This window comes from Ornithodoros turicata, chromosome 7, assembly GCF_037126465.1.
Source record: "Ornithodoros turicata isolate Travis chromosome 7, ASM3712646v1, whole genome shotgun sequence".
NCBI lineage: Eukaryota > Metazoa > Arthropoda > Arachnida > Ixodida > Argasidae > Ornithodoros > Ornithodoros turicata.
In genome coordinates, this window is record NC_088207.1 from 287,316 (window position 1) to 359,404 (window position 72,089).

At 46.2% G+C, this 72,089-nt stretch overlaps 3 long non-coding RNA genes across 3 annotated transcripts; 1 reads left to right on the top strand and 2 right to left on the bottom strand.

Moving 5' to 3' along the window:
* Window positions 1–33,467: 33,467 nt before the first annotated feature.
* Window positions 33,468–38,004, bottom strand: LOC135399429 (uncharacterized). The gene is made up of 3 exons (XR_010424254.1): window positions 37,978–38,004; window positions 36,952–36,992; window positions 33,468–33,509 (listed from the first exon to the last, which is right to left on the bottom strand). It is a non-coding gene; the product is annotated as an uncharacterized LOC135399429 (long non-coding RNA).
* Window positions 38,005–51,364: 13,360 nt separating this feature from the next.
* On the bottom strand, window positions 51,365–52,216 carry LOC135399430 (uncharacterized). The gene is made up of 2 exons (XR_010424255.1): window positions 51,991–52,216; window positions 51,365–51,525 (listed from the first exon to the last, which is right to left on the bottom strand). It is a non-coding gene; the product is annotated as an uncharacterized LOC135399430 (long non-coding RNA).
* Window positions 52,217–65,459: 13,243 nt separating this feature from the next.
* On the top strand, window positions 65,460–66,311 carry LOC135399431 (uncharacterized). Its single transcript, XR_010424256.1, has 2 exons — window positions 65,460–65,685; window positions 66,151–66,311. It is a non-coding gene; the product is annotated as an uncharacterized LOC135399431 (long non-coding RNA).
* The last annotated feature ends 5,778 nt before the right edge of the window (window positions 66,312–72,089 follow it).

Sequence of the window (72,089 nt, forward strand, 5' to 3'; positions counted from 1 at the left end):
GACTTCAGGAGCTCTTATAAGAGAAACAGCGAAACAACTAATGAAGATGATCAGGGGGTCACTCCCTTTACTGTGGCTGATTTGAGGCCCGCTTTCGTCGTACTCATTGGTGGATTACTCGTCAGTTTCCTAGCTTACCTCGGTGAGAGACTGGTAGCTTGGCTTGCAAAGCAACAGGGCCTATGGAGAAAGAAGTGCGAGGAAATGAAGAGTGTGTTGGATGAATAACCCCTGTCCATCCGCGTCGTTCTTGCGTTGTTCGTCATCGAGAAAGAAATCCAAGATTCGAAAAATTGGTTCCTTGTGCCCGTGAGAGAAGAAGTTAACCGTGCTGAGGTGAAATGTGTTACTGTAAGAGTGTTAGTGTATGTCTCGTCGACTTGAAAGGATCCCTTAAAGCGTGGTTATATCAGCCACGGTATACGCTATATCATATATACGCTATGCTACTCATATATACGTTACGGTATCAGCTGGTATATCAGCGACGGAGTGTTCCTCTGTGTCGCCCAGGAACCTGAGGTACGTGTTTGCGAGCTGGAGGGACGTCCTGTCTAGGCCATAACAAGCTCTAGAAAGCCTAATTTGGTTATACAGGGTATTTTCTCTAATTTGTGCAGAAACTTTATTTAAGGCGAGCGATAAAAGAGAAACGACCGCTACTTTTCAGCTACCTGACTAAGAAACAGGTGCTACCAGTGATGCAGTACCTTTTTCTTACTCAAGTAGCGAAAAGCACCGCTTGCTTTTATACTATCGCTCCCATTAAAGACAATTTCTCGACGCGTTGGTGCAAACACCATGTATAGTAAAACCTCATTAAACACAACAACAAGAACAACATAGGTGAATGGGTGATGATGATGTGGGATGTTTCCCTGCGTTGAGTGCAGGAAACAAAGGCAACACGACTGGGGGAATGTTCAACAAAAGTGGAAATGTCACACAACCAATGGCAGCAGCCTAGGACGTGCACGGAAACACCGTTGGAGCCTCGAGAAGTATGCAATACCCTGGGAAGTGCTAGGGGAAGCTCTAGAAAGCCTAATTTGGTTATACAGGGTATTTTCTCTAATTTGTGCAGAAACTTTATTTAAGGCGAGCGATAAAAGAGAAACAACCGCTACTTTTCAGCTACCTGACTAAGAAACAGGTGCTACCAGTGAAGCAGCACCTTTTTCTTACTGAAGTAGCAGAAAAGTACCACTTGCTTTTCTATTCTCGCTCCCTTTAAAGACAATTTCTGAACGCGTTAGTGCAAACACCCTGTATAGTAAAACCTGATTAAACAAAGGCAACACGACTGGGCGAATGTTCAACAAAAGTGGAAATATCACACAACCAATGTCAGCAGCCTAGGACATACACGGAAACACCGCTGGAGCCACTAGAAGTAATGCAAGACCCTGGGAAGTGTTGCCAGTGTGGCATAATGGGAAGCGCCCGTGACAAGTAATGAAGAGGAGGTGGTTGGAATCCTGCCGCTGTCTGGATCTTCCGACGACTCCCATATTTCAATCTCGAAAACAGCTGTTTCTTCTGGTGCACGTAATGTGCGACGTGATAAGGCTTTATTAAGCAGTTTTGAAAAAGGACACCGCATTGGAGTATCAAGGAAGTCGTCACCGCGTAGTGCTTGACGCGATGCGCAGTGACGATTGCTTCTTACTTTGGGACTGCCTGGGTTCCATTCCCGTAGCATCGCCTATGTACTTTCGAAAGATGACGCAAAGGAGAAAGCACGTGGTGTCAATGACGTGTCGAATCTACCTCGTTTCCCGTCAAAAAAAAAGTACACCGACGTCGCTGAACAGCAGTCAATGTGAACATTGTACGCTATACGTTTTAGTGTCCTTATGATGTGCTAAACATTACTCATATTTCATTGCAATCGGAAACTCTGATCAGCAGACCGAGGTCACCGTGCTTTCTACAGCGACGACCGTTACCATATACAATAGTTTTTTAGTTGACTATATCATTCGGCCTAGCTCTACGTCGGCTGAACAATGTTGTGGGAACGGAGAGCGGTTGCAAAAGTTACGTCGTCAATGACGTAGTGTTATTCTGATTCTTGTCGCCGATGATACTGCTCCAAAGGATTGGCCATGGCGCGTTCCTACCCTGACCCGGAAGAGGCCGAAATTCTGAAAAGTTCTAGTATCGTTTGGGTTCGCAATGCGTGGAATTGGTTACAACTCTAGTCAAGCCAATTATCGTTAAAGTCAAGCTAATGATCGGCTTTTGAGTGGATTCTCGCAAACAACAACAACAATTGGGGAGTTGCATCGGCGGGCGACGATACTGTACCCCATTGCTAGCTGTATTGTCCTATACGGTGGCTAGAAGCTCTAAAAGTGCTTTCAGGGCACTGCGTTGGTGGACCGGATTCGGCTACGGTCCAAGTCAATTTGACAAACTGGAGCGCGAGAGCCCATAGCTGATTTACAGACACTGAAAGCGTGGATCCGTACGGTTGCTTGGGCGGACAATGGAGAAGATGGGCTCGACATGTGTTATAGTAGTAGTATAGTAATACTGTTTGAAGGTGTCTTTGTTACTGTCCCCTTGACCATAAACGGTAATTTTTGCCACTATCGATCAGTAGGTGCAGTAATATCTTTCCGATGGAAGCCTTTCTGAATATGTAGGCCCATACTCGGCGATGTGAATCCACTTGACGCAAAAGTCATCCAGAGCAACCCAAGAGTACATGCAGGTACACTCTCGCGGTTTCAGGTGTCTGTCCTGAACAGCGTTTGCACTTGTTGTGGAGTGTAACTGTTTTGCGTAACCTGTTGAGTGTCTTCGGTGTTGTTTGTAGTTACTCAATTTGGCTGATGGATTTTGCAGCACCCTGTAGGCCTATAGGCAAATAAATAACCAAGAAACTACGTGACAGTGTCTATTTACCATTACTTGGGTTCCGAGCTATCGCTTTGAAACACTGTAAAGCAGCATAAAGCTTTTAATATAAGAAAATTTATCTGTTCGATATCCTGAGGGCTCATTACTCTAACGTCCGAATTTTCGTCCTAACTGCGGTCATAATTTTTTTAGAAAATAGATATTGAAGACGTCGGACAACACTGTGTCGCACCAACTGCGTGTCGGTTCTCAACTACGGCGCATTGGATCCGCGCAACACAGAGTCTAAAACAATCGAAGTCGGCTACGCAGTCATCACGAGCAGCAGCAGATAGTCGGGAACATATGACACCGTTCCTTGACAGCTTAGGGATTATTTCCAACCAGATGTCGTCCTGAGACATTTTACGGCGATTTTACTCGCAAATTAAATCTATTTAGCGTTCCCTGTCACATATAGCTCGAATAGCTGGGTGTACAAGCAAGATGTTAAAGCAAGCCGTGCGACTCCACCACAAAATCGTCACAAAGGTGGTTGTGTATGTGTAACCTGTCAGCTGTCAGGAACATGTGTACGAAATATCTCCCTCCAGGAAAATGTGCAGTCAGTCAAGTGGGAGTTCTTCTGGAACGAATAGTACACACACACAGACACAGACAGACAGACACACAGACGATGATGAGATGGGGGCGATGCCGGTCAGGAGGCCGGGCGCTGCGTAGGGTAAAAGGGCGACGGACGTCTGCATGCATCACGCGCTGCAAGACCTCGCGTTCCAACTGGTGGACGCGGCAGTTCATAAGTAAATACTGTAGGGCAGCACGCACATTGCATGTCGCAGAAAGGACGGAATACGGCCGAGGCGCTGCCTGATAACTGGGGTAAACGGAACGTTCAGCTGCATGCGGTGAAGAAGGGATGCGTAATGTCGCGGAAGGCCGGGTGGAAACAACAGTGAGAGAGACGGGTCTTGGGCTCCACAATAACATACTACACCGCTCCTATTTCTGTGTATATCTTATTGGGCATTTCATGATAATTATCTCATTCTTTTTTGTGAGGCACTCCATGAATGATGTTGTCTAAGGTCTGGGGCCTCTGCTTTATATCTCTATTACTTCTTGTTCTTGGCTACCAGGACGTCTACAATGGAAATCACTGTGAGGAACTCAGTTACTTGATGCGCACAAGCACATGGCTTCATCAAGACGCACTTCCACTTGAGAAGCCACCTCTTCACACAATATAATTCAAGTGGGGCAGGATGTTCTCTCTGTAGCTTCGTGACTAGACATTGATCATAAGGTTCGTATTGTAGTAGCACGAAAAATAATCGCGCTAAAAGGTTTGGACGGTCCAACACTCTGCCGAAAACAGGAATGAAAATTCACGCATCCAAAACGAAATAAGCGAGTGCAGCTTCGTAATGTAGTTCCTGAGGCTCTAGGATCTGTTCATAGTAAATAGCCATAAAATACATATATAACTCGCGGATGTCAAGAGCAGTGATTCCCCATTTTTTATTTTACCAATCAGTCAATCAATCAATAAGAGCATTCAGCGCGTGTTCAAACATCGGCCACTCGCATTCGTATTCCACCTCTGCCCTTTTAGCGCGCCCCTTAAAGCTGAAGCTTTTTTTTAAAAAGCACATCCGTCCAGGTTGAATCCCAAACTATAACGACGTTTTCTTCATTCCTCGACAGTAACGTCAAAAATTCGACGCCAATGAGCGTAGTAGTTTCCGTGCGATTTGATGCTATGCATGGCAAGAGCAGGCCTTGAGAATATGGTTTGTTTGTGCTTCTGGACATCCGACAAAAACGTCACACGCCAGGGTGGTAGGCAGAAAATATTTCGGGAGGGGCGGGGGGGTCTATGGGGACTTTACAAGGAGGAGACGAATTTCCCCTGTGCTTCCCTCTCCCAAATGCACAACGAAAGGTACAACTCCGGGGAGGGTTTGAACCCCCTAAACCACCCCCTGGCTAATCCCCTGTCACACGCAAATGTCGAATCAGAGAGCGCCCTCTGGCGACCGGCGCGCGGGCGGACGTCTGCAAGTCGCGAAGACTCGGTGATCATGTCATAAATGTCACTGCTGGACTATCGCCGGACGTGCGAACACAAAGTGCTAGAATTCGTACTCATAAGCCAAAGGCGGCGTATTTGTCTAGTACTTTTCACTGGGCGTATATTGCGGAATTGGGATTGCGGTGTGAACGCGAAGCAGATGAACTCGGAGACCAAGGAAGAAGGAAAACTAAGGAGGGAGCGCTGCAGTTTGTTTCCGAATCACGAACATGCAGTGGAAGTGACGACATATAGTGCACGTCTTCAGCAGAGGAAGCACAGTAAGCGGGTTTCGCCGCCGCGACAATAGTGTCGCCGCTGGCATTTCCCGCCAAATTCCGGCTATTTACTTTCCATTGGCTCCGGTCCCCCATGTGACCTTTCTCGATCATGATTGGCTGAGGCTCATTTAACCGGTGGATTCGCTCGCGTTCGTTTCTCCGAGGCGCCGACCCGTCTGACCGTTGTGTAGCTGGCGTCTACGTATGTGAGCAGACAGTGATTTCGTTTCGTGGATTTCGAAGATGTTCGAGCCATGGACGAACGTCTGAATGGAAGGTAAGCAGACAAACGTATGATGCATGTCGGTGATCAGACTTTTAATACTGTCGCCTAACTGTGTGCATGGAGGTACGCCTTGTCCCGTATTACATCACTTTCTGCCGGTTATCAGTCATGATCTGGTTGATGATTCTGCGTGGCGTTACTTGTTGCGTTTTGTTTCGCTATTTGAATGTGTCTGATGTTTAATACACTGGTGTGCATGAAAAGGAAAACATCGTGCATCGCGTACGCAGGGCTCCTCGAATTTTGTCATTAGTCGACATTAGGCGCGTATCGATAGCATGTCTTACAGAGCGTATTCAGGCAATTAACGTTGCCTGTGCTCGGGTTTACCATATCGTTAACAGGTTCTTTTTTTTTTTTTTTCATTCAGGCACCGACAGCTGTTCGTGGCCCTGCGATCCTCGAGCATTGGCCCCTGTCACCAGAAAATTCGACAGTTGTGCTGAGATGAAGCGGATGGCTTCTGCGACTCATCACGTGATATATGTGTATAATAATACCTACTTTCTCCAAACCGAATAGGTTCCCTTAAGGATTGTATAATATGATAGTCACGCCTTCTGTTGCTCGGCACTATTTATTCTTTATTTATTCTGCAGTATTCTGTAATAATCGTGTAGATTTACTTGCATTCAAATGTTGCTTCTTGTTTATATGTTTACCGTGTCAATAAATTTGTACATGTGAATTCCTTCGTCTTCTGGATTTTCATTTTCTGCTTCCCGATGATATTAGCAGATGGCCTGGCGAAGCGCTCGGAACAGGGGGGGGGGGGGAGATAATTCAAGTGAGAGGGTGTGGAGAGGACACGCAGCGCACATGCGCAGTTCAATCAGCCAGCGCCCGCTTTTTGGCGCCGTTTTCCGGCTACTTTGTCGTGATTCGTTATTGATGATCACGTGGTCAAGGGGGGCGGTGGTTTTCGTGGCGAAACTGTGGAAGCTACAGCTGCACTCCACTGTCTTCAGCACGCCATGTAGGTCAGGTGACCGAAGCCGACCAATCTGCGGTGAGACGTCACTACACCTGGGAGTGTGCGACAAACCGGAAGGGTCACGCGTAGGGCGGCATAATTACGAGATACTACGGCCGGACAAGTGATGCGATAAATTTCGTAGCAGTGTCACTGCACGCTGTGAACTTTTAGGAGAAGCAATTAAACTTCAATTAACCTACACTCTTAAAAAAAAGGGTGTACCTTAACTCCTTTCCTTGCCACATATATAACACCCTTTTGGATAGTACAATTACGCTCAAAAGGGTGTCTCCTCACTCTCTCAAGGGAGTAGCATAACACCTTCTCCCTGCCGGGGAGTAATATTACTCTCCAGTAGGGAGAAAGTTGTTATGCTACTCCCTTGAGGGAGTGAAGAGACACCCTTTTGAGCGTAGTTGTACTCTCCAAAAGGGTGTTATATATGTGGCAAAAAATGAGTTAAAGTACACCCTTGAATTTGAATTGAATTTATTTAAACTTTACAATGCTTAATGAACAGTACAGTTTATACAGAGGGAAGACCCAGAGGGAAAAGTATCCGTTTAAAGGGTCTCCCGTGTGACATACAAAGATTAGAGCCATGAAAAAATGCAAAGGTAAAAACAATACACAAGCATGATACACAAAATACATAAAAACATAATACATGAAAACAATGCAAAGATGAAAAGCAATGCACAAAAATACACATGTAATAGCAAGGCACGCACTAGACACAGCTGCACATCTTTGTGCCCCAAATCAGTAATATTATCTTATGTAATATATAGTTAAATTAACCTTTATACATTTTTGACATCAAAAAATATTCCGCTAGTTTTTTAAATTCAGAAAACTGTTTGACGCTTTTTATGTTTGGTGGTATGCTGTTCCATTCATTTACACCACGAAAAAAAAAAGTTAGTTTCCCGTAGTTAGTTTTAATGGTAGGGAAGTTAAAGAAACCTTCAGCCCCTGCTCTCGTGTGGTGAACAGCTCAAAGTTCATCGTAGTTCATGGCTACAGAAAGGAAGTGTCCGCTCAAAACGCCAAATGTTATATGTAATATGTGTTGAGATATTATTTGTTTAATAGCTAGTATCTGGTGATCGTGCATGATTGTAGCAACAGAAGACAAGTATGGTAATCGAAACATAACCCTTATAGCATGATTCTGACCAGTTTCCAGAGCACGTAAATGGGTGTTGTAAGTAAGGCCCCAGACACTTGCACAACAAGAAACATATGAGTGCACAAAAGCGTAGTAAAGGTTTAAAACAATGGGCGCAGGAAAGAAATGTCGAGTTCTAGTAAGGACGCTAATACCATAAGAGGTTTTACGTATGATACTTCGAATATGGGACTGAAAACGTAAATGATGGTCGAAAAGCTCGCCAAGAAATTTGACCTCTTTGCTAAACTGAATAGGGGCGTCGTGAATGGACAACGTAGGGCAAAAACCCAGGCTACGTTGAGGACTGTGAAATATCATGGAAACAGTCTTTGTAGCGTTTAATTTTAGGTCATTTACATGGCACCATCCAATCAAGTTGTCAATGTCGGAGTGAAGATCTGGAACCATTTGCGTGTCGGCCAGTGATGAGCAGAGTAGTGTCGTCAGCAAACAAAAAAAAAACAAAAAAAAAACATGTGAATGATGAATGCATAAGGGGAGATCATTTATATAAACGAGGAAGAGAAGTGGGCCCAATGTAGAACCTTGTGGGACACCAGCATGTAACACAGCAGGGGATGAAGTACTATCTAAATTTTACAACCTGTATTCTGTCTTGCAAAAAACTGTGTATAAGTGATAGAGCTGGACCGCAAATTCCATAAGCTGTTAATTTGGAAAGGAGTATTGTGTGATGCACGCAATCAAATGCTTTAGAAAAATCAACAAAAACCAAGAGGGCTATGCCTCCACTGTCCAACGAATACTTAATTCTATCGCAAAAATTAATCAGGGCAGTTTCAGTCGAGTACTTGCTACGAAATCCATGTTGATTGCTGCATAGTATATTAAATTTCTCAAGATACTTAACAAGGCAGCTGTAGAGTAACCGTTCGAAGATCTTACTAATCGCCGGCAAGATAGAGATCGGCCGATAGTTATTTACATCTGAGTTGTTACATTTTTTAAATAGCGGAATAATTACGACATGTTTCAGTGCCTTAGGAAACGTGCAGTGTTTGAAAGAAAGATTGATAATGTGTGCGAGGACAGGGGAGATAACGTCTCGAACAAGTTTCAGATTTGCCACAGTTATGCGACCGTAACCTGCGGAAACGTTACGGAGTGATGATATCACACGCGACACTTCCAACGGGCACGTAGGTTGTAGGAAGAAAGACTGAGATACACGCGGTACAACGGGAACAAAATGTGACTGAGGTGACTGTGATATGTCTGTTAAATTCCTAACTGTAGAAATGAAGTGATTACCGAAAGCAGATGGCGATGTCATGTGAATCATGATAACTTACACCATTGGAAGTAATCTTATCAGGAAATGACTGGCGGCTCTGTCTATTAAGGAAGGAATTAACGATTTTCCACTTATTTTTGACGTTTATGCAAGATGCAATCCTTGAGTGAAAATACTGTCTCTTAGCACTGTGTAGTACTCTGGATAAATGTTTGGAATACAGCATATATCTCGCTCACAAATTAACATTAAATGGGTTACTCTTAAGTTTCCTACTGAGATTATGCTTATTCCGCATTGATATATATATATACATAAGAATGCCACGGGTAATCTACGGATTTCGGCCATGCAAGTGCTTATTCCTAGATAAAGTCGTGGTTGTGTTACGATCAATAGCATTAATAAGACAAGCAGAAAAAGTGTTATATGCATCATCAACGTGCTCACACTTATAAATGGTGGTCCAACCGACACCGGCCACGTCACAAAAAAAGCGCTCCGAATTAAAACGCACGAAGGAGCCCCTATCATCGCCACAGAGTCTGGACTGGAAAGTGGCAGATACGGCATAATAAAGGTACGTCAATTTCAATAACCTCAGCATGTGACAGTAAACAGTCTTTGACCCATATGTGGTCTATTAGAGTAGATGTACTGCATGTTACTCTGGTAGGTGACGTAATCGGACATGTGAAACCGTAACTAGTAAGGCAACTAGAAAAGGCTACAGTAGTAGGCGAAATAGTATCTAATAAGTTGATATTAATATCACCAGTAAGTACAACACACTTATTTTCCAAACTCAACTTGTGTAACAACATATCTAAAGAACCAGTGAATTGGGTGACATTTACAGATGGGGAACGATATAACACGCCGACGACAACATTTCTATGCGCGCCGGACAAACAGCTTTTATCAACTTCAGCCCATACGCTTTCGCAACATGGAATATCAAAGACAATATCATTGCGGAAAATATACCGTATTTGTGAAGCAATAAAGAGGCTTACTCCACCACCGACATTAGTGAGAGATTGATCACGGAAAACATGCTCAGTAACGTAGTTTTTGTACTGGTAAAGGGAGGTCTCATCGCTATTTAACCAAGTTTCGCTGATTGCGACAAGAGAGTAAGGCAACGGCCTGCAGCACAAAAATCGTCTATTTCATGTAAGTGTCGTCTTAAACTTCTCGCACTAAAGTGAATTAAAGAAAATTCCATCAACGCAATAGGGGAACAAAACAGAACACAGCCTTAGTCACCAGTTGGCAGCAAAGGGCCTATTTTCGCAATATCTGCTTCGTGTCTGATTCGGAGGACCGAACTCTCCGTCGAAAGTCGTCCTTTAATCTGGCCCTGGTCGGTTCAAACGAATTTCCAGTTACTAGATTTTGCAACGGTTCGCGTTTTTGCAAGCAGTTTTTTGTTGATAGGCGTAAGATGGTCATTAAAGTAAATGGACCTAGTGCCGTTTTTAAAACCCAAGTCCACAGCGCAAAGGCGTGCTCTCTTAGCCTTCGTCTGAAACGCATTCTTTTTACTCCTTGAAACAAAGCGGAGAATAATATTTTTCCCAGATTTGTCATAAGTTGGTACACGATGCACAACATCAATATCAGTTTCATCGACGTGCTTATCGATTTTACACCAATGGCCTGTATAATCTTCACGCAGTCTTCTCCCTGGTTTTCAGGTACTCCCTTGATCTCAATCTAGAATACTGTTCGAGGTCATTCACTCTTTCCGCTAGCTCCTCGTTAACTTTTCGCAGTTTAGTATTTTCCACAAGAACAGCTTCCAACTTTTTTTGCGTTTCACAAAATTTTGCATTGATGAAGGACATGCTTTTGCTCACTTCTTGAATTTGTGCGGACATAGCAGAGCTGCATGATCTGAACTCCTGTGATATGTCATGTATAGCACTCATTATTTGACTCTTCATGTCTTTGATTTGCTTTTCCAATTCGACATTAGTCGACATGGTTATTGTACGCGGTTACACAACCTCACACTGTCACAAGAACCAAGAGCCAGGATAAAATGACAAGGGTTATAGAAAGCGCTACAAACTGTTAAGATATTGAAAATTAGACTTGTGCAGTTGGTAGCGGCCTGGTTCAGGTGAACAGTGTAAGTGATGAGCAGATGCAGATCTGGTCGCTTATAACGGAACCAGTCGTTGATTGAAGCGCCGTCTTCGAAGCTTTCGAGTAGTGCACGTGTCGGTGCGGCAATGCTCTATCCCAAGCAGCACAATGTACTGAAAGTCGAGTGCAATAGGGGTGGACGGTATGTGTCTTTATCAATGTTCTTTAGTTTCATCAGTCTGTTCAAGGCCTTCCACCTACCCGTCCACCCCTATTGCACTCGACTTTCAGTACATTTTGCTGCTTGGGATGTTGTAGCAACCCGTCATGCCGCAAATCTGTTAAGATAGTGAAAATTAGACTTGTGCAGTTGGTAGCGGCCTGGTTCAGGTGAACAGTGTAAGTGATCGCCCTAAGTGTCGCCCTTTTTTTAAGAGTGTACGATTAACGTACAAGATTAAGATCTTCGGCGAACTACGGCTAGCTAGTAGGGGATAATTGTTTATCTCAGTTGATTCCGCTCACCCACACTTCCGGAACCGCGCGGATGAGATGGGGGCGATGCCGGCCAGTAGACTGGGCGCTGCGTAGGGTAAAAGGGCGACAGACGTCTGCATGCATCCCGCGCTCCGAGATCTCGCGTTCCAACTGGTGGACGGGGCAGTTCATAAGTAGGTAGTGTCACGCACATTGCATGTCGCAGAATGGTCGGACAGAACACGGCCGAGGCGCTGCATCATAACTGCATGGGGTAAACGGAACGTCCATGTGCATGCGGTGAAAAAGGGATGCGTAATGTCGCGGAAGGCCAGGTGGAAACAGCAGTGAGAGAGACGGGTCTTGGGCTCCACAATAGCATAGTACAACGCTCCTATTTTTTGTGTATATCTTATTGGGCATTTCATGGTAATTAACGCCTTTTTTTGTGTGGCCCGCGATGAATGGTGTCGTCTAAGGTCAGAGGCCTCTGCTTTATATCTCTATTACTTCTTGTTACTTGGCAACCAGGACGGCTACAATGGATATCACTGTGCGGAACTCATTCACTTGATGCGCAGAAGCACATGGCTTCATCAAGACGCACTGCCACTTCAGAAGCCACCTCTTTGCACACGATATAATTCAAGTGGGGCAGGATGTTCTGTCTGTAGCGTCGTGACTAGACATTGATCATAAGGTTCGTATTGTAGTAGCACGAAAAATAATCACGGTAAATGGTTTGGACGGCAACACTCTGCCGAAAAGAGGAATGAAAATTCACGCATCCAAAACGAAATGAGCGAGTGCAGCTTCGTAATGATCCTCTACACTGTTAAAACAGAACTTCACCACATAGCACGCTCCACGCCAACCTTCATTATGAATGATATCATTCTGTGCATTGATTTGATGAAAATGGGAGCAGGCGCCTATCTGGGACAAGATAATCTGTCCCAGATTGGCGCCTCCCCCCTGTTTTGAACAAATCATGACACAGAATGATATCATTCGGTAGGATGGCTGGCTAGGAGCGTTTTACGTAGGATCTGCTCATAGTAAATAATCATGAAATACATATATAACTCGCGAATGATAGGAGCAGTGATTCCCTTTTTTATTTTACCAATCAATCAATCAACCAATAAGAGCATTCAGCGCGTGCTCAGACATCGGCCACTCGCATCGGTATCCGCCTCTGCCCGTTTAGCGCGCCCCTCGAAGGTGAAGCTTTTTTTAAAGATACTGCCATATCCGTCCAGGTTGAATCCGAAACTATAACGCCGTTTTTTTTATTCCCCGACAGTAACGTCAAAAATTCGACGCCAAGGAAGTAGTAGTTTCAGTGCGATTTGATGCAATGCATGGTAAGAGCAGGCGTTGAGAATATGGTGAGTTTGTGATTTTGGACATCGCACAAAAACGTCACACGCCAGGGTGGTAGGCAGAAAATATTTTGGGGGCGGGGGTTCTATGGGGACTTTACAAGGAGGATGAGGATTTTCCCCGTGCTTCCCTCTCCCAAATGCACAACTGAACGTACAATTCTGGGGATGGTTTGACCCCCTAAACCACCCTCTGACTAATCCCCGGTCACAGGGAGCGCCCTCTGGCGACGGGCGGGCGGACGTCTGCAAGTCGCGAAGACTCGTGATCATGTCATGAATATCACTGCTGGAATATCGCCGGACGTGCTAGCACCGTGGCAGAATTCATACTCATAAGCCAAAGGCGGCGTATTTATCTAGTACTTTTCACTGAGCGAATACTGCGGAATTGGGATTGCGCTGTGAACGCGAAGCAGATGAATTCGGAGACCAAGGAAGAAGGAAAGCTAAGGATATAGCGCTGCCGTTTGTTTCCGAATCACGAACGTGTAGTGGAAGTGACGACATACAGTGCACGTCTTGTAGATCAGGTGACCGGAGCCGACCAATCTGCGGTGAGACGTCATTACACCTGGGAGTCCGGGGCAAACCCGAAGGGTCGCGCGTAAAGGGGCATAATTACGAGATACTACGTACGACAACTAATACGACAGATAAGTGATGCTATAAATTTTGCAGCAGTGTTCCGGCACGCTGTGAAGTTTTAGGAGAAGCAATTACGCTTCAATTAAGCTACGATTAAGGTACACGATTAAGATCTTCGGTGAACTGTGGCTAGCTAGATGGATAATTGTTTGTCTCAGTTGGTTCCCCTCACCCACACTTCAGGAACCGCGCGGAATGACGTCACACTCTCTCCTTATTTTTTTCCCTCTCGTTGCGGACAATCTTCTGCCCCGCGCCCCCATTCGTGTCCCTGGCCTACGTCATCATGGTGTTACTTTGGGTGGGGCTTCCTTAGCTGCAGAGGCAGTGCGAAACTTTAATACTGGTTTATTTAACATGAAAGCTGTTCGGAAGATAAATTTAGCGAGGTTCGACGACTTGCGCCGGTCATCTACAGTGTTATCGCAGCATACAATTTTGCCGAAACAGAGGATCACAAGATCATCATCCAGTGGATCCCAGTGCATTGCGGCATCAGTGGAAATGAGAAGGCGGACCAGGTTGGGGGGAGCTGAATGGCTCACCATAAAAAACTACTCATAAAATCTACTTCATGCAAATCTGATGCAAAGTACTTGCTTGCCTCCTTACGTTATCGCCCCTCTAAAAGCATGTGGACAAGTGACGTCATGAATCAATCGTTCCTGCACCGACTGCCTCCCATCAAAGATGCCAAGGCCGTTAGAGTCCGTCACCCGTCGCCTGCGACACAACGTCCCGTACGCAGCATTCCTTCATAAGATAGGTGTCGTTGGATCGTCGAACTGTTCAACTTGCAGAACTGTGGAGAACACGGAGCACCTGCTCGTCACCTCCCGACGCTTCGATTCTAGTCGACGAACACTGAAGAACGCCCTTGCGAAACTTGACAACCTATCTTTTAGCGTTGAGAAGGTACTGGGGAGCTGGCAAAGCCAGCACCAGCAACCTGCGCTGTGTGCACTGACGAACTACCTCAAGGATGTACGTGCTGAAATAATCTTTTAGATTATTCAGCGCTTGCTTTCACACGTTAAGCGTCCTGGAACAGCTGGTCGCACTAGTGCGACATACGTTTCCATATTTTTTTTTCTTTTCTACTTCTATTCTATTCTATTATCCAGGTAGATTGTGAGTCTGTGTCAGACATTACCGTATCGGTCTCATACACATGTTTCCGGATGTGATGGTTTCTTTAACGGAGAGTCTTTCACTTCCACGATATGACGAAAAGAGTAATGCAAAAAATGTCCCAGTAAATGACAGTAGTAAGTACTGGACTCTCATAGTGCGCAACGCTCAACTGTCCTGAATACAATTAATTTATTAATTAGAGCTAATTGCTGCAGCTCCGGTGGCGCAGCGGTAACGCGTGCGCTTGGAGACTGGGAGGTCCGCGGTTCGAATCCGCGGGCCGGCTGTGCCGTCTGGGGTTTTTCCTGGGTTTCCCTCAGATGTGTAATAGGCGTATGCCGGCACAGTTCCCCAGAAGTCGGCCCATGGACGCAGCTATCCTCCCCCCGAGCGGATTCCGCTCGGTCTTCCACTTCACCCTTTCCTCTCCTCCTCTCCACCACCTTTCCCTTCCCGAGAAACATGCCGCCTAATCAGGCAGGCAGACCTCTCGGGTTCCTCCCAACGACACTCCTCCTCCTCCTCCTCCTCCCACAGTAATCAGCACCCTCCAGGTAGCCACCTCACTAATTTGGGAGTGTCTAACTCGTGTCCAGACCAGCTGAGCGTTGTGCACTACGAGAGTCCATCAAAAAATAAAAAAATGGATAGAGAGGGAGTGGAGAGAAGAAGTTTAGTTGAAGATCAACGATGCCATCTTGAAGAAAGCGGTCGGTAACGGCCGCTGACCATCGCTGGGCGACGGAGCACAAAGGCAGGTTGCAAAGCATCGCAGCTATGACCACCAGTTCCGGACATCCTGTGACGTCAGCTGTGACGTCATCATGGCATGTCTGGGCAGGTTAGGACAGCTCTGGACATGCGAGGAGAAAAACACTCGTAATACAGAGGCTAGGAAAGCAAGAGTATGCTAACCATCAATAGCTAACAACAAAAAGAATGAGTTACACAACAAATCAGCCCACGACAACAGCAGTCACAGGGAGCACAGAACGATGCGACTGCTCCATCCGACAGCCAGGCAGAGAACTGAATCATAATGCTTTTTTCTCCTGTATAAAGTCGTGCATCTACACCCCCTAGCGGGTACTTGCTCAACTAATTTCATGACAAAATTATTAAGAATCACGCCAGGGCTACTCCCGTTCCCAAGGCAGAAGCAGATAGAAAATGGCAGGGATACCCGGACAACAGCAAACAGCACCCGACGTGCACGAGCATGAAAATCGCAAACAAAGGGGACAAAGTTGACGAAAGAATTAGTTGCACAACAAATCATCCCACCACAACCGGAGCGCAGACCGATGCGACTGCTCCATCCGCCAGCCAGGGAGAAACTGAGCGAGCGCGGCGACTGCGGAGCAACTGACTGGGGCGCCGCGCTGCGGCCGCTAGCATGCGCGCGCGCTCTTAGCGCCCTCTGCGGCGAGCACCTGCGAGGAGGAGGAGGAGGGGAGGAGGAGTGTCGTTGGGAGGAACCCAAGAGGTCTGCCTGCCTGATTAGGCGGCATGTTTCTCGGGAAGGGAAAGATGGTGGAGAGGAGGAAAGGGTGAAGTGGAAGACCGAGCGGAATCCGCTCGGGGGGAGGATAGCTGCGTCCATGGGCCGACTTCAGGGGAACTGTGCCGGCATACGCCTATTACACATCTGAGGGAAACCCAGGAAAAACCCCAGACGGCACAGCCGGCCCGCGGATTCGAACCGCGGACCTCCCAGTCTCCAAGCGCACGCGTTACCGCTGCGCCACCGGAGCTGGTAGCACCTGCGAGAGGCTAAGAGAGAAGAGCATTCCCGCGCCCTCTTCTTGCGTTGCTCATTGGTCGTGACGTCATCCCATTGTCCCAAGGCTACACAGCTTTTTTTTTTTCACACGGTCGACACAACTGGACAAGGTCAATCTACAATGAAGCCATGGCACGATGTCATCATGCACCTGCGTTGCTCAAGGGCGCGTACGCTGTAGACAGGGGACCTATTAGTTATTGAATCACTATCCCAAGAATATTTCCTTTATTCTTCTATAACGATTGCATAGGAAACTATTGCAGAAGAGCACCATGCATGAAAACTGATCGTAGGAATTCCAAAGTCTTACTTGCAGAAGAACAAAATATCCTAACACGTAACTCCATCAACGGCTAATAAGAGGACTAGGCACACACAGTACGGGTAACAAGTAGCGCTGAACGATGCGTCTACTCCATCCGACAGCCAGGCACGGAACTGAATCGTAATGCTTTTACTCCTCTGTAAAGTCATGCATCTGTCCCTCTTGTGGTTGATTTCTGAACTAATTTAATCACAAAATTATTAAGAATTGTTCTAGCACTATTCCCATTCAGGGCAGCACTATCGACATTGTTAAGACAAGAATGTTCCTTGTCAAAAAGAAAAAAATGCAAAGCGTCAACAAAGGAAACCATGCATGTCGGGCATGTCAGGACACGTCAGGACAAATCGCACGACTGCGGGGCAACAGAGGAAAACAAACACTTGAACAGAGTGAAAAGACACTCACTATCATCGGACACGTACTCTACATTCTCTGATTGTAAATCCGCTCGCCACAAAATCCACCACAATCGTCACACACCATTCACCAGTGACGAACCACACATCCGCACCCCATCAGAGGCAGACAGAACCCCACCGAAGCTACGCTCTTCCACTGGCAGTCAACGCAATTGCTAGGAGCAGAATTAAGGTGTCCACACCCGCCAGTGTCCAAGAGAGAAGTGAATCCTTGTGCCCCCTACAGGTCGTTCTCATTGGTCGTGGCATCATCCTATTGTCTCAGGGCTACACTGTTTTTTTCCACTAATGCTCCTCTGGGCAAGGTCCACCTGAAACAATAGTGTTGCAGTATGACGTCATCATGCATCTGTGTGGCTCAAGGACGCGTACGCTGTAGACAGGGGACCTATTATTTATTGAATCACTATGCCAAGATTATTTTCTTTATTCTACTATAATGATTGCAAGGGAACTATTGCAGAAAAACACCATACATGGGAGGAGATTGTAGGAATTAAGTATTTCATCATTCCTAAAGTCTTACTGTACAGGAAAAACAAAATAATGGTTCAACAAGATATGTCCATCCCATCCGAGAGCCAGGCAGCTAATTGAATAATGACGCTTTGTTCCTCCTGAATAAAGTCACACACCTGTCCCCCTCGCAGTTACTCTCTGAACTAAATGAATCGCAAAATTATTAAGAATCGTTCTAGCTCTACTCCCATTCAAGGCAGCACTATCGACATCGTCAAGAATGTTTCTTTAAAAAAAAACTACATGTAGAAGGAAAGCATGTCAGAACAGGTCTGATCATGTCAGCGCATGTTTGTCAGACAACAAGGGGGAAAAAAGCGAAAAGAAACACTCGAACAAAGCAGAAAACCACATCAAACTACAGTCGACCCCCGTTTATCCGGACGGTGCCGTTCCCGGCGAAATCGTCCGGATACCGGGGCATCCGGATAAATGAAACGACCGAATAGAAACGTCCTACAGAGCAAGGTTTAATTAAAACACAGAAATCTCGTCAATGACAGCTGTTACATAGTAGTGTAGGCGCTCGATTCCTACAAACTTTTGCTAATTGCATAGAGTTGAGCCACGCTGTTGCGCTGCTCGAAGAATGTCAGTGCGGTCGCAAAGTGTCAATGTCCGAGCCTTGTTTCTCACCGGCGCCATCGGCACCGTCTTGCTGCACATGATCGGAGGCAACAGCAGCAATCACACCGTCATCAGTCATAGCTGCACACGCGTCACCATCCTTATCAACGTCAACGTAGTCAGAAACCGCAGCATCATCTACGGCAGTCGCAGTGAGCCTCTGCATCAGGAATCGCAGCTCAACGGGCCGTAAGCAGCAGGCCCTCGGGTTGGAGTTTTCCCCTCTAGAACCGGACAGTTCCTCGAGATATTTCCAAATGACTCGACTGGTCAACGTGCCCCAACGCACACAAATAGAAAAGGGGGTCATCGTGCACGGTTGTCTCCCCTACGGAGGAATGTAGGTCCCTGACGTGTGACGGGAATAACCCCAACACAGCGAAAAGGGAGACGAAGCGAGGTCAGCGTCTCCTCTTACTCACGGTAGTCCGGATAACTGAAGCTGGATTACAAGAATTTTTGACTTTGGTTCCCTGGAATTCTTGTCCGAGTCCGGAAGCCGAAGTCCGGATAAACGAGAACAAAATACATGAAGGAAAATCCGTTCCCGTGCCTTTTGTCCGGATAAACGGGGGTCGACTGTATTTCTAAGCACACGCACTCGGCTTATTGAAAACAGTGCTCATCATAAATCCGTCCAGGACAATACACATCATTTTTCTATTGCTACACTTTTTTCCAGTAACGGTCAATGCATTGCTACAGACTGCGTGACGTCATCACATCCTGTCTGAAGAAGACAGCGGCAAAGACTCCTATTGATTATTGAATCGCAAGAGTATTTCCTTTGTCCGATTCTTAATGACGTTCACTTTACAATAAAATTCAACAAAAAAGCACCATGCATATTAGCGATTTTCACCTCAAAGGCTCATCATGGTCATTAGAATCACATCACCACTAAACTACCACTGCTCTTTTAAAATAATAAGTGAGTCCACTCAACATCATCACCAGGCTTGTCAATACATGACCCTTTCTATGCTCATACATTCGTTGTCTGAGGCTACACCTGCGAGCAAAAAGGCGCGAAATCCCGGGGGCAAAGTTCTATTCGCGCTCGACGGAGGACTAGGCAGAACGCCTTTTCGGGAACATGATTGCATTCCTATAGTATATTAATTATTATTGCATTGCAGTTTAGAAAGACTATCACAAAAAGTCCATACTACGCTCAACTATAATTTAGGATTATTATGCATGCAAATGATTATTGCATTGCAGTTTAGAAAAACTACTACAAAACTATAATTTTAGGAGCCTAGTAATATTCTACTTTCTATGGGAACTACAGTTGCCTTGTTACTTGGATCGCTATTAATCAAACGCTACAATTTTTTCTCTCTTCCCATTTCACTGAGGGTGCCGGGCTTCAGGAATTCCTATCCTGAGCTCAGATGCAAGCGTTTCTGCGCGAATACCTATAGCGTACTTCTTCAACATACCGAGCTCCTAACAGCATCTGACAAACAAGCAGAGAAACCCACTTCTCAGCTGTACCATGCAATTTTCTTCTGCACAAAAGCAGTGATTTGAGGAAAGAGCAGCAAAAATTGCGCGCACTTGTGCTTGACTTCGAAAACTGAATCATATGCTAATAAACTAAGAAAAAGACACCCATTTCTGCTGTCCGATAATTCTTGCATAATGCTACATGCACAGCCGCATTGCCCTTGCGTAAAGAAAGCACAGGAAAAGGCCACACAAATTCCTTTAAGCGAGCAGGGAAAAGGCTTAAGACCTCAGGAATAATCGCAGAGTCACCACACATCGCTACGCGGCTAACACAAGATAACAACAAGATAATAGCGGCGGGTAAAATTGCAACACTGCTAAACAAGCCCCAACATGCCATGATGATGTCACAAACCAGGAAAAACCGCACGCACACACAGTCATCAGCTCAGGAATGCTCAAGGAGAGGTGCTATTTTGTAATTTCTCTTCCACGATCACATACCAGGATTTCTGCACAAATACTTATAACTGCATACAGCTTACTCCAACATATCAAGCAAAGTGGATACTGACACTCAACAACAACATATAACAAAAAACAAATTCCATTCTCATGAACTCTCCTCTGCGGAGCGGCTTTCTCCTGCTCTACCTGGTTGCTGACTTTTTCCCCTCACCTACATTCTGAGTAAAAGAAGCGAAAGAAGAAAAGAACCGCGAAAAATCACACGGCATTTGTTCCCCACTAGCTGTAACAGCAAGAAACCATAGCGCACGCTAATAAGCTGAGAAAAAGACACCCATTTCTGCCACCTAATAATTCTTGCATAATGCCACATACAGAGTCGCATTGCCCTTGCGTAAAGAAAGCACAGGACAGGGATGCACATATTTCCTTAAATGAGCAGGGAAAAGGCTTAAGTCGAACCGCTCAGGAATAATCGGAGAATCACCGCTTGTCGCTATACGCGGCTAGCACAACATGACAGCAACAAGGTATTAGCGAAGGGTAAAATTTGCAAGACGCTAGTGAACAAGTCCAGACACGCGACATCGCATACGAAATACTGCTCATCGGGGAAAAGGCTTAAGCCTGCGACAGAAAATCACATAGAGCCATACACAACTTCATTTTTCAATTAAGAAAGTCGGACGAGAACGGGCCCGCGCGAGCCCGTTCTCGCGGTTTGGACTCGCGACGCGCGCGATTCCCCGTGCGAGCCCAACGCGGAGCCGTTCTCGCGGTTTGGACGCGCGCGATCCGTTACCCCGACAGAAGCAGAGCTGACACTGTAGTACCCTCGCGATAAATCTTTTATTACAGCGCCAGCAGAATGTATTCAGAAAAGGCTTCGGGTGTGTAAGCTCAGCCCAAGGCGTGTTGATGGGAGCGCACTGCTCTGTTGGGTACCCAGGCTTGCAGCCAGGGATGCTGGGATGATTATTTTATTTTATTTTATTTTGAGTCATTATCGGTTCACATATTTAGTGAAGACCTATGAACACATGTTAAGTGGTTTGGTTTAAAAATGATGAGAGCTACAGTGTGTAGCGAATGATGTTCACATTTACCCGTTTTGCTCTATAGTATTCTTGCAAAATATATGGGTGCAAGGAAATAAAAGGAAAAACGAAAGTGAATTCACTCCTGTATAATGATCGCTGCGTAGAAGCACGGCACCGTTTTCTTCGGATGCATAGCGAACATGCATTCCTTTCTTTTTTGCTTTGCGACGGTCCACTGGTGATATCCTATTACATCCGGAATGAAGACCTTTGCGTGCGCATACATGTGTGAGCCGTCTTTTGACGCTGGTTGGATAATTATTGACCTGAGGAATAATATGGATTTATGTGGCTGTGGATAGACTGAGTTTGTGAGTGTGAAAATGTGAGAGTGTGTGTGTGTGCCTGTGTGTGCGCGCGCGCTGGGACACCACTTGACAAGTAAGTGTTTGCCTTTTCGTGTGACACGAGTGATACATTTATGTACTATTGCGTGAAATAGTGGTTTAAAAAGTAAGGGTAGACGCGCTTCCATTGCTATCTGTAGGATAGAACGAGCGTTTTTAATGGAATTGCCTCGCGAACCTGGTGAAGTCTTTGTTTTTGGCAGGGTATTTTATGAGTGCCCGACGCCGGTCCTGTTGTTGTTGTTTGTTTGTTAGTATGTATCTGTCACGTTCGTAGCTCTGTTCAAGCTTTGTTTTCTTTGCAAAAATTCAGACTTTATGGTATTAAGCTGTCCGAGTAGAAGTGACTTTCCCTGCTCGCTTAAGATAAATTGTGTGTCCTTTTCCTGTGCTTTCTTCACGCAGGGACAATGCAATTGAGTATTTAGCATTATGCAATAATTATCTGATAGCAGAAATGGGTGTCTTTCTCACAGTTTATTAGCGTGTGCCTCGTTATTTTATTGTTTTCTCTTATAGCTATGCGAGCAAAAGTGCGTGTAATTTTCGCTGCTCTTTTCTTATTTTCTCTACTTTTACGCAGAAGAAAGCCTCCTGGTAAAAGCTGAATAGTGTTCTATCAGTGGAAGTGGGGATGTTTGTTTGATTTTGTTGGGTGTTCGACATCTTGATGAAGTAAGCAGTGCTTAATTTTGCAGTCATGGGTTTTTGAGCAGAAATGCTGGTATCTGAGCACGGAGTAGAAATTCCTATATTTCTCTGCTCCCTAAGAAACGTCGTTTTCCGAGCAAACTGCGTTTAGTTTACGCGAAATAGAAAAACGAAGTTGTGTATGCTCTATGTGATTTTCTGTCGCAGGCTTAGGCCTTTTCCCCTATGAGCAGTATTTCGTATGCGATGTCGCATGTCTGGACTTGTTCAGTAGTGTCTTGCAAATTTTACCCTTCGCTAATACCTTGTTGCTGTCATGTTGTGCTAGCCGCGTATAGCGATAAGCGGTGATTCTCCGATTATTCCTGAGCGGTTCGACTTAAGCCTTTTCCCTGCTCACTTAAGGAAATTTGTGTATCCCTGTCCTGTGCTTTTCTTTACGCAAGGGCAATGCGACTCTGTATGTGGCATTATACAATAATTATCAGGTGACAGAAATGGGTGTCTTTTTCTCAGTTTATTAGCGTGCGCTACGGTTCCTTGCAGTTACAGCTAGTGGGGAACAAATGCCGTGTAATTTTTCGCCGTTCTTTTCCTCTTTCGCTGCTTTTACTCAGAATGTAGGTGAGGGGGAAAAGTCAGCATCCAGGTAGAGCAGGAGAAAGCCGCTCGGCAGAGGAGAGTTCATGAGAATGGAATTTGTTTGTTTGTTTTTTGTTATATGTATATGTATGTATCTATGTATGTATGTTGTTTTGTATGTATGCAGTTATAAGTATTTGCGCAGAACTGCTGGTATGTGAGCGTGGAGGCGAAATCACAATATAAAAGCTCTCTTTGTGCATTCCTGAGCTGATGACTCTGTGTCCGTGCTTTTTTCTTGGTTTGTGACGTCATCATGGCATATTGGGGCTTGTTTAGCAGTGTTGCAATTTTACCCGCCGCTATTGTCTTGTTGTTATCTTGGGTTAGCCGCGTAGCGATGTGTGGTGACTCTGCGATTATTCCTGAGGTCTTAAGCCTTTTCCGTGCTCGCTTAAAGGAATTTGTTTACCCTTGTCCTGTGCTTTCTTTGCGACAATGCGGCTGTGCATGTAGCATTATGCAAGAATTATCTGATACCAGAAATGGGTGTCTTTTATCTGATACCAGAAAAGTGCGTGCAATTTTTGCTGCTCTTTTCTCAAATGACAGCTTTTGCGCAGAAGAAAGTCGCATGGTACAGCTGAGAAGTGGGTTTCTCTGCTTGTTTGCTAGATGTTGTTAGGACCTCGGTATGTTGAAGACGTACGCTGTTGTAGGTATTCGCGCAGAAACGCTTGCATCTGAGCGAATGATAGGAATTCCTGAATCACGGCACACTCAGTATAAATTAATTATTTTGGATGTGAGTCTGCTTCAGAGCATGACAAGGCTGAAATCAGAAGAGAGAAAAAATTGGAGCGCTTCATTAATGGCGATCCAAGTAATAGGGCAATTATAGTTTCTATAGAAAGTAGAATTTTGATAGGCTCCTAAAATTATAGTTTTGTAGTAGCTTTTCTAAACTGCAATGCAATAATCATTGATATAGTATAGGAATGTCATCATGTTCCCGTGAAGGCGTTCTGTCTAGTCCTCCGTCGAGCGCGAATAGAACTTTGCCCCCAGGCTTTCGCGCCTTTTTGCTCGCAGGTGTAGCCTCAGACAACAAATGTATGAGCATAGAAAGGGTCATGTATTACATAAGCCTGGATATGATGTTGAGTGGTCTCACTTATTATTTTAAAAGAGCAGTGGTAGTTTACTGGTGATGTGATTCTAATGACCATGATGAGCCTTTGGGAGTGAAAATCGCTAATATGCATGGTGCTTTTTTATTGAATTTTATTGTAAAGTGAACGTCATTAAGAATCGGACAAAGGAAATACTCTTGCGATTCAATAATCAATAGGAGTCTTTGCCGCTGTCTTCTTCAGACAGGATGTGATGACGTCACGCAGTCTGTAGCAATGCATTGACCGTTACTGGAAAAAAGTGTAGCAATAGAAAAATGGTGTGTATTGTCCTGGACGGATTTATGATGAGCACTGTTTTTGAATAAGAGGAGTGTGTGTGCTTAGAAATAGTTTGATACTGGTTTTCTTCTTTGTTCAAGTGTTTCTTTTCGCTTTTCCCCCCTTGTTGTCTGACAAACATGCGCTGACATGATCAGACCTGTTTTTTTGGCCTGTTAGTTTTTACCTGTTAGTTTTTCTTTTTTGACAAGGAGCATTCTTGACGATAGTGCTGCCCTGAATGGGAATAGTGCTATTCTTAATAATTTTGCGATTCATTTAATTCAGAGAGTAACCGCGAGGGGGACAGGTGTGTGACTTTATTCAGAAGGAACAAAGCGTCATTACTCAGTTAGCTGCCTGGCTCCCGGATGGGATGGACATGTCTTGCTGAACTATTATTCTATTTTTTCCTGTACAGTAAGGACTGAAATGCTTAATTCCTGCAATCTCCTCTCATTTATGGTGCTCTTCTGCAATAGTTCCCTATGCCAGCATTATAGTAGAATAAAGGAAATAATCTTGAGATAGTGATTCAATAAATAACAGGTCCCCTGTCTAGAGCGTACGCGTCCTTGAGCCACGCACCTGCATGATGACGTCATACTGCAACACTATTGTTTCAGGTTGACCTTGTCTAGAGGAGCATTAGTGGAAAAAAACAGTGTAGCCCTGAGACAATAGGATGACGTCACGACTAATGAGAACGGCCTGCAGGGGGTGCAAGGATTTACTTCTCTCTTGGACACTAGCGGGTGTGGACACGTTAATTCTGCTCCTAGCAATTGCGTTGGCCGTTAGTGGAAGAGTGTAGCTTCGGTGGGGATCTGTCTGCCTCTGATGGGATGCGGATGTGTGGTTTGTCATTGGTGAATAGTGTTCAGCGATGCAGGTGGATTTTGTGACGAGCAGATTTACAATGAGGGAATGTAGTGTACGTGTCCGATGATGGTGAGTGTCTTTTCACTCTGTTAAAGTGTTTGTTTTCCTCTGTTGCCCAGCAGTCGTGCGATTTGTCCTGACGTGTCCTGACATGCCCGACTTGCATGCATTCCATTGATGACGCTTTGTATTTTTTTCTTTTTGACAAGGAACATTCTTGTCTAGACGATGTCGATAGTGCTGCATTGAATGGGAATAGTGCTATTCTTAATAAATTAGTTCAGAAATCAACCGCAAGAGGGACAGATGCATGACTTTATAGAGGAGAAAAAGCATTACGATTCAGTTCCGTGCCTGGTTGTCGGATGGAGTAGACGCATCGTTCTGCGCTCCTTGTTACCCGTACTCTGTGTTGATTTGTTGAGTGCCTAGTCCTCTTATTAGCCATTGATGGAGTGACGTGTGAGGATATTTTGTAATTTTGCAAGTCTCATTTAGTAAGACTTTGGAATTCCTACGATCAGCTTTCATACATGGTGCTCTTCTGCAATAGTTTCCTATGCAATCGTTATTGTAGAATAAAGGAAATATTCTTGGGATAGTGATTCAATAAATAATAGGCCCCCTGTTTAGAGCGTACGCGTCCTTGAGCCATGCAGGTGCATGATGACGTAATACCGCGACACTGTTGTTTCAGGTTGACCTTGTCCAGAGGAGCTTTAGTGGAAAAAAACAGTGTAGCCTTGGGACAATAGGATGACGTCACGACCAATGAGCAACGCAAGAAGGGGGTGCAGGAATGATCTTCTCTCTTAGCCTCTCGCAGGTGGTCGCCGCAGAGGGCGCTAAGAGCGCGCGCATGCGTAGCTGCCGCGGCGTCCCAGTCAGTTGCTCGCTGAATGTCGAGGAGTGCAGACATGTCCTCGGTCGCTCCGCAGTCCCCGCGCGGCTCAGTTTGTGCCAGGCTGTCGGATGGAGCAGTCGCTTTGGTCTGCACTCCTGTTGTGGTGAGCTGATTTGTTGTGTAACTAATGCTTTTGCCAAGTTTGTCCCCGGTTTGTTTGCGATTTTCATGCCCGTGCACGTCAGGTGCTGGTTGCTGTTGTCCGGGTATCGACGCCATTTTCTATATTCTTCTGCCTTGGGAACGAGAGTAGCGCTGGTGTGATTCTTAATAATTTTGTCGTGAGATTAGTTGAGAAAGTAACCGTTAGGGGGTGCAGCTGCGGGACTTTATACAGGAGAAAAAACCATTACGAGTCAGTTCTCTGCCTGGCCGTCGGATGGAGCAGTCGCATCGTTCTGCGCTCCTGTTGCGGTGGGATGATTTGTTATGTAACTAATTATTTTTGTTGATTGCTATTGATGGTCTGCACACTCTTGCTTTCCCAGCCTCTGTATCACGAGTGTTTTTCTCCTCGCATGTTCAGAGCTGTCCTAACCTGCCCAGACATGCCATGATGACGTCACAGCTGACGGCACAGGATGTCCAGTACTTGTGGTCACAGCTGTGATGCTTTGCATCCTGCCCCTGTGGTCCGTTACCCAGCGATGGTCAGCGACCGTTCCGGCGCGCTTTCTTCAAGATGGCGTCGTTGATCTTCAACTCTCTCCACTCTATTTCTATCTTTTAATTTCATTTTCTATTTACTTTATTTTTTATCAGCTCAACTAGCCCACAACTCACACAGTGGTCTGGACACGTCTTAGATGCTCCCCAATTAGTGTAATGACTCACTGAATGATCCTAATTACTGTGGGGGGTCCCAAATTGCTCTAATTGCTTATTAATGACGTCCAGGCCACTGTGTGAGTTGTGGGCCAGTTGAGCTGAATATACACTACTGACTAAGATGTTATAGCGCACTCTTTTAATGAATATTTTGCCTCATCTTTTGTGAATGACAATTGTGTAACACCTTGTACCGATTATACGACTACTTTGGAGGGTGTCTTTTCGGCCTTACTAAACTTGGACCACAAAAAATCACCAGGTGTCGATGAAATTCCAAATCAGTTTTTGATTCGTTACGCTGAGTGGTGTGCTAAGTACTGGCACCTTTTATTTGTCAAGTCCCTGCAGTTCGGCACGGTTCCCACTGAGTTGAAGTGTGTAAGGGTAATCCCCATACCTAAATACGGTACAAACATCGACATTGCTAACTTCCGCCCAATCTCTATACTACGTTCATGCTCTAAAACTCTTGAGCACATCATAGCCAGTCATATCTTCTCATACTTAGAGGAACGTAACTTTTTCTTCAATAACCAACATGGATTTCGTAGGGGTCTCTCAACCACAAACAGAAAAGGGCAGGTTGATGTCATTTTTCTAAATTTTTCTAAATTATTTGATTATGTTTCGCATGCCAAGCTGTTACTTAAACTTCGAAAATTGCTTAATAACGACATTGTTGTGAGCTGGATCGAATCCTACCTTAATAACCGATCCCAGTATGTCAGTATTAATTCTTCCTTGTCACCTCTGTCCTCTCTTAGATCAGGCGTGCCCCAAGGATCTGTATTGGGGACGTTGCTTTTTAATATATATTAACGATATTGTGTGCTCTGATGATGTCACCTTTAGATTGTATGCAGGCGACTGTGTAGTTTATAAGGAAATTAATAGTGTGGCTAACCAACTTTCGTTAAACTCCTGTCTTTCGTCTATCTCACAATGGTGCGACAAATGGCAAATCACTTTGAATTCAAGCAAGTGTGCTGTACTAACTATTACACAGAAGAAATCGCCCTTATTGTGGGACTACACTTTGACTGCCGATGTATTATGTAGAGTTTTTGTGTATAAGTATTTGGGTGTACACATCTCTTCTAACCTGAACTGGAACATACACATAGGTAGCGTAACACAAAAGGCCACAAAGACACTCTGGTCTATCAGCCGTAGCCTGAAGCATGCCTCATTTCTAACCAAACTGACTTCTTACAAAAGCCTTGTCCGACCCATTTTAGAATATGCGTCCTCAGTCTGGGATCCTGGGACACAATCTAACGCAACTCTGCTCGAGCGTGTACAGCGTCTGGCACTTCGATTTATATTTAATAAGTATCAACGTAACACATCTCTCACATCCATTTGTTTCCCCCTTTTTCTCGAATAAATGCATTCCGGTTTTCTATTTTTCCGCGCACAATAACAGACTGGAATGCACTAGCGCAAGAGATAACAAATGCTTCATCATTACATGCATTCTCATCAGCCATCGTCCCACAGTGGCTGTAAAGCCGTTTCTCTTTATATGTCCTGGTGCTTGTTCTAGGTTTTCATTACCCCCTGTTCTATGTATTACCGTGTTTGAATCTTTTTTGTTGTTGTTGTTTGCTCTTCATTTATACATCCAAAACATTGTAGCTTGTCCCTGCTACGGTCGCCAAAAGGCGATTAGCAGTATATAATAAATAAATAAATAACATAGCAAAAGTTGAGGACTTGAACGAGTGCATAGAGGTTCTCCCAAATGATACTTTTGCTTTCAAGAGATGATTGACGGTGAGGCGCCTTTTGGACCTGTCGTACACTACAGGTCACCTTACAGGGCAGCCCTCAAGAAATTGATAACATAAGGTTTCGAGGCAGGACTGTACGAGAGGGCAAGGTCCTTGGACGACTTCAAGAGTTCTTATAAAAGAAACAGCGAAACAACTAATCAAGATGATCAGGGGGTCAGTCCCTTCAATGTGGCTGATTTGAAACCCGCTTTCGTCGTATTTATTGGTGGATTACTCGTCAGTTTCCTAGCATACCTCGGTGAGGGACTGGTAGCTTGGCTTGCAAAGCACCGCGGCCTATATGGAAAAAGAAGTGCGAGGAAATGAAGAGCCTGTTGGATGAATAACCCCTGTCCGTCCGCGTCGTTCATGCGTTGGACACGGGACACGGCATTGGACTATCAAGGAAGTCGCAGTGCTTTACGCAATGCGCAGTGACGATTGCTTCATACTTTGGGAGCGCCTGGGTACCATTACTGTAGCATCACCTACGTACCTCCGAACGATGGCGCAAAGGAGAAAGCACGTGGTGCCAATGACGTGTCGAATCGATGTGGTTTCCCGTTAAAAAAAAGTACACCGACGTCGCTGAACAGCAGCCAATGCGAAGACCGTGCGCTATACGCTCTTGTGCGCTGTATCATTCGGCTTAATTCTACGGCGGCTGAACAATGTTGTGGGAACGGAGAGCGGTTGCAAAAGTTACGTCGTCACTGGCGTAGTGGTATTCAGATTCTTGTCGCCGATGATACTGCTCCAAACGGCTGGCCATGGCGCGTTTCTGGGCTGTCCCGGAAGAGGCCGGAATTCTCAAAATATTTATATCGTTCGGGTTCGCAACGCGTGGAACTGGTTGCAACTCTAGTCAAGCCAATGATAGTTAAAGTCTAGCTAATGATCAGCTTTTGAGTGTATTCTCGCAAACAACAACAACAACAAGTGGGGTGTTTCATCGGCTAGCGACGATACTCTACCCCATTGATGGCTGTATTGTCCTACGGTGGCTAGAAGCTCTAAAAGTGCTGTCAGGGCACAGCGTTGGTGGATCGGATTTGGCCACGGTCCAAGTCATTTTGACATACTGGAGGGCGAGGGCGAGAGCCCATAGCTGATTTAGAGACACTGAGAGCGTGGATCCGTACGGTTGCTAGGGCGGACAATGGAGAAGATGTGCTCGAGATGTGTTATAGTAATAGCATAGTAATACTGTTTGAAGCTGTCTTTGTTACCATCCCCTTCACCATAGACGGTCATTTTAGCCACTATCGATCAGTAGGTGCAATGATATATTTTCGATGGAAGCCTTTCTGAATATGTAGGCCCATACTCGACCATGTCAATCCACTTCACGCAAAAGTCATCAAGAGCAACCCAAGAGTACATGCGGGTACACTCTGGCGGGCTCAGGTGTCTGTCCCGAACATCGTTTGCAATTGTTCTTGAGTGTAACTGTTTTGCGCAACCTATTGAGTGTCTTCGGCGTTGTTTGTAGTTCTATTTGGCTGATGGATTTTCAAGCACCCTGTATGCTTATAGGCAAATGAATAACCAAGAAACTACGTGACAGCGTCTATTTACCATTACTTGGGTTCCGAGCTATCGCTTTGAAACACTGTACAAAGCAGTATAAAGCTGCAATATAAGAAACTTTATCTCCTCGATATCCTGAGCCCTCATTACTCTAACGTCCCAATTTTCGTCCTTACTGCGATTATAGTTTTCTTAGAAAATTAAACTTGAAGACGTCGGACAACACTGTGTCGCAGTCACAACCAACTGTGTGTCGCTCGTCAACTACGGCGCAGAAACTACAATGGATCCGCGCATCACTGAGTGTAAAACAAACGAAGTCGGCTACGCAGTCATCACGAGCAGCACAAGATAGTCGGGCACATATAATAGTGTTGCTTGGCAGCTTACGGATTATTTCCAACCAGATGTCGTTCCGAGACATTTTACCGCGATTTTACTCGCAAATTAAAGCTATTTAGCGTTCCCTGTCACATATAGCTCGAGTAGCTCGTTGTACAAGCAAGATGTTAAAGCAAGGAATTGCGACTCCACCACAAAATCGTCACAAAGGTGGTTGTATATATGTAATCTCTCAGCTGACAGGAACATATGTGTATGAAATATCTCCCTCCTGCGCAGTTTGTCAAGTGGGAGTTCTTCAGCAACGAATAGTACACACACACACACACACAGACAGACACACAGACGATGATGAGATGGGGGCGATGCCGGTCAGGAGGCTGGGGGCTGCGTACGGTAAAAGGGTGACGGACGTCTGCATACATCCCGCGCTCCAAGATCTCTCGTTCCAACTGGTGGACGGGGCAGTTTATAAGTAGGTAGTGTAGGTCAGCACGCACATTGCATGTCGCAGAAAGGACGGAATACGGCCGAGGCGCTGCCTGATAACTGGGGTAAACGGAACGTTCAGCTGCATTCGGTGAAGAAGGGATGCGTAATGTCGCGGAATTGCAGGTGGAAAGAACAGTGAGAGAGACGGGTCTAGGTCTCCACCATAGCATATTACACCGCTCCTATTTTTGGAAAAATCTTATCGGGCATTGCATGTTAGTTACCTTGTCCGTTTTTTTTGTGTGTGTGTGTGTGTGTGGCCCTCCATGAATGGTGTCGTCTAAGATCAGGTGCCTGGACTTTATAGTCGGTATTCACCAGCCGACTTGAACCATTGGGTTAGTGACGTCGGGTTTAAATCGATCACGTGATCTCTCCGGCTATGAAGAGCGGTTGACCAAAGGGAACCACAACGCATGCGCACTATTGACATTGGCACGAGATGGTTGAGGGGAAGGAGAACGTAGCAGACGACAGGATTGTGAAGAGGAAGGCTCCCGTTTGTTTTTTGATTATGATGTTAACGGAAGAAAAGTTCAGGCGGCGCTGGCGCTGCTGCAGGTGGTTGCGGATCGGGGTGTCGGTAATCGTCGGTTATGCGTTATGCCTACCGCTGTATTTGTGAATGACAAGCTCTTGATATGGTCGCTAAAAAGAGAGCGTTTGCCATGTTATTTGAAAGGCAGCAGCAGGTATCCTCACGCAGGTGATCGTTGTGCTTTCGTCGGTGTTCGGTCGTCGATTGTGAATGCCTATAATAACGTCATCCGCATCGACCATCGCTTTTTTATCGTCTATTGTGCGGCCTGTGTGGTGAACTGCAACGATCAAGATAGCCTCTCGATTGATGGGGAATGCCAGCAGAGTCTTTTATACGCTTTCGAGCCTGATATCATGTTCGCAACGTGTGTACAAGTGCTTGATCACTGTAGGCTATGTAAACAGAAAGAACACTGATGCAAGGGTGACCTTATCCTGCAGGTGACTCCCATACGCATAACTCGACGTGGTACTTTCAACGTGCCACAAATCTGCAACGCGTTAGACCATCTCTTTGCTGGCTGTGTTTCTTTGGAGTGTGACTCCTACGGAAAACGTACTCATGGTGCTGCCTTGTTTACGTCCTGGTCATGTGTGTGTGTGTTTTTCTTTGTTTGTTTAGCGCTGTTTTCGTCAGTTACCCAGGGCGTCCCTGCTTGTGAGCGTGGAAGTTGCCAGTGTCGTGACCCCCTGTTAGTGCGGTGCTGTGCTTACCTCTGATCTCCTTTATTTCTGCATTTCAGCATATAAGATTATTGTACAAATCATTAAGCACTAAATTGATTGTTCTGTTCAGCCAACAAAGATACATCATTACGTTGCGACTGTCTCTTGCTCTGATGAAATTTCACACAATGGGAACATACCTAATGTATATATTTGTCCTTACTTGTCATCAGCTATGATCCACTTGACATCACAGATGTAATAATTGCAAAAATAAACGGCCACATTTTAATGCCATTACACTGCATCCGAGCCATTCAGAATTTGTAGTTTATTGAGACTGTGTACACAAAATACAGATGTTAAAATGAACCAAATACCTCGTAAAGAAGGATATCTTATACCGGTTTCAATAGTGGTGTTTCAAGGATGGAGCAAACAGGAAAGGACCAAAGAAAACACACACAACAACAGCTGCAACATCAGCCACAAACAAGCCTGTGCTGCCATTTTGTTCAATAATTGTGTTGAGCTTATTTGTTCAAAGCCATATATTATTCAGGAAACACTTTTGCACACCTGGTTGGGGACTTATCTATTTTTCCATGCTCATTCTTTACAAACTTCTCTCTCGACTCCATACTGGCATTGTAAGCAATTTCACTGGCATTATCATCGCACCATTACATGCCAAAACATCACCACCACCAATGCCTAAGAACTCCCCACAGCTCATGCCATGCTATAATACGGCTGCCAACAGCACATCATGCACTAAACAAGCGTATGAAGGCGGGGTGGTTGGTACGAATTCATTCCGCAGCAAAGAGACGTGGACAGAAGGACGACGACGCATCATTCACTACGATCTTTGAAATCACTCCTTATTCAGGGTTTTTTTAAATTTATAAAAGAATTTGCATAGCGATGCAGTTACAGTTATCACTTCACTCTTACACAGATCACTCAACTTTGACTGTGAAATGACATAAGAGGCCTGTGTGATGCCACGGGAAAGATAATCGCCATTGTACAATTGTGTAAAATTATTTAGGCAGCAGCTCTTCACCGCTTTCTTGACAATTTTTCTAGTTTTCCAGTCATGCAATAGTTCTCAGACTATTCCCAGTTTTCCATGCTTTACTGGATTGCAGACATCCTGAAATACAGACGATGATTCAAGCAACTCAGCAACTGGGCATTTGAGGCTTACATGTTTGTATCATCCGTATGTGTGGCCTGCTTCGACTAATTTTCGTTTACACAGATGATAAAGCTATGAAAAATTATTGCACAGGCTGCATTTCTGCACTGTGTGGTTATGCAGTTTGACTGCGCACCTTTGTACTGCGAGATTGTGCTATTTCTTGAGAAACAACACAGTGGAATACTACAGCAAGGCACACCTAGAGATGCTCATTGTAGCATAAAATCTCAGTGCTACAGCAAACAGCAGCACTGATTATTGTCTGCTCGCTTTCTATATCGATCTGTATCATACCGTACGGGGAAGTCTGCAGTGGAAAATTGGACGCAATGCAAATAAGCTTATACAAAGAAAAGGATGCAACTTGAAATCATGTGCATCTTAGCTAAAATGTGCTGTATTACTTTTATTAAAATTTACATAATTGTATATCTTTCTTCTGCAATTTCAGTTATTTTTTAGCCACATTGGCAGTTGTCACTTTGCAGAAGCCGACATATTCATCCAGTTGTGTCCGCACAAATCTATGCAACTGAACAGTTTAATGTAGTGAGCATGGTGTACTGTATCATCAAGGTCAAAGCCTGGGAGCAGATTTATGGGACACAATGCTGAATTCGTGGTAAAATAATGTAGATGCCTCTGCATGACTAACCACCTAACTTCAGTAATGAGTGGTGGACATGCAGAGTCTTCAGGCAACTCCTGGTAATTAATACATGTCATATGGGAGATGGTTTGCAAGATACCAGCACCCAAAGCAACAGTTCCACAGATTCTGGCCATATGCATTACGTTGCCACACAAGAAGAGCATGTAACTTCGGTCCACTTTACTGAACTTTAGCACCCCTAAGAGTGCCATAGAAAATGTGGGGGGAGGGGGGGGTTCTAAAGAGAAACAGTAGTAGTGTCAATTTCCTGTCAATTTCCCATTAAAAAGAAATGAAAAATTCCACACACACAACCACAAGATTTCTGAACCTATGGTGAAGCTAGCTCTTACACAGACATGTTTTTTGTGGGGCATGGCATGGTGTGCCTAAGCTAATGCCAGTCACATATTTGAATAGCAATAAATTTGTATAGCAATTATTTTCTTCACATATGGCATTGAAGAACCGCTTACCTGAAACAAAATAAATAATCAGGTTTGACACATATACAATCATACGTCACAGGCATTTGGTGCCAGTCATGCAGTGAAAGCAGTGTGCACGAGACGCCACATATTCTCCTGGTGATCATGTGAAGGCTTTCCAACAGTAAATGTATGTACGTGGTATCTTGTATTGCAACAGCATTCAGGCACTGTTTCGGATGACAGATCCATAGATGTTAGAATCATTTGTCATGATGCTGATAACACATTCTTAGTTACACCAGAACTTTGTGACCGTAGTATGCCCATATTCTGTTTATTCTCCACTCACTGCTGTACATTTATGGGTGGAGTGCGAGTCAAGGAAGAGGAGAGCTGGTGTGAAATGAGAGTACCGATGTACAGGACATGTCATACAGCAAAAACCATGGACACTTAGCATGCAGCTGCCCTGAGCTGGTGCAAGGAGAACAAGTTGTAACATAATTGAAGGTAAAGTGATGTACCACGCATATGCATATTAGCAGGATTTGGTTTGGTTCACTATTTTGTAACTCAGCTATTCAGAACACGTTCAAGACATACACAACACAGCCAAATTAGAGGGTAGTGTTTCGGGTGTGTTGTATGTTGTGTGTTGCTACCGTCAATAAATTTTCCTATTACAATTAGAGGTATTGTGGCATTTGTGATGAATAGAAGCATGATTGCAATGTGGATGCAGGTGTATATGATAAATCATGTGGCATGATTCCATAGGGATGTGTTTTTCGATTCTTAAGATTTACCTCAACAGGATCAACGTGGCTCCAACCAAAGTTAGCTTGAAAGAGGGGATCCCGACGTTTCGGAGCTGAACCGGCTCCTTCTTCAGGGGTGACGAACTAACAGGGCTAACTTTGGTTGGAGCCACGTTGATCCTGTTCAGTTTCTACCCAACCAGGCACACCTGTGTCAAACATGTTCACGTTTAAGATTTACCTGTACAGGATATGAGGCTACACAAAAAGAGTGCACAGATCACACCAGTGTAAAGCTGCAGTGCGTAGAGTAATTTTTAACAGTCCTGCTCACAAAATGATGCAGAACAGCATGCGTACATTTTTACTTGAAAGAAAAGCCTTGAGCTTCAGGAGACACAAAAGGGACACCATTTTTTGTTTAGCGCTGTATTCACACTGAACAGATGAGCACATGGATAAACTCTGTGGCCATATGACAGCTATCAACGACGTAAAAGGACGAGAGCTAGTGTAACATGGGTGCTTGTTTACCCTGATTTACTACTGTTGTCTATATCCACACTGAACACATGAGCACAGAAATAAACTATGCGGCCATACGGCAGCTGTCAGTAACGTAAAAGAACGATAGCTACTGTTAACATGGGTGCATGTTCTTCCATGTGCTCGTGTGGTCAGTGTGGATATAAACGGCTGCAGTGGCTGGACAAATCTGTACCCATGTCAACGCAACTAACTTTCTTTTGAGTAGTTGACAACTGTCATGTGGCTATGTATAATTTATCCATGCGCTCATGCTGCAGTATGGGTGAACGACATTTCCATTTTGATGTTGCATGAGCCAGCTGACTTTTATTATAATTGTCAATACTATCTATTGATGAGTCTGTAGCCTATGTTTTGTTATATTCATCTGGAAGGTGCTATATGCAGTAATTGCAGTTGATCTAATTTTCAACTTTAAGTGCAGTTCAATGGGAGCAAGAGAGCTTCAAAGTTTCTGTACACATTGCCCTTTATTCCTGTGCAATTCAAACGTACTGCAGTACGACACCTCAGATATATTGGTGGAGTCAGCATGTGGAATGTAGCAAGGATTTTTTTTTCCTTGTGCGCCATTGCTCACTTATGTTCTCATGTGACCTTGACAACTAATTGAGCAGGATATCCAGAGTGCACGTTTCTATGAAAAAAGTCATCCTTGTGGAACTACGTAACAGCCTTTATTGTCTGAATATAAACAAAAAGCTCACGAATACAAAGTTGTTGTGATGAATGAGTCCATAGCAGAAATTTTCAAGGGAGGATCTCCAGAATATATGTGCTTATACAATGCAGAAAAGCTGTCAGTGATTGGTCATGGTTATGTACCTGCAATAGTAATGATGATTCCAAAAGGTTTGCAGCCTCCTTTAGCACATTGCTGTGTAGTGTGTTTTGCAGAAGCAGCCCTACAAAAGCACATCTACTGTTACCAAATGATAAATCAATATAGAAGTAAGCAGCTGTCCCTTTGAATGTTTTCTAATGTACCAGTGGCAACACGATACCTGAATAACATATTTTTATTGGTCTGTTCTGCTGTGGCATGCTGAAATAAGTAAAACACACATTTCAGTTTCATCTATGCTTGCATGTGAATCCAGGGGAAATGGGGACCTCCTTAGCTTTTGCTCCGGTATTTTCATAATCGGGGAACGTAAAATCTGCTCAAATTTCGTGTTCAGTGTAGTGCAACAACATGCAATATCTCCATGCCTTGATAGTACCCACACAACAGCCGCAAGACGCTAATGCACTTTATGATCAGTCCTATTGCACTGTTAGATGTCTCTGGAGGTTAGACACGCTGCGAAGAGATGATAGATACTGGGATGGTTGATAAGCATGCCAGTGGATAACGCCCCCAATTTCTCCATCGGGGCTTGCAACAAACATCTAGCACGTTATTGCTCTTACTGTAAAATGACAGGGGCGCTTACAGTGTGTATCACAGGAGATGACCCTCATAATAAGCGCCAGCACTACTTATGCTTTGTTTTTGAAGATGCACATTGACGTTCGGCCATCCGCACGCTCTCTCGGTCCCTTGGATTGGTATATGGATTTTGTCCAGTGGCACATGTCGATGTCACTCTCTTTGACCACACTTTGACGGTGCTTTTTACGTTTGTCATGCAAAAGTTCGCAATAGCGCCTTCTAAAAACAACAGCCGCATTTCGTACCCCCGTTCAAGCGTTACGCCGTTTTTGTTTACGAACCGTGCATTTGAAACGATTCTGCTTAATTTTTACCAGTTAACTTCGAATTAGTGCAACATCACCTACCACAACCAATCTACGATAGTTTTTTCAACACACACGTCCACAGTAGTTGCAACGTATACTTAGACCGATGTTAAACTAGCCCCTCCCCTAGTTTAAAATACGTCCCATTCAAATGCATGGGGCTTAAACCACCAGTTTAAGTAGCTTGGGTGGATGATCGAAATGGAACATTTGAGGCAAATATTCGTCCCATTGTGATTAATTCTATCTCCTGGGCGCTTCTAGTAACTATATTAATCGAAACTTACCCAAGATTTGATGAAAAATTCCTCGTGAACCGAGGATTAGGCCTACCGGCCACCATCGCTTCTGGCAGACTCTGGTGAAATACGCATGCGCTGTGCAGGAAGCTCGCTAGGCTCGCTATGTGCGCCGCCATAGGCTTCACAGCAGCAGCTGGTAGAGCATGGGGTGGTGATCCAGGATTGGCGAACGAAAGTCTCATGTGATTGATTTAAACCCGACGTCACTAAACCAATAGTTTGAGTAAGTTGGTGAATACGGACTTATATCTCTATTACTTCTTGTTACTTGGCTACTAGGACGTCTACAATGGAAATCGCTGTGCGGAACTCAGTCGCTTGATGCGCACAAGCACATGGCTTTATCGAGACGCACTTCCACTTCAGAAGGCATCTGTTCAGACACAATATTATTCAAGTGGGGTGAGATGTTGTGTCTGTAGCCCCCTTGCTAAACATTGATCATAAGGTTTGTATTGTAGTAGCACGAAAAATAATCGCGTTAAACGATTTAGACGGCGCCGCACTGCCGAAAACATGACTGAAAATTCACGCATCCAAAACGAAATAAGCGAGTGCAGCTTCATAGTATACTTTCTGAGCTTCCAGGATCTCTTCATAATAAATAGCCATAAAATACATATATAACTCACGGATGATAAGAGCAGTGATTCCCCGTTTTTCATTTTACCAATCAATCAATCAATCAGTAAGAGCATTCAGCGCGTTCTCAAACGTCGGCCACTCGCATTGGTATTCCGCCTCTGCCCGTTTAGCGAGCTCCTTGAAGCTGAAGCTGTTCTTTAAAGGGACTGCCACGTCCGTCCAGGTTGAATCCGAAACTATAACGCCGTTTTTTTTTTATCCCTCGACAGTAACCTCAAAAATTCGACACCAAATAGCGTAGTAGTTTCAGTGCAATTTGATACAGTGTATGGCAAGAGCAGGCGTTGAGAATATGGTGAGTTTGTGCTTCGGGACATCACACAAAAACGTTACACGCCAGGGTGGTAAGCAGAAAAGATTTCGGGGGGAGGGATGTGGGATGTGATTCTATGGGGTCTTTACGAGGAGGATGAGGATTTCCCACGTGCTTCCCTCTCCCAAATGCACAACGAAAGGTACAATTCTGGGGAGGGCTTGAACCCCCTAAACCACCCCCTAGCTAATCCCCTGTCACACGCAAATGTCCAATCAGAGAGCGCCCCTTTGACGACCGGCGGGCGGGCGGACATCCGCAAGTTGCGAAGACTCCGTGATCATGTCATGAATGTCACTGCTGGACTATCGCCGTACGTGCTAACACCGTGGCAGAATTCATACTCGTAAGCCAAAGGCGGCTTAGTTATCTAGCAGTTTTCACTGAGCGTATACTGCGGAATTTGGATTGCGGTGTGAACGCGAAGCAGATGAACTCGAAGACCAAGGAAGAAGGAAAACTAAGGAGGGAGCGCTGCCGTTTGGTTCCGAATCACGAACGTGTAGTGGAAGTGACGACATATAGTACACGTCATGTAGATCAGGTGACAGGAGCCGACCAATCTTCGGTGAGACGTCACAACACCTGGAAGTCCGGGACAAACCCGAAGGATCACGCGTACACTCTAAAATCTGTACCTGCTACGCACCCGACGAAATAAGGGGTTCGTAAGAAACAGAGGGTTCATAGACGGTGCGCCTTCGAGAACCGTCTCATTCATGAGGTTCGGGCTACAGCGTGTATAGTTTTAAACGGTACATAGCGGGTTTGTCAAATCTCCAGCGGCTTGAACAGCGTAACAGCGCCGTGAACCCCCTGTGAACCTTCTCCTCTCGGCCACGAAAAAGAAAGAAAAAACAGGCCGATGCGTGTACCTCATGAAGTTCTCGTCAACGGAAGGCAATCTTTTGCATTAGGACGCTGTTGGCAATGTTCCAGACAGCCGCTTGCTTGCGTTCGTGTTTTGTCATGTCGTCGTGCCGGCGCGGTCTGAATGGTGTTGTCAGTCCTCCTCAGGTACCCGCGGACGCGGCTGTAGAGTATGTACCACTGCGCCCATACACCATGTTGCAAGCCCATTGGCCTAGACCGTGCGCGCGCTCCGATTGGTCGAGAGCGTTTTGAAATCGCATTTTGTACGCGCGCATGTGCGTGCAGCGTCTCTGCCGTTTCAGCATACTTTCGAAATAGCATGGCCGGCATGTCGTCCCCCTGCGTTCGGTGGTGTGAATCGACAGAACAGTTTGCAGAAATATGTTCGCGGGTTTATTCGTGCGTTATTGTGAATCTACGGGTGTTGTGCTGTTACTGGACGCAACTATTATACCACGAACAATTTGTCAACTGCGGTACCGGAATGCTTCATGAGTTGGAGCGTGAAGAACAAGTTCGGGCGCCGTTGGATTTCGAGGACTATCAACAAAGACAGGATTACGTGCCACACACAAGCTTTTCGTTTCGCTATAATGGATGCAACCCAGGCAGCGAAAGAAGATGCTCATCATGGAATGGTATGCACTCATGAGACTGACTCTGTATTAGGAATTCAAAGGTGTGTTCGTTCTGCTTCATGTTCGAACTTTGTCCCAGTGTGTCAGCAACGCAGTGGGCTTTGTACGCGCACTGCAGCCATGTATCAGATCTTTGAATTAGTGCTTTGTATCAAATAAATCTTTATTTTACCCCCAAATCGCTCTAGTTATTTTGAATACCGAGTAACGGCGGCAGGTCTGAAATCCAGTGGAAGTCGATGGTAGCCAGGACCGACCGAAAAGCCAGCCAGACAGGGAGGTTCCTGATTGGCCCACTGGTTATGCATAATATCCACCACGTCGCAATTTCATTGGTGGTGTGCCCAGTGTTGTGTGAACTATCTCAAACTATGGGCTCTATGGGGAGCTGTTGGAGCCTGGTGTTGTTACACGCATTTCATATTTCCAGACTGCAACGTGCTTATGTGGAACGGCACCGGTATGTACCTGGACATGTTGTTATTTGCTACTTACTACACCCTCACCGTTGATTTTTTTTTTTCGCAGGGGTCAAGGGAAACGATGTAGCCTCCGTTGATTTCCAGACCGCAATGTGCCTGTGACGAAAGACGTTGGTATGTAGCTGCATCTTTTTTACTCGTTGCTCGCTACACGGTCACCATTCATATTCTTTATCGCAAGAATCAATGGAAAGGATGCAGTCTTCGTTGGGTACAAGTACCACTGTTTAGGGTTAGTCTCAGGCAACAACTGTTTTGATACGCCGATAAAACTTTGCAGGTTATGGTATCTGGCATCAGGAGGAGATTGGGAAACGGAATACAGATAATAGGTGAGCGTGGAAGTCTATCTCCGTGAGGCGAGTTTCCTGATCGCACTTGTTTGTCGCTCCCATATAGATGCTTATAAACGGTCACTCCGTCGTTCGTTCTCCTAGGTTGAAGATACAGGTAATTGATTAGCTCGTTACTCGAGCTTTGTGTCATGTACGCTCATAGATGTGAACACTGCCTCATTGCTTGCTTTGAGAGAAATAAATGTTTCGAAAAGATTCGTTTGCTTTGTTTTTGTGTCTTTATGGCGCCGAGGCGCCGACGGTTGATAACTTCTGGAAAACCTCCAAAATGAGAGGGTGATCTGCACCTCTTGATCTTAGCGGGTTTGTGGTACCCTCTAAATCAGGGGTTACATTATTGCAATTTTTTACCCTCTGAATAAGCGGTAGCCAGACGGTGCCAGATTTAGAGTGTAGAGCCGCATAATTATGAGATACTACCGACGGACAAGTGACGCGATAAATTTCGTAGCAGTGTCGCTGCACGCTGTGAACTTTCAGGAGAAGCTATTACGCTTCATTTAAGCTACGATTAAGATTTTGGGCGAACTGCGGCTAGGTAGTAGGGGATAATTGTTTGTCTAAGTTGATTCCGGTCACCCACACTTCCGGAACCGCGCGTAATGACGTCACACTCACTTCTTATTTTTCTTTCCTTCTCGTTGGAGACAATCTTCTGTCCCGCGCCCCCATTGGTGTCCCCCGCCTACGTCATCATGATGTTACTGTCGGTGGGGCTTCCTTAGCTGCAGAGGCAGTACGGAACTTTGGAACCGGTTGATTTAACATGAAAGCTGTTTTGCGAACATAAATTTAGCCAGGTTCGATGACTTGCGCTTGTCGTTATCGCAGCATACAACTCTGCCGAAACAAAGGGTAAACACATCATCATCCAGTGGATCCCAGGGCACTGCGGTATCAGTGGAAATGAGAAGGCGGAACAGGTTGGGGGGAGCTGAATGGCTCACCATAAAAAACTACTCATAAAATCTACTTCACGCAAATCTGATGCAAAGTACTTGCTTGCCTCCTTACGTTATCGCCCCTCTAAAACCATGTGGACAGGTGACGTCATGAATCAATCGTTCCTGCACCGACTGCCTCCCATCGAAGATGCCAAGGCCGTTTGAGTCCTTCACCCGTCGCCTGCGACTCAACGTCCCGTACGCAGCATTCCTTCATAAGATAGGTGTCGTTGGATCGTCCGGCTGTTCAACTTGCGGAACTGTGGAGAACACGGAGCACGTGCTCTTCACCTCCCGACGCTTCGATTCCAGTCGGCGAAAACTGAACAACGCACTTGCGAAACTTGACAACAAACCTTTTAGTGTTGAGAAGGTACTGAGGAGCTGGCAAAGGCAGCACTAGCAACCTGCGCTGTGTGCACTGACGAACTACCACAAGGACGTACGTGATGAAATAATCTTTTAAATTATTCAGTGCTTGCTTTCACACGTCAAGCGTCCTGGAACAGCTGGTCGCACCAGTGCGCCATACGTTTCCATATTTTTTTTTCTTTTCTAGTTCTATTCTCTTCTGTTATCCAGGTAGATTGTGAAGCTGTGTCAGACATTGCCACATCGGCCTCATACACATGTTTCCGGATGTGATGGTTTCTTTAACGGAGAGTCTTTCACCTCCACGATACGACGAAAAGAGTAATGCAAAGAATGTCCCAGTAAATGACATCTCGATGAATAGACCTTCACTACGTGACATGATGAGGAGCAAACTTTCCATAGCATGATAGCGTTATTACTCCTGATATGTGGAAAGTGCAGTGAACGCAACCTTTTGTGACGTTTAGCAGAACTGCGTGAGTGTCACAAAACAGCGTAGGCGCCTCCCGTTTTCGACAAATCAAGAGGGAGAACGTTGTCACTGCGGTTGCGAGATGTAATCCAGCACGTTCTCGCCCGATTGATAGTGAAGACCTCGGCCGCGTGAGCTAGCCGGGTCAAGTCCGGGAGCGCACGGAGCGCTGTGCTTTTTACTATACGGGATATCTCCTTTAGCGAAGTGAGCCGCTCCTGCGCTCCCCACAAGTCGGACTGGTCCTCGCGCTCTCCACCCTCCTCTCCGGTTGCACCCACCTGCACCTTAATGGCTCTTTTTAATGTCACAGGAATCGGGGTCGGAAGACGGCTGTATACAGGAAAATAAGATTCAGTGATACCCAGAGGCCTATTCAGTTACATTCCACACACAACGTGCACGCGTCTTGTGCACTCCCGAAGCTCTCTTAGTAGAGGCTCCGGAACCAGTCGGACAGAGTGGACAGAGCACACTGTGCAGAGCAGCTACTTAACGCGCCCCTCTTGTTTATCCAGGCGAGTACCGTGGGCCCCGTAAATGCCCCGCAAACAGCAATGTCGAGGAATGCGAAGAGGCAGCATATGACGTTGGAATGAGCAGACAAAGTTGGGCATCACATATACATTTCCAACTGTGTACTTTGTACGGTACTTTAAGTACTTTTGTCTCGTACTTTCCCATCAGGTACTCAAGTAGCTAGCTGGAAGTCAAGACATAAAAATGGAAAACATCCGTAAGTTTTGTGTCTGGCGGCAGTATTTTTGAACGAGAGTTGTGGAGTGCTCTCCTCTTTTTTCATAGTATAACGAGAGATGCAAGGAGAAATAAATCAGGAAATAAAAATATTTCCACGAGCACAGCTGGTTGCCTGAGCAACTATAAGCGGAAATTGTGTAGTCTGTTACAGTTCATAATCATGGACAAGCACTACTTAGCTAGGTTCCAGAACTGGCATTTAAAAAAAAAAGATGCTTACATTGGCATTTAGCCGATGTAAGCAACGCGTTGGTAAGCACAAATTCGCAACACAAACTCTTCCTTAGTCCCGTTGTTTCCACGCACATACATTCCAAGTTTTTCCTCTTCAAGATGTATACCAAGTTGCTCACATTGCTGCCTCAATTACAACCGGGATTATGAATATTGAATGACTCGCGGAATGTGCTGCGAGTGCCCCAGCGATTCGCACATTTTACACTCACTTGGTCGAAACTTTTGAGCTGCATATTGAACTCCATCATCATCTCTGTTCATCATCTCATCATTTGTTTGTACTTTCTGTGTGTAGCCGTACTAGTGTAGCAACTACGACGTCGCCGAAACTCATATCCGTATTTTTTTTCATTACTACGTCAATATCACTGCCTTCACTCAGTTGCGACGTACTTGCCGAGTACTTTAAGGCACAGTTCCCAGTACTTTATGTACTTTACTTTTAGTATACTATGTATTTAAAATTCAGTGCTTTGTGCTGCACTTCAAGTATCACCGACGCCCAGGTACTCTGTACCTTCCTTTAAGTGCATTTTTGGAGAGTTTGCCCACCACTGCTGGTACGCCCAGGTAATATACTATCATTCTGTGTCTTGATTTGTCAAAACAGGGGGGAGGCGCCTATCTGGGACAAGATAATCTGTCCCAGATAGGCGCCTCCTGCCATTTTCAATAAATCAATACACATAATGATATCATTCGGAATGATGGTTGGCTATGAGTGTGCTATGTTCTCTTTTAACAGTGCACCACAGTGCACCGCTGTGTTTTCAGGCACGGCCAGAGTACTGCCCAATAATTCTTTCAAAGCCATGGTGGCAGACGTTTTTTTTTCTTTATTCTTTACTCTTTATTCCAGACGTACCCTACATAGCCCGAAGGCGTATAGTAGGGGGTTACAAACTTGCAACAAACAAATCAACATTTGCAGAGCACACTTGCGACTGCGACAACCGATTCCACTGCGCAATGGTTCTAACGAAAAAAGAATTTGCATATATATAGGTTCTGGCATGGATATCCCTAATTTTAAAGTTATGGTCTAGTCGCCGCGATAGGTAATGTGGTCTCTGCAAATAAGTATCTTTATTAATTCCCGTTTTGTCATTTATTATTAAATATAACAATTTCAGACGAAGTTTTTTTTCCTGTGGGAAGCGAGTGACTCCCAATTTAATATCGTTTTCATTCTCGTGCAACTGTCTCGTCGGCCGTAGGGACCCAACACGAATCTGGCTGCCCTATTTTGAATTTTTTTCTAGTTTATTGCTCAGTATTATTTGGGAAGTGTCCCATACTGCACAAGTATATTCCAAGATGGGTCTCACACAAGTCAGGTACGCTGTTTCTTTTAACGATTGTCGCGAACACCTTAAATTACGCTGTACGCTGTGGGCGTTCCAGGAATACTCACTCGTAATCGTAACACCTAAATATTTAGCAGAGTTCTTTATGTCAATGGCCTCAGCGTTTATAAAATACTGCGTTCTGATTGTTTTTTTTTTCTTGCGTGTGACCGAAACGTGAACACACTTTTTAGGATTCATAGTCATCATCCAGTCATTACACCACTTCTGGACACGTTCTATGTCGTTTTGTAATTGGACACTATCGTTTAAGTGATCAATCCGACGGTACAAAACACAGTCATCCGCGAACAAGCGGACACAGGAAAAAATATCACTCACAATGTCATTAATATAAACTAAAAACAAAAGCGGCTCAGGACGGATCCCTGCGGAACGCCAGATGTCACATTTACATAGGAAGAACTTTTGTCATTCAATACAACGCACTGGGACCGATCGAATAGGTAGTTCTCAATCAATTTCATAACAAACACATCTATGTTTAGCATTTTAAGTTTATACAACAAATGCGGATAAGATACGGTGTCGAATGCTTTCCGAAAATCTAAAAAAATACAATCTACTTGTCCTCCACTATCCACTTCTTTTGCAATATCATAATATCATAATAGAATTCAACAAGTTGTGTGAGACAAGATACGCCCTTACGAAATCGATGTTGTTGTCTGGTCAGTAAATTATTCTCCGTCAGGTGCTCCATTATCGCTTTGTACAGAACGTGCTCGATAATTTTGCATGACACAGCCGTTAATCAAATTGGCCGGTAATTTGTGGCTTCCTTCCGGCAACCTCCCTTATGTATGGGAACGACGCACGCCTTCTTCCAGTCTTCGGGTAAAATGCTCGTAGAAAGTGATCTTTCATACAACAAGTAAAGGTATAACGATATAGGTCGCGCACAACGACGAAGCACCCTCGGGGATATACCATCTGGACCACATGCTTTCGTTTCATCTATCGTTTCGAGTAGTGCCTCGATTCCAGCTACGCTGAACTGGACCGGTTGCACTAACGGAATGTGACAAGAGGGTTAGTCAAAACGACAAGAAGTCTCCGCTAGAAACACAGAACGGAAGTAGTTATTCAAACACGTAGCTATTTGAACGTCGTCTGTAATGGCGACATCTTCATGAGTAATTTCACTTATTCCAATAGGATCCTTCCTACAACTTTTTATGTACTTCCAATTTTTTTTAGGATTTGTTTTCATCTGCTCATCTAACTTATTAAAATATTGTTCCTTCACTATTTTAATTTTTGAACTATATTCTCTCGTAACATCGCGTAAACTTTGGAGATCTTCATTTCGTCCAGTTTTTTTGAAAACAAGAGGCCTTTCTTCTTCGCTTAACAATATTTAATACGTCTTTATTAGCCCAAGGCTTCTTGCGTTTACTGAGTTTAGATGAATCCATATTTGGTATATGCTGGTTTACCAGTGCTAGTAGCTTTCTCTTAAATAACTGCCATAGCTCGTGAATGTTATATTCTTCGGACAAGCACTCGGACACAGGCAGGTAGTCAAAAAGTTTTTCTGATATACTCGCGTAGTCCCCGTTATAAAAAAAGTAGACTCTTCTGGACGTTGGTACCTTATTACGTACACTCTGACCATTCAAAGTAACCGCAACAGCTCCATGATCACTAATGCCAGGAATAACATTAACGTATTTAACAGTATTTGGACAATTGCTAAGAAAAAGTTCAAGTATATGGTCTTCACGGGTAGGTACATTTACGTATTGAACTAAACCAACCGTATAGAACTAAACCAAACTAAAATAAAAACACCTCCGCCTCGGCTGGTCCTGTCTTTCGATAAACATTGAAGTCTTCAGGAAACACCTCCTCGTTTTGAATACATGAATTTAACCATGATTCTGTTCCAAATACTATGTCAGCTTTTACGGACTCAATCAGATCTGCTAGGTCTTCAATTTTATTTACAACGCTCCTGCAGTTTATTACACGTGCAACTATTTCACGAGGCAGAGGAATTGTTTTGGTTCGTCGTCGTCACTGTGTTTTCGAACTGGGAACAACTTCGCCTTTTTCTGTATCCCACACAAAAGTTGTTCCGTCAACGACCAGCCTATCGTGTTTAAGATTTACACGGCTGCCTTCCCGGCCTCTCACTGCTTTCGCATATTCCCAAAGTTTCTTTCTAGTGCGTCGCGTTTCAAAGGAATAATCCTGGTCGAAGCTGTATGCCATCCCCTTGAAGTTTCTTGCTTTAGACATAACTTCCTGTTTTTCCTTGTAAGAGGCAAAGTTCACAACGACTGGTCGCTTAAATTGTTCTTTATAACGACCGACTCTATGCGCTCTCTCGATGGTTTTTAAATATATCCCCAAGTTTGCTTTCAAAATCTCTTTTATTGGTGATTAACTCCGATCCCATCTTTCGGAGCTGTTGTCTTCAATGCCATAAAAAACTAGATTCCGTCTTCTACTTCTATCTTCAAGGTCAACATTTTTATACTGTAGTTCCTTAACTTGGTGATGAAGCTTTCCCAGATCGCTTGCCTGATGCGCTACCACTTTCTTCAAGGTTTCAATCTGCTCTTCTGCTCTACTCAGCTTACTGCTAATGTCCGTTAACATCGTTTCATGCGCCGCTATCTTAGAATCGATATTATCTAATTTAGCCATAATACGTGTGTGAGCGCACTACAATAGCCGCGGTTACATGAACCCGACTGAAACGGCTCGAGTTGACATACCATACTTCCTCACATGCATCCTCCTTACCCTCTCAGAACAGACCTTCCCAGCATAGTTCGTTGTGCGCCAACCACTGCAGCAATGATAGGGTTATCGCTTCTGATTTGAAGATTGAGAGAGGGGCGTACGCCTTGACTGTAGTCGTGAGGACACCCACTTCTGTGTGGCCAACAACGACTAGCCGATCCTACCATTACCCCCCCCCCTGTAGCAAGCATCATATATCTAAATTACTACAAAAAGGCGAACGCCCCCACGCTCTTCGAATCAGAAGCGGTAACCCTATAATTCGTCGCAATGCTATGCGATGGATGTTCTGCTCTTAGAAAGTTCAGAAGATTGGATGATTCTGTTTGATAGAAGAGGATTTGCTGCGATAAATCAAGATTTCGCTGAAGAGCGGCTAATACATGCTTACCCCATGTACGATCGACCAGTCGCATTGGCCGTTAGAAATCAACCATGTAATCTCGATGGAGCGGTGATTTATTTGTCAGATACCAGGCCTCTGTCTCCTCTACGCACTCTACTCGATGAATCGTGAAACATGGTTACGCCTGTTTGAAGTGTTGAATGGCTTCGAAAACAGGCGTGTCTAGAGCATGCTGCGCACACGAACACATCACGAACGTATCAGGAACGCCAGTCGTTAATATCTCAATTTCTGTCCTGGGGCCCTATTGCTGTCAAAGTAATTGACCTCGATTACTTTGCGTCATTGCCTCTCATTGGTCGTTACGTGAATGAGGCGTGACCACCAAGGCGTGATGACCAATGACAGGCAAGACACAAAGTAAACGAGGTCGATTACTTTGACGAGAATGGGGCCTTGGACAGCGTTACAGCAGAATGCCTTTCACATTCTCTCAATAACGACGGTCTCTAAATGCGTTCGTTTGCATTCGTTACCTTTGTGGTGATGTTGCAAGTTATTCTCTCGCAAGAGCCATGGGAGAAGTTCACTACATCTGTCAGTTTCATCGACTAGATGAACAAGCATTTCGGCGGCCGCAGCCTCGGGATCTTAATCACTCCCAAATGCGCAGCTCAGCACAGCTGGGTCTTCTCCCGTCTCACGCAATCCCTTCGTCACCAGATCGTCATCACTGTCCAGGACCACTTCAAGAGTGACCTTTTCCGGTACAAGGTTTCGCGAGCACTAAAAGTGGTTTGTAGCTTAGACGATTTCAGGAGGCTACAAATGAAGGGTTTCGAATCGACTGGGTCACGCACGCCGTCAATTACCCTGTACGCGGACAACGTCGCATCGAGTGCATATTTTCACACTCCCATCTTCCTAGGAACATTTTCGCACATATTTCTAATCAATAGTACAGCGTTCCTAGCACCAGATTTTACTCAGGATTGGTTTTCTATGTATCGTTTGTCACATCTGCCCAAGGCTGAATTTGCGAAGAAACTTACGGAGCCTGCCTCAGTAGAACTCAATGGAAGCACACTTCGAGTCGACTGCGTCCATGGCCCTGTATGCGGATACACAAACCCTATTACTTTCTTTGAACACCTCCGTCACAAGAACTGCAGCGTCGATCAACATGCAACCCTCCCCGAGACAAGACTGAATCCAAACAACTACACCGCGTCACATATAGCGGATGTGTTGCAGTTTTATAATTTTCTGTTAAATGCAACGGACGTATTACTGGACCCGTACGACACAGATTACCGGACATTTAGCACCAATACCGCGTACTGGGGACCCACTCATTTCGTACTCTTCGGAAAGGCTCGGAAGCCACAGGCAAAAGAAGTGGTCATTCTCTTGCCATTTAGCTACAGCGTCTGGATGTGCGTATTTTGTGCGGTGCTGTTTTGTTCTACCATGACATTCCTCGTCTTTAAAACAGCCACTGGAACATCACCCACCTTCTACAGATTGTCGGCCTTCTACACAACGTCACTTTTTTCGACGGCCAGTCCGGGGCTGCTGGCATCTGATCATCAGAGATTGACCTCTATTCGAATTATCCTTGTGTCGTGGCTGTTCTTTGTGCTGACGCTGTCCACGGTCTACAAGGGATCTCTAACGTCTCTTCTCCGAAGTGTCCCACTAGAAGATGGAATTTATGACATGGCATCGCTGTTACGACACAACCGTAACAAGAGTGTGTGTTTATGCATTTACCGCACACCCCATATCTGGCGAAGGATGCTTTTCACAGGCGTGGATCTTGCCTTCACACCACGATGCGACTGCTATTATGTCCCTCTTGGAGGACCTCTAGTTTATATAGAGAAAGTTGAGGACTTGAACGAGTGCATAGAGGTTCTCCCAAATGATACTTTCGGCTTTCAAGAGATCATTGACGGTGAGAAGCCTTCTGGACCTATCGTACACTTCGGGTCACCTTACAGGGCAGCCCTCAAGAAATTGATAACACAAGGATTCGAGGCAGGACTGTACGAGAGGGCAAGGTCCTTGGACGACTTCAAGAGCTCTTATAAAAGAAACAGCGAAACAACTAATCAAGATGATCAGGGGGTCACTCCCTTCACAGTGGCTGATTTGAGGCCCGCTTTCGTCGTACTCATTGGTGGATTACTCGTCAGTTTCGTAGCATACCTCGGTGAGAGACTGGTAACTTGGCTTGCAAAGCAACAGGGCCTATGGAGAAAGAAGTGCAAGGAGATGAAGAGTGTGTTGGATGAATAACCCCTGTCCGTCCGCGTCGTTCTTGCGTTCTTCATCATGGAGAAAGAAATGCAGGATTCGAAGAATTGGTTCCTTGAGCCCGTGAGGGAAGAAGCTAACCGTGCTGAGGTGAAATGTGTTAGTGTATGAGTGTTAATGTCTGTCTCGTCGGCTTGAAATGATTCCTTGAAGTGTGGTTATATCAGCCATCAGTATACGCTATATCTTATATGCGCTATGCTACTCATATATACGCTACGGTATCAGCTAGTATATCAGCCACGGAGCGTTCCTCTGTGTCAGTAGTATGGGATCAGCTCAAGTATCCGGAAACTGACATCTTTGCCTGGACGCCATTAATTAGCAATTAGAGCAATTTGGGACCCCCCACATTAATCAGGACCCACCAGGGAGTCATTACACTAATTGGGGATCATCTAAGACACGTCCAGACGAAGATGTCGAGTTTCCGGATACTTGAGCTGATAAAAAATAAAAAAATAGGTAGAAAATAAAATAAAAAGATAGAAATAGAGTGGAGAGAAACAATTTATTCGAAAATCAACGATGCCGCGGCGAAGAAGCCGCTCCGGGGTGACCAGTGCTTGTTGACGTCGGGTAGTTGCAGAGATCGACGACAGGTGGCCACTTAGTTGCAAGGCATCACACCAGATGGCGCCACCATCATAGCTCTAGAGGAGAGAGACAGAGAACAAGATACTAGCGGCAGGTAAAAATGACAGCACTGCTAAACAAGTCTAGGCATGCGAGAGAAAAGGTCTAACCGCTACTGCTAAACAGAAAACAGTACACATCGGGGGAAAAAGGCTTACGGGGGGACGATCGCTTAGGCCTAACCACAACACTACGCAGCTAACACAAGGCGGGAACCACACATCGCTAAACATGCGAGAAAAGGCTTAACACGAGCGCGGTCACCGCTAAACACGGCAAACATACGAGAAAAGGAGCGCGCTTGGGCATAACCTCAACACTACGCAGCTAACACAAGGCGGGAACCACACATCGCTAAACATGCGTCAACAGGCTTGGACACCGCAAAACAAGTCTAAACATGCGAGAAAAGGCTTAGCACGAGCGCGGTCACCGCTAAACACGGCAAACATACGAGAAAAGGAGCGCGTCAAATCACTCACCTTTTCCCCCGCGGCAACTTCCAGGCAGAAACTGAGCGAGCGCGGAGAACAACACGTCTGCTCTCTACGAGATCCAGCCAGCAACTGAGCGAGCGCGCGGAGCGCACGTCCGTCTTCCGCGACGGTCCGAGAGAAACTGAGAGAGGCGACGCGCGCGCGCCCTCTGCTCCACCCGTCCGCGCATGCGCGCGCGCGCTGCTAGCTCCCTCTGCGCCGGCCGCGGGTGTTTTCGGTTTCGGCTCTCTGCTGCGCGCGCGCTCCTAGCGGCGACGGGTGGCTTTTCAGTTTCGCTTTCATTCTCCGTTCTTTGCGCGCGCGCGTTTATCTCTATAAAGGCAGCGCGCACCGCGCTCGCGTCATCATTCTGACCGATACGTGGAAAACGCCATGTGTGGTTTATTCTCCTGCGCTTCTCGTCGTCGCAAGGAAAAGACAAAAAACGAAGAACTTCGCGAATTTATACGCGGCATCGTGGAGGAAGCCTTTCAAGTCCACCGTCTGGAATGGTTGCAAGCACGTCAAGAAATGTGTCAGGACAAGATGAAGACGCTCGACCGCATCTTAGCGACGGACAGACTGGCGAAAAAGAAGTCCAACTTTAGCCTGGACAATCTGTATTGGGAACGCAGTTCCGATGTAGAGGACGACGACGAGGATGTGTAAATAAAAGCGATGCATTTCTCTTCGAGTCTCAGTCTCTTCTTTCTCTTCGTGAAACGTGTACGCACGTAACATGTCTTTCCCCGAACCTTTTCGTTTCCGTCATCCCTTTCGCTGCATCTTAAGCGGCCCCTCCATGTGCGGCAAATCTACGTTCGTTGCTAACGTGCTGAGGAACCTGAACGACGTGGTGGACAAGCCTCCGTCACAAATATTCTACGTGCAGAAATATGCTTCGCCGAGCATGCAGGACGAATTCGGGGACTCCGTAAAATTTACCAAGGAGCTACCGCGAGAGTGGGACACGTCGCGCGCTACGCTGATCGTCGTCGACGATCACATGACCGACGCCGGTTCCTTGAAGGAGGTGACCGATCTTTTCATTCGGGGTTCTCACCACGCCAACGCGTCGATCTTCTTACTCGTTCAAAACATCTTTTTCGACAGTAGCCATTTTAGAACAATATCCTACAACGCCAGTTACGTCGTCCTGTGGCGCACCGTGCGCAGCGTGCACCAGATGGAACATTTCGGCCAACAGCTATTTGGCAGAAAAAGATTGGAGTATTTTCTGGACGCATATAAACAAGCGATGTCGTCGCCCCACGCATATTTACTCGTGGATCTTCACAACTATACGCACGAGGATCACAGGTTGCGTAGCAATATCTTTCCGGGAGAACGTCAATATATCTACGCTCCGAAATGAATCTCCGCCCTCACCTCACTTTACTCAAAGTACTCTCCACTCTACCCCCTCCACGCCGCCGCGACGTCTTGAGACGTTCGTCCTCGTCCGACATGAAACACCTCTCCGAAATTTGTCTCAATGTATTGAACGGAAAGGTGGCTCTAGCTCCAGATACGTTCGCGCGTTTGAAGAAGCACAAACGCTTTTTACGACGGCTCGCCTACAAAAAGATTCACAAGAATCCGCAACGTTTGAAGCGCTATCTGTCTCAGCAGCGAGGACAGGGCGTGCTTTCGTCGGTGGTTCCTCTCCTGCTTTCCGCCGTGTTGAACCTTTTCGCCAATGGCCAAGAGAATTGAAGTGACCACCTCCTCCTCCATCGGAAACATTCTTTCTTCGAAGGAGAGTGACGACGTCAAAGTGAAACTCATACTGCAAGCACTGTATCGCATACTCAAGCAGTACGGATTTGACCCCTACGACAATAAAAACAAGGCGTCCGACGCTACAAATGACTTTGACTATTCGCTCCTCTCTCCAGAGGTGGACGAAGAGGAAGCGGAAAGGGTCGTCTCGGAATTAAAGAAGGTTCTTTCCTGGGATCGCGAGGGTTGTGTCTCCGTGTCGGGCAAGCCCATCAGACACTCCTCCGTTTACGAACTCGTCAATTATTTGTTGCAACGTAAGACGGGAAAGAAACCTTCCTGGTTCCCCAAAGTCTCGAAACTATTGCGTCTGATTTCTCTACCCAAATCTCGCGAGCCTCAACAGCAGCAGCAGCAGCAGCAGGCCTCCATTGCGTGGACGACTTATGGAGGGATATGAGAAACCAGAGGGTGGTTTGGGGGGTGTGGAACGCTATAGAAAAGCGCATCACTTGAGCAAAAAGAAGGCTCTCGCCATTCTCAGAAAGCTGGATGCCTACACGCTTCACCATCCGGTCAGAAGAAAGTTTAATAGGAGACGCATCATCGCGCTCAAGATCAACGACGTGTGGCAAATGGACCTCGCCGATTTTTCAAAATACAAGAGATTCAACGGTGGCTACCGCTACATTCTCGTGGCAATCGATTCCCTCTCCCGCTTTCTGCGCACCCTCCCGCTAAAGACGAAGCGCCCCGCCGAAATGAAAAGGGCCATGATAAGACTTTTTCGGGGAGGTAACGTACCTACACGCATCTTTTGCGACAGAGGCGGGGAATTCTACAACAAGACCGTCAAGGAGTATCTCTCACGAAAGAAGGTACAGATGTATTCTACCTTCTCTCCAGTAATCAAAGCGTCGCAGGCAGAGCGCGTCATACGGACTTTACGCGACAGAATATTCCGTTATTTTAGAGTAACGGGAAAATACCACTTCGTTTCCGCGCTTCCCAAGATCGTGCGCGACTACAACACCACCAAACACAGGACTTTGGGCATCAGCCCGTCCGAAGTCACGCCCGAAAACGAATTGGAGCTGTTCAATAAGATAAATGGGAAGCCCGTCGTACCCTCCGTGAAAAAGAAGCTCAAACTGGGGGATAAAGTGAGGGTCCTACTTCACAGAAAAGGTTTTCATAAGAGCTCGGAAGGGAGTTGGTCGCCTCAGATTTTCACCGTCTCCCGCCTGAGAGACACCTCTCCTCCCGTCGTACACCTGGAAGATTACCGGGGTAAGGAAGTGGACGGATCTTTCTACCCGGAGGAGGTACTCGTCGTAACCCGAGACGCCAATCAGCCTTGGCCAGTAACGAAAGTGCTGAGGAAGAAGCAGGTGAACGGTCAGAGCTTCTCCTTGGTTCGCTGGTTCGGTTACGACAAAGAACACGACAGTTGGGTTCCGAGCAGCGACGTGGTCAAGATTGGGAAATGATGTCGGACATCTACGTCCACCTGCTCTCGAACGCCAGCATGGATAAGTTTCCCTCGAATAAACTCAACGCCTTCACGGTAGCTTTCGATAGCCCGCTTCAGCTCTCGAATCGGTATAAAGTCGGTCTGATGGATCTCAGCATAAGTAACGATTTTTTAAATATCGGGTACGAAAGGCAAGATGCGAAAATCGAGGTTTCTTTCGAGGATACGGTGGAAGCCGGCAGAACTTTTCGTGTCACCTCGGATCTCGAGAGGGATTTGGGAAAAGCCCTTTCGGAATTCGACGTTTCTTTCGCGTACAATAAATCGCGATACGACTTCGTCTTACCCGTGGACGTGAAAGCCGTGGAATTGGACCCTCGGCTCGCGCAAGCGCTCGACGCCTCGCTAGCGTCCCGCGAAGCAGGTCGTGCGGTGAAACCCCCCAAATTGAGCGAACGCGAAGCCACCTCCATCTTATTGGAGCACGCCGCAGCCGCCGTCGCTTTCGGCGACGTCACTCTGAATTCGGAAACCACGTCCCTACGGAACACACTCAACAAGTATTTCCAGACGCACAAGCTGGACGCCTCGCTAGAATTCGCGGATAACGTGTACTCTCTGAAAACACCGAAAGGGTTGCACGTACCGGAACCCTTTGTCAAGCTGCTACATCTCACACCCGTCGAGGGACACGAAGAAACGCTACGCGTCTCTCTCCCCGTAGCGCGTCAATTTTCTTTCACGATCAAGACGAAAATTCCTCGATCTTTGCAAGTACATCTGCCTCCCGGCTATTATGCGACGCCGCAAGCACTTCTAAATGCGATTAATCAGCGCGTAGGCGAACGCGCGCGCTTCAGCTTCGACGGAACCGAACAGAAATGTAAAATTCGGCTTTCCGAGGGCACCTCCACCCTAAGACTTTCCGAGTACCTGGCCGTGCTTTTGGGCTTCGAATCGCGTACCGTGTTCACGGGGGATGAGGATGCCACGAGCTCCGTCGAGGTACTCCTGGAACCCCCGTTTCACAACATAATCGTGTACACGGATATCGTGGAACCCACGTACGTGGGGAGCGGGAAAAAACCGATATTAAAAATACTACCCTTTTATTACGAGAAAGACAAGCACGTCGTCACCTACACGTTAGATAACATCCAGTATTTTAACCTGTCTCAATTCGAAATTCCTTCAGTGACGATCGTTCTCGCGGACGAAACGGGAAGACGTTTGCCGTTGCGGTCCAAAGGCAGAACCAATCTAACGTTGCATTTCAAATATGTACCGTAATTCCCCCAAAATAATTCCCGTGTACACGGGACCCCTTTTCCAACGAGGGGGCGGTGTGTTGAGCAACATATCCAAGTTTATCGTTCCCATCTGGCAGCAAATAAAACCGATCGCCAAGAGAACGTTGAAGCGCTTGGCGCGGAATTTGGCCGATGGCGAAGGAATATCGCGCGCAGTAAAAAAGACGGCCATAGCAACGGGGAGAGACGTGCTGGATTCCATGGAGGGCTCTGGAAACAACAACAATGGAAAGAAACGCCGCAAACGACAACAAAAGGCGCCGACACACGACGCACCTGCAGATATCTTTGGTACGCCGTGAAGGTCACACATCCGCTGCGCGCGCTCCGTCATGACGTCAACGAAAGGAAAAATACAGACGCCGATCTGTCTAACGAGTGACGTGATGATATTCGAACCCCCTTCCATTCAATACGGCGTGGAAGATACTTCGTACCAACTTTTTTATCCGGTCAACGGAGTAAATAATTCCGTGATCGAGTTTTGTATTCAAAATTTGCAAAGGGCACACTTGGATCTCTACGGCAGTTTCGTGTCTTTGACCGTGCGCATTGTTCGCGACGACGGGGAAGAAATGGACGAGAAAGATGTCGTTTTCCCAATAAACCACCTGTTGAGCGGCATGTTTAAGACGGTCACCGTTTATGCGAACAACAAGCTCGTCAGTTCCAACGAGTTGTACGCCTACAGGAGTATTTTGGACGTCGTGCTTCATTCCACGCCCGCGGCTCAAGAAACAGTGCACGCGGCTGGACTTTATGTCGAGGACGACGAACATTTAAAGGACGATTACGACGTCTCGTCTCGCGGTCCGAAACAACGTTACGAAGCGACGAAGGGTGGAAAATACTTTAACCTGGTCGGTCAGATCAATACCGACCTGTTTCAACAGCCGCGCCTGATGGTACCTGCCGTCGAAATTCGTGTCGTTTTCCTGTTAAACAACGACGAATTTAAACTCGTATCGGTCCCCAAAGACAAGAAAACGTACAATTACGAGGTGGACATTAAAGAAATGACGTTACACTTGAAAAAGGTGACGCTGGCACCTTCCCTATTTTTGGAATACGAGCGGCGGCTTCAGACCACGCCGGCCATCTACGTGTTACGCGGATTGGAAACCAAGGTGCGGAGCTTGAGTGCCGGGAGCTTGGACGCTCACTTTGAAAACGTTTACCCCGAAAGGGTACCTTCCAAATTATGCGTCGCCCTGCTCGCCACGTCCGACTTTCTCGGCGACATCCAATCGAACCCCTACAAATTCCGTCATTACGACCTGTCTCATTCGATGCTCTCCGTGGACGGCCAGCAAGTGCGAGCCGAGTACGACTTTCAGAACGACCTCGTCAAAATTCCCTACTTTAACTTCTTGCAAGAACTGGGAGAGAAACATTTCAAGTATAGCTACGAGCGATTTAAAACGAACGGGTTCCTCCTCTACTTCAACCTGGACGTGGACAAGTGTTCTTCTCCTTCGCATTTGAACGAGTGGCGAAAAGGAAACGTTCGCCTGCAATTACGCTTCGCTAAAGCCCTTCCACACGCGGTCACCGTCCTCTTGATTTCCGAGTGTCCCAAGCTCATGTACGTCGACAAGGACCGTACGGTCACCTTCCCATAAGAAAAGATGTACGAGAGCGACATCTTGGAACTCGTGTCCCTGAACCCCCTCGCTTCCTCCATGCTGAGAGGCATTTGCGCTTCCAACGAAGCCTTCGTTTTACGCAAACCCGGTTATTTAATCATCAATACGGAAGAGCGAAGAAGACGCGGGCAGCACTGGGTGCTCTACCTGAAAAACTACGACGGGTCTGCCGTGTTTTTCGACAGCTACGGACTTCCCCCCATCGAAGCAAACCTTCGAAGGACTTTACCTGTAGTGGACGAGTATAACGACAAGTGTATTCAATCACCCTTTTCGCCTTACTGCGGGCTTTTTTGTATCTACGTAGCCACGCGCATGTCGAAACGCTACAGCTTGAAAAGTTGTGTATCCATGTTTTCCTGTAACCTCGAAGAGAATGACGAAACAATAAAACGTCTCCTCGTGAGCGAACTCGTTTCGTAAAAAATAGACTATTTATTATTCACGACATACACAAGACCCTTGCGAGACGATCTTCCAACGTGCTGACCCGACGCTCACCGCCGTCGTCGCCGGTCTGCACCGTGACGTCGAGGGATGTGTGGAGAAGCCAGTAGCGACGGACGATAGGCCGGTTGAAACCCGCGTTGATGAGACACGGGTCGACTGCCTCTCCTCGTCTATACTTTTCCAACAGCTCGAGCTTGTAATCTACGAAACGCTTCATTTTCTTTGCAATCTTCCCACTGACGGTGAACAGACGTAAGGGTATCGTCTTGAGAATCGAGCGAAAGTCTCCCTCGCAGCTATCGCCGTGAATATAATCGCGTAATCGCATCAAGTCCCGATACATTCGCGTTTGCACAAAGGTGGCAAACCTCTGCTCGGGCGTCATCATGACTGAGACGGAATGAGAGTAGACAACCTTTTTTTATTTCTCGTTACACATGAATTAGGCTCCAGCTTTGGTTTCGTAGCCGGGAAGGCAGCCCAAATACGGACGAAGGCTCGAGTCTAACCAATGGCTGGGGTTTCTCGACCAGAGTCCACCGCAGCGACAGGTAGTCAGTTGATCGCCGATTCGCAAAAAGAAGGTCTTTGGAGGAGGCTTGAAGGTTAGGACCAGGGGTAGATCTCCCGTCAGTAGCCATTCGTAATCTGCAACGAAAGGAGTGTGAGAAACGCGTGTTTTTATATCTCAAACACACACGCACGTACAATCTTCTTCAGTCACAGAGTGACACTGATGGTCCATCTTCTCCATCTTCCTTCAATAGTCGAAGTCCTTCGCAACGTACGTCGAACGGTACCGTCCGACAGCCGAGAAACGGGCGAATCAATCGGTCCGTCCAATGCTTTTGCTCTGAAAAAATGTGAACGATTATAGAACGTATTAAAAAATAACGAGGAAGCGTACCTTTGGACCACAATCCACCACAATTGGTGCAGAAGAAGCGGGCGCTGCCAATCTCCCGAAATATGTGAGGCGGGAAAAAACCGACTTCACGCGCAGCAAAAGTGTTGTACACTGGAAACGAAACTCTTCAAACATTTCGACGATGATGACGTCATGGGTATTACTTACGAGGATCTACCAAGCTGATCATGATGGAATGACGATCGACCATTCGCTTCGACATTTATAGTAAAGCTTTGCCTCTCACTCTCTATGACGTCATTGAACGTGTTTGAACATGTTAAGACGTGTTTGAACATGTTCGGACACGGGCGGCGAAGTCGCCCCTGGACACACTCGTTCCTCTCTCTTCCTCTCTATGACGTCATTGAACGTGTCTGAACATGTTGGGACGTGTTTAGACACAGGCGTCGAAGTCGTCCCTGGACACACTACTTCCCTCTCTCTCTCTATGACGTCATTGAACGTGTTTGAACATGTTTGAACGTGTTTGAACATGTTGTGACGTGTGTAGACACGAACCCCGCAATACGAAAAACGTCACGCAGTACGAATTAGATTGGTGGTTAGTGTGTCGAGCCCAGTGTAGAAGGATCCTGGGTTCGAATCCCACTCTGGGTCTTCTTGTCGTCATGTACAAGTCGTCCCAGAGTGTTAGCTTGAAATTAGTGTAATGTTTTATTCAACGCCGATGACATCATTGTCATATGCGACATCGCAAAAAGGCGCGAAAGACGGAAGGCGGGGTGGTCAAAGTACAGACGACACCGTCGCAATGCGAGGAGGAGGAGAGCGGTGTAGCGACTATAAAAGGTGCGCTGGTTCTACGACGATTGATCGACAGCCCATGAGGGGCATTCATCCACGACGTGAGTCGTTTCGTGGACCAAAATGTAAGTTGACCGTCTCTGCTGTGAGAGTGTATTCTATGCATGACATTGTTTTTTCAGGAACCAATAGCCGCTGTCACCGCATGACACTGAACACAGGGTCTCATCCCATCCTCTCTCATCATCATCATCATTCTCAAGCGTTCCTCAACTGAAGGGAAAAGTGAGCATTGTTTCGTGAGAGGAAATCTCGTACTGATTTTGTTTGACCGCAGTGCCGCGCTGTCTCGTATGTCAGTACGACCCCATCGATGCCATGCTCGTGGCCGTAGAAAGAGAGCACGAAGCTAGAATAGAGAATCTCGGTAATAGCCCAGTCGTCCTTTCAGATGACGACGACGACGACGACGACGACAGAGTCAGTAGTCCGCCTTTCGTAATACCTGAAACGGACGACGACGAACCCCTAGATGGACATGACAATGCAGACGAATTGCTCATGTGGGAAGGGGATCAGTCGTATGCAGATTTCATTCCTCTGTCTGGTAGGGTTCGAGATGAATCACCAGATGCAAGCCCAGAATTTCGAAACGAAGCTGAGCCTGTCCAGGGTCGTAGAATCGTTGAATTGAGAGAACACGTCGTAGAGAATCATCCCTCCGTCACGGAGAGACGATTCCTTCCTTTTTTTGTCACAGATGAGGCATTTGACGGAACGGCTACTAGGTACACGCTTCTCTGTTCCCCGCACGACGACAACGTCGACGATTTGCGACTCTATCTACCGAGCATAGCTCCAGTAATCACGCGCGTCCTCGAAGCTTATCCCATGCCTTTCAAATTTTGTCTGTGCTCGAAAGCGCTCATGGTTAAGGACGGAGCCGACGGGTTGACTTCTCATCTCCTTCACGTGAACCTTCACATGAGAGTGGTTCATAACCGTCAAGAAATCGAAGACGCGATAAATGCTGCTATCGCAGAATCCTCGCAACGCGTAGAAAACTATGCGAGAGAAGGGTCTGGTTTCACCTCGAACGACGTCCAATGTGTCGACTTAAAACTAACGCGTTTGAAACCGAAGCGGATTGGGTGCACGATCGAGCTTCCCGAAATGTTGAAGAAAAAAACAAAGACTCTCACAAACGTCAAACTTCCACCGAATCACGAAAACGAGTGTTTCAAGTATAGCGTGCTGGCACTCTTGCATCCGTTGAGGAGTAAACCAAACCTTCATTTTAGATACCACAAATACATGAATCCTTCGAATCCGGAGACGCGTGTAACATACTGGCCACCCTGCTTCCCAGTCACTTACGAAGACATTGCCCTGTGGGAGAGAAAAAACAAAATCTCCGTGTACATCTACGTGTTCGACGAGCAGACGAGTTCGATATCTACCGGACGGGTTCCCTGCACGCTCTATCAGGACAAAGTCCACCTGCTCGAGGTTAGGGAGCATTTCTATGGGATCCGAAAATTTAGCACTTTCATGGGGCGAGGTGACTATTTTTATTGCGAGAAATGCACGAGCGGTTATAGGACGAGAGGAGCGTTGGAGCAGCACGAACGTTTGTGTCGAGACGTAAACGAAGTAATTCTCGAAATGCCAAAAGCGGGGGAGAGCGTTTCCTTCACCAAGATACAGTACATGCATCCCTATCCCTATTTTGCGGTGTTGGACACGGAAAGCATACTGGAAAAGGACGCGCTCGTTAAGGACGCCTCGAGTGTGCACAGGATGAGCTCGTATAGCATTGTGCTAGTGAGAAGTTGTGATGGGAAAATAATGGACGTAGATGGCTATTTGGGACCCAACGCGGCAGAAAAATGCTTGCTCTCGCTCAAGCGATTTAGCGATCAAATCGATAGGCTGAACCGTCTTCCCTCACCGTTGGTCATGAGTATGGAAGACCACTTTCGGCACGCGAGCGCTACGCACTGCGAATTTTGTGGAATCGAATTTAACCGACATACGCGGAAGGTGTCGCATCACGACCACACCCGTTTCGTAGACCCCGGTTCCTCGAATTTTGTCGCGACGCTGTGTGATACGTGTAACCTTACGTGTCGTAACACTAAAGAACTCGTCGTGTGCGTGCACAACCTGCAGTACGATTTGAGCTCCCTTCTCCGCCATATGCACGTTCTAAATATGGGAGAACCGTGGATCTTAGCGTCTACCACAGAAAAAATACGAGGCTTCAATATTGGCGAGCTCCATTTCCGCGATACCACGCAGTTTTTCAACCTCTCGTTGTCTAACCTGGTAGAAACGCTCCTCTCCAGCGGTGGCGAGAGTGCGTTTCATTGCACCCGTCAAATGTTTGGTGACCGTTTCCGACGGCTTCTCAAGAAGGGAATTTACCCGTACACCTTCGTCGACAGTTTCGAAGTGTACAATTTGCCCGCACTACCGCCAAAGGAAGCTTTCAAAAGTGACCTGAACGATGAAGAGATCACGGACGAGGACTATCAGTACGCCCTCGAGATTTTCGAATTGTTCAAATGCAAGGACCTAGGAGATTACACGCGTCTCTACGTCACGCTCGACACCTGTCAGCTGTGCGACATCGTGCTGTATTTCAGAAAGATTGCGCTAGAGACGGATGGGATAGATATCTTACGCACCGTGTCCCTCGCCAGTTACGCGTGGAGTAGCGCTTTGAAGCTCACCAATGTCAAACTCGAGCTCATAAGCGACCAAGAGATGTACGAAACGATCGAGAAGGGAATCAGGGGAGGCATTTGTAACAGCTTCCACAGATACTGTCGGGCTAATCACGAGGGGTGCGACGATTACGATCCCCAGCAAGAAAAGACTTTTATCCAGTACCTCGACGTGAACAGTTTGTACCCCTACGCGATGACTTTTCATCTCCCAACAGGGGGCTTTGAGTGGGTCGATCCTTCGAGGTGGAGCGAGATCGATTTTCTCAACATTCCTCATGATTCGGAAGTGGGTTACGTCTACGTAGTAGACTTGTCGTATCCCGAAGAACTGCACGCACTCACCAGGGATTTTCCCCTGGCACCCGAACACAGGTGCGTGGACGAGAACGAACTCTCCCCCTACCAACGCCACCTGAAAGATGCGTTGTCGCTGAACGCCCCTCCCACCAAGAAACTCTTGCTGACGTGCTACGACAAAGAACGTTACGTCGTTCATTATGCATTGCTCGCTCTGTACGTGAGGTTGGGCATGAAAATAAAACGTGTTCACAGCATCCTCTCGTTCCGCCAAGACAACTTTTTGCGAACCTTCGTGCAGAGAAACGTCGCGTTGAGGAATGCCGCGACCACGAAATTCGAGCGACTTCTGTACAAAACCATGTCGAATAGTACGTTCGGTAAGACGATACAAAATGTAAGACGGATGAAAAGGTATGCCCTAGCCTACGACAAAGAAAGCGCGCTCAGAAAAGCTAGCTCCGTCGACTGTCAGCATTTTCTCATTCTGAGTGACAAGTGCATCTTGTACGAGATGAAGCAGCGCCGCATCAAATGCACGCACCCCCTTTACGTGGGCTTCGCCATTCTAGAAATATCCAAAGTCCGAATGTACAGCTTCATCTACGAGTCGCTCTTTTCTCGCTTGTCATGTCCAGTGCAATTGATCTATAGCGACACGGACAGCATAATTTTTTCTCTCACGTGTGAAAGCCTGGAAGAGCAGCTGGTGAAGATTGAGAGTGAGTTAGATCTGTCTTCCTATCCGCCAGACCACCCGCTTTTCAACGACGAGCACGCGAACCAGATGGGGTTCTTCAAAGACGAGACGGGGGGTGGAGTTATTCAGGAAGTCGTAGCCATCCGAGCGAAAATGTACAGCATTCTCTTGGCTGGGACACACAAACAGATCGCGAGAGCGAAAGGAGTTAAGAAGGACGTGGTGAGGAAACATTTATTGCACGAAGTGTACCGAGATTCTCTGTTCAATGAAACGGCGGTCTCTCAGAAGCAGTGCACCATCCAGAGTATAAAGCAAACGATGTACACCATTTCGAGACTCAAGAAGAGCTTGGTCCCCTACGACGACAAGCGCTATCTCGTGGATGCCGTACACTCCTTCCCTTATGGGAGCTGCGAATACGGTAAGCTTTGTTATGTTTTGACGCGTATAGGATTACGATAGTGCTCTCTCTCTTTGTGCAGCAACGGAAAACCCGGAAGAGAGCCCGAGAGCGTCGACGTCGTCAGGCATCGAGTAACCGCGGAACAAAGAGCTGCACGCGCATGTAATCGAGAATAAAAGTTCTAGTCGAGACATGCTTCTCTCTCTCTCTCTCTCTCTCGCAGACAGGAGAAGTACGGGTCATCGTGGCAGTGTGGTAGCGGAATGGGTGTACGAAAAGAATTACCATTCCGTCATCGTGCTGGTGCAGTGACCCGCGCAATGACGACGCTGCGATGAAGATACCCCATATCCTTTCTCTTGAGGCAAGTCAGGGAGGGTGCAGGCATCTATCGACCAAGTCCTTTGTATGTATTCAATAAAGATGTTTCAGTGAAAGAGCACACAGAGTCTCGTCAAAGTTATTCGGACTGTTTAATGCGTTGCATGTCAATAACCAAGCGGTATTTCAATAAATCAGTGACAAAGTTGGCGATGTAGACTGCTTGCAAATGTCGCTGCTTCCGTAGAGCGTGCTTAATATGAGCGATGGCACGAGCGAGAAGGCCCACGATGTCTGCAGCGATGTAGTTGAATTCTGCGTTGGACAAGCTCACAAATTCGCTCATTAGTCCCAGGGGTCCGTCCGGAACCGTTATGCAGACGTTCTTGTAACGGGCGTAAATTCGACGCACCATCTCCTGCAGCGGCCCCGGCGAGATCTCTCCTATATTGCCAAAGCCTACCATGTCTATCACGTAGCGAAAAGCAGTGATGACGAGCTCGTTGCGGGGACTTTCGCCGTTGAAACATTCCTTCTCCACTTCTTCCCAAGAAGCGTGGGTGCAGGAACAATTTTGTAAAGAGTGGTAGCTGAACATCTTCACGTAGTGATGACGCGAGCGCGGTGCGCGCTGCCTTTATACAGATAAACGCGCGCACAAAGAAACGAGAGTAAAACCGGAACCGAAAAGCCACCCGTCGCCGCTAGGAGCGCGCGCGCAGCAGAGAGCCGAAACCGAAAACACCCGCGGCCGGCGCAGAGGGAGCTAGCAGCGCGCGCGCGCATGCGCGGACGGGTGGAGCAGAGGGCGCGCGCGCGTCGCCTCTCTCAGTTTCTCTCGGACCGTCGCGGAAGACGGACGTGCGCTCCGCGCGCTCGCTCAGTTGCTGGCTGGATCTCGTAGAGAGCAGACGTGTTGTTCTCCGCGCTCGCTCAGTTTCTGCCTGGAAGTTGCCGCGGGGGAAAAGGTGAGTGATTTGACGCGCTCCTTTTCTCGTATGTTTGCCGTGTTTAGCGGTGACCGCGCTCGTGCTAAGCCTTTTCTCGCATGTTTAGACTTGTTTTGCGGTGTCCAAGCCTGTTGACGCATGTTTAGCGATGTGTGGTTCCCGCCTTGTGTTAGCTGCGTAGTGTTGAGGTTATGCCCAAGCGCGCTCCTTTTCTCGTATGTTTGCCGTGTTTAGCGGTGACCGCGCTCGTGTTAAGCCTTTTCTCGCATGTTTAGCGATGTGTGGTTCCCGCCTTGTGTTAGCTGCGTAGTGTTGGGGTTAGGCCTAAGCGATCGTCCCCCCGTAAGCCTTTTTCCCCCGATGTGTACTGTTTTCTGTTTAGCAGTAGCGGTTAGACCTTTTCTCTCGCATGCCTAGACTTGTTTAGCAGTGCTGTCATTTTTACCTGCCGCTAGTATCTTGTTCTCTGTCTCTCTCCTCTAGAGCTATGATGGTGGCGCCATCTGGTGTGATGCCTTGCAACTAAGTGGCCACCTGTCGTCGATCTCTGCAACTACCCGACGTCAACAAGCACTGGTCACCCCGGAGCGGCTTCTTCGCCGTGGCATCGTTGATTTTCGAATAAATTGTTTCTCTCCACTCTATTTCTATCTTTTTATTTTATTTTCTACCTATTTTTTATTTTTTATCAGCTCAAGTATCCGGAAACTGACATCTTCGTCTGGACGTGTCTTAGATGATCCCCAATTAGTGTAATGACTCCCTGGTGGGTCCTGATTAATGTGGGGGGTCCCAAATTGCTCTAATTGCTAATTAATGGCGTCCAGGCAAAGATGTCAGTTTCCGGATACTTGAGCTGATCCCATACTACTTGTGTCGCCCAGGAACCTGAGGTACGTGTTTGCGAGCTGGAGGGACGTCCTGTCTAGGCCATAATAAGCTCAAGAATGTGTTACTTCGATATACAGGGTATTTGCTCTAACGTGTGCAGAAACTTTATTTAAGGCGAGCGATAAAAGAGAAACGACCGCTACTTTTCAGCTACCTGACTAAGAAACAGGTGCTACCAGTGAAGCAGTACCTTTTTCTTACTCAAGTAGCGAAAAGCACCGCTTGCTTTTATACTATCGTTCCCATTAAAGACAATTTCTCGACGCGTTGGTGCAAACACCCTGTATAGTAAAACCTCATTAAACACAACAACAAGAACAACATAGATGAATGGATGATGATGATGTGGGATGTTTCCCTGCGTTGAGTGCAGGAAACAAAGGCAACACGACTGGGGGAATGTTCAACAAAAGTGGAAATGTCACACAACCAATGGCAGCAGCATAGGACGTGCACGGAAACACCGTTGGAACCTCGAGAAGTATGCAATACCCTGGGAAGTGGTGCCAGTGTGGCATAATGGGAAGCGCACGTGACAAGTAATGAAGAGGAGTTGGTTGGAATCCTGCCTCTGTCTGGATCTCCCGACGACTGCCATATTTCAATCTTGAAAACAGCTGTTTTCTTCTGGTGCACGTAATGTGCGATAAGATAAGGCTTTTAGAAAAGGACACCGCATTGGAGTATCATGGAAGTCGTCACAGCGCATTGCTTGTCGCGATGCGCAGTGACGATTGCTTCTTACTTTGGGACTGCCTGGGTTCCATTCCCGTAGCATCGCCTATGTACTTTCGAACGATGACGCAAAGAAGAAAGCACTGCCGTCATTGACGTGTCGAATCTACGTGGTTTCCCGTCAAAAAAAAAAAAAAAGTACATCGACGTCGCTGAACGGCAGCAAATGCGAACATTGTACGCTATACGTTTTAGTGTCCTTATGATGTGCTAAACATTACTCATATTTCATTGCAATCGGAAACTCTGATCAGCAGACCGGAGTCACTGTGCTTTCTACAGCGACGACTGTTACCATATACAATAGTTTCTTAGTTGACTATATCATTCGGCCTAGCTCTACGTCGGCTGAACAATGTTGCGGGAACGAAGAGCGGTTGCACAATTTACGTCGTGAATGACGTAGTGGTATTCTGATTCTTGTCGCCGATGATACTGCTCCAAAGGATTGGCAATGGCGCGTTTCTAACCTGTCCTGGAAGAGGCCGGAATTCTCAAAAGTTTTAGTATCGTTCGGATTCGCAACGCGTGGAATTGGTTACAACTCTAGTCAAGCCAAGTATCGTTAAACTCTACGTAATGATCGGCTTTTGAGTGTATTCTCGCAAACAACAACAACAAGTTTCATCAAGAGTTTCATCGGCGAGCGACGATACTCTTCCCCATTGCTGGATGTATTGTCCTATACGGTGGCTAGAAGCTCTGAAAGTGCTTTCAGGGCACAGCGTTGGTGGACCGGATTTGGCTTCGGTCCAAGTCAGTTTGACAAACTGGAGGGCGGGAGCCCATAGCTGATTTAGCGACACTGACAGCGTGGATCCGTACGGTTGCTAGGGCGGACAGTGGAGACGATGTGCTCGAGATGTGATATAGTAATGGTATAGTAATACTGTTTGAAGCTCTCTTTGTTACCGTCCCCTTCACCATAAACGGTCATTTTTGCGACTATCGATCAGTAGGTGCAATAATATATTTTCGATGGAAGCCGTTCTGTATATGTAGGCCCATACCCGGCCATGTGAATCCACCTGACGCAAACGTCATCCAGAGCAACCCAAGAGTCTATGCGGGTACACTCTCGCGGGTTCAGGTGTCTGTCCCGAACATCGTTTGCAATTGTTGTTGAGTGTAACTGTTTTGCGTAACATATTGAGTGTCTTCGGTGTTGTTTGTAGTTACTCTATTTCGCTGATGGATTTTGCAGCACCCTGTATGCCTATCGGCAAATAAATAACCAAGAAACTACGTGACAGCGTCTATTTACCATTACTTGAGTTCCGAGCTATTGGTTTGAAATACTGTAAAGCAGCATAAAGCTTTTAATATAAGAAAATTTATCTGTTCGATATCGTGAGCGCTCATTACTCTAACGTCCCAATTTTCGTCCTAACTGCGGTTAAATTTTTTTAGAAAATTTAAATTGAAGACGTCAGGCAACACTGTGTCGCAGTCACCACCAACTGCGTGTCGGTCGTTAACTACGGCGCAAAAACTACATTGGATCCGCGCAACACTGAGTCTAAAACAAGCTAAGTCGGCTACGCAGTCATCATGAGAAGCACAAGAAAGTCTGCACATGTGACACCGTTGCTTGACAGCTTACGGAGTATTTCCCACCAGATGTCGTCCCGAGACATTTTACCGCGATTTTACTCGCAAATTAAACCTACTTAGCGTTCCCTGTCACATATACCTCGAATAGCTCGGTGTACAAGCAAGATGTTAAAGCAAGCAGTGCGACTCCGCCACAAAATCGTCACAAGGGCGGCTGTATATGTATACTCTCTCAGCAGTCAGGACCATGTGTACAAAATATCTCCCTCCAGGAAATTGCGCAGTCAGTCAAGTGGGAGCTCTTCAGCAACCAATAGTACACACAGAGAGAGAGACAGACAGACACACAGACGATGATGAGACGGGGGCGATGCCGGCCAGCAGGCCGGGCGCTGTGTAGGGTAAAAGGGCGATGGATGTCTGCATGCATCACGCGCTGCAAGATCTCGCGTTCCAACTGGTGGACGAGACAGTTCATAAGGAGGTAGTGTAGGTCAGCACGCACATTGCGTGTCGGGTACAGGTCGGACAGAACACGGCCGAGTCGCTGCCTCATAACTGCGTGGGGTAAACGGAACGTTCAGTGCACGCGGTGAAGAAGGGATGCGTAATGTCGCGGAAGGCCAGGTGGAAAGAACACTGAGAGAGACGGATCCAGGGCTCCAGAATAACATAGTAGACCGCTCCTATTTTTTGTGTATATCTTATTGGGCATTTGATGGTAATTACCTTGTTCGTTTTTTGTGTAGCCCTCCATGAATGGTGTCGTCTAAGGTCAGGGGTATCTGCTTTATATCTCTATTACTTCTTGTTACTTGGCCTCCAAGACGGCTACAATGGAAATCACTGCGCGGAACTCAGTCACTTGATGCGCACAAGCACATGGCTTCATCAAGACGCACTTCCACTTCAGAAGCCATCTCTTGAGACACAATATAATTCAAGTGGGGTGGGATATTCTGTCTGCAGCCTCGTGACTAAACATTGATCATAAGGTTTGTATTGTAGTAGCACGAAAACTTATCGCGTTAAATGATTTGGACGGCGACGCACTGCCGAAAAGAGGAATGAAAATTCACGCAACCAAAACGAAATAAGCGAGTGCACCTTCGTAATGTACTTCCTGAGCCTCTAGGATCTGCTCATAGTAAATAGCCATAAAATACATATATAACTCGCGGATGACGAGAGCGGTGATTCCCCGTTTTTTATTTTACCAATCAGTAAATCAATCAATAACAGCGCGTGCTCAAACATCGGCCACTCGCATTGGTATTCCGCCTCTACCCGTTTAGCGCGCCCCTTGAAGCTGAAGCTTTTTTTAAAGATACCGCCACATCCATCCAGGTTGAATCCGAAAATATGATGCCGTTTTTTTATTTTTTATTTCTCGGCAAAGGTAAAAAATTCGACGCCAATGAGCGTAGTAGTTTCCGTGCGATTTGATGCAATGCATAGCAAGAGAAGACATTGAGGTTATGGTGAATTTCTCCTTCTGGACATGAGACAAAAACGTAACACGCCAAGGTGCCAGGCACAAAATATTTCGGGGAGGGGGGGGAGGGGGTGTCTATGGGGACTTTACAAGGAGGAGGAGGATTTCAACTGCGCGTCCCTCTCCCAAATGCACAAGGAAAGGTACAACTCCGGGGAGGGTTTGAACCTCCTAAACCACCCCCTGGCTAATCCCCTGTCACACGCAAATGTCCAATCAGGGAACGCCCTCTGGCGACCAGCGAGCAGGCGTATGTCTGCAAGTCGCGAAGACTCTGTGATCACGTCATGAATGTCACTGCTGGACTATCGCTGGACGTGCTAACACCGTGGCAGAATTCATATTCTTAAGCCTTCATAAGAACTTTTCACTGAGCGCACATTCCGGAATTGGGATTGCGATGTGAACGCGAAGCAGATGAACTTGGAGACCAAGGAAGAAGGAAAACTAAGGAGGGAGCGCTGCCGTTTGTTTCCGAATCACGAATGTGTAGCGGAAGTGACGACATATAGTGCACGTCATGTAGATCAGGTGACCGGAGCCGACAAATCTGCCGTGAGACGTCACTACACCTGGGAGTCCGGGACAAACCCGAAGGGTCACGCGTAGAGCGGCATAATTACGAGATACTACCGACGGACAAGTGATGCGATAAATTTCGTAGCAGTGTCACTGCACGTTGTGAACTTTTCGGAGAATCAATTACGCTTCAATTAAGCTACGATTAAGATCTTCAGCCAACTGCGGCTAGCTAGTAGGGGATACCCTGCTGAAAAATGTCACATATGAGATTGATCACAAAAAATCATATATGTTTATTGTATGAGTAGCATAGCTACTCATACAATAGTAGCTACTCACACAATACAATAGTAGCTACTCATACAATAGTAGCTACTCACTCATACAATAGTAGCTACTCATGAGTAGCATAGCTACTCATACAATAAACATATATGATTTTTTGTGCTTGGCTCATAGGGGTGATCTATGAGCAGCTATGAGCTTCGCTCATAGGGACATGATTTTTTGAGCTTGGCTCATAGGGGTGATCTATGAGCAGCTATGAGCTTCGCTCATAGGGACGACGGTTAGCAATGAGCAGACCTGTGAGCTTTGCTCATAGATGCTATGGGCTTTTTGCTCACAGGGCCCTATAAGCTAATGACCCGCCAGCTGAAGCAAAATGACCCCAAATGAAATGCAGGGGATGCCAATAAAATGAGAGGATGTGTTTATTAGCTATTAAACGAGGCAAATCTATGAAGGCGGTGGCTTGGCATGCATAGCAAGAGAAGACATTGAGGTTATGGTGAATTTCTCCGTAAATGTTAGAGTTCGAGGTAGTGGCATTCACTGTCTCATGTCATCGTGTACAACATCTGTATTGACAACTTTGCTTTAGTTATCGCAATTAAAAAGTTACAAAATTAAATTCAAACTGTAAAATGACAAATATACAGAAACAGTCTAGGCTACTTGTGAGATACAAGAGGCAAAATTTGTGCGCAGACCGACCACTGTGGCATCCCTCATGATCGTAGTTGTCTCGCGATTATTATTATTATTATTATTATTATTATTATTAGACAAAGCTTCAATGAAATGTGATTTCTGCATGGTCACACTATTGTCACGAAGCGAAATGGGCCGGCGAGTCGTCGAATAAACAGCAAGCGGTTTATTAAACTACTTGGTAGTGTCGCGACGTGAAGAAAAGAGTCGAAGACAGGCAGCAGGAGGAATA